We start from the raw sequence: 67946 nt of genomic DNA, 5'->3' as shown, positions 1-67946 counted from the left end.
TTGTTGTAGGGGTGGGTGTCACAGACCACCCTTGGAAGGGTTCACCTAGTGAGTGTGGTAGTGGGGCCGCTATTGTAAGATATGGGCAATCTCTAAATGACACTCACGAAACAAGATACATGCGTAAGATTGTAATGCGCTCCACTGATTAGAACTCAAATGAACACCTTTATTATACGTGTTATGTTCTAAAATTTGGCCAAAGGGATATGGCTCAAGACAATCATGTCTCCATATATTCTCTCAGATGGAAGTTCATATGCACTAAGTATAAGGCTCAAACCCGGAAGATTCCTTATACTGAAGATATAATATATCATGCTCCATTAAAATATTTAAGTTTATATATATATATATATATATATTTCCATATTTAAATTTTAAATTAGTGAGAGATTGTTGAGAAATTATATTATAATTTAAAATTTAAATTAAATTTTTAATCTAATTAATTCCTTTTTATTCTAACATTCCAAAACCAAAAAACGGATATGGTACGGTGTAACGACCTGTCGTGGCTGTCACACTACGAAACAACACTACACACTATTGGAATATATATACTAAAATAGTATAATAAAATATTTACAACACAAGTTGCTAATCAAGCAACCAACAGCAACCAGTTATATACAACAAAATATGCTACTATAAGGTAGCCAAGAAAAATATCCATCTCCAGGCACCTCCTGTGGCCTCTAGCAGCTATCTCCCATCCTATCCCTGCCCTGCTCCCATACAACATATGATCATCGCAGTCTAAACCACATGGAAACATGCAAGGGTAAGCTAGAGACAATAAATAACTCATAAATATCAAATATGAAACACAACTATATAATCATCTTCACATCCGACACAAAAGATAAACAACACATATATTATACATCTTAACATCATTTCAACTTGATTCCACATATCAACGCTGTATCAACACTTTAACGCAACTACTATACAAACCATTGGAATAGTTATCATATTCATCATAACAACAACCAACACATGTGTTACACACCTCTCAACAACACATGTTTAAAACAACTTACAACACAGGTAATCTAGCGACACTCATCATCATCAACTTGTATACAATTAAGCAACTTACAACATAACAACACTATCATCATCCTCAACAAGATCAACATACAACACAATCACAGCTTAACAACACAACAACATAGATACAACTCTTATCAACAACAAATCAACTCATCAACAACTTATGCGTTGTAACGCATTTCAACTCGGAGATCTCCTACAACGTGGTAAGTAGTCTAAGTGGCTAGGTCCTACCGAACCGACAAGACAGGACCTTTTTGGGCTTGCTAGGTAAACAGAAAAATTGGATAGAAATCCACAACACGATAACAATTTCTCAGACTTTTCCACTTAAACAAGGAAGTATAGTACTCGGTTGGGAACTAAGTTCCCGACTTCGTACTATACTCAAATTGGTCGCTTTGTAATCGGTATAGCTCGACCTTGCTCCTATACCGTGATCGTTTTGTAATCGATATAGCTCGACCTTACCCCTATACTGTGGTCACTTTGTAATCGGTATAGCTCGACCTTGCCCCTATACCGTGGTCGCTTTGTACATGTGTGCCTCGACCTTGCCCACACACGGGACCAACTAAGTCCTAGAGGAGAACAACACAATATCCACTCCAAGGGACAACTTCCCAAGGAGGGTTTTCAACAAATTGGGCTCTCAGAGCACCACAACTATCTCAATCTGCACAATGGGATGAGTAACTTCAAAAACATCTCCTCTAGTCCTAGTGATCAACAACTTATCATCACAACTGAATCAACTTACAACTCAACAGCACAACTCAGCTTAACAACTTAAACAACACACAACTTTCAACTCATCATCTCAATCAACTTTCAACTTAAACAACACACAACTTTCAACTCATCATCTCAATCAAATTTCAACCTAAACAACACACAACTTTCAACTCATCATCTCAATCAACTTTCAACTTAAACAACATAGTATATCAGCACAACAACTCATCAACGTTGTTTAACAACACAACATCTCATTTCAACTTTAAACAACACAATCAACTCAATAACTTATTAGCTCAACTCATAATTTACAACTCAATCATCATAAAATAATATCTTTTCAACACATGGCACAACATACAACTTTATAGCAACATACAACTCTTCTCTAGCAACTTAACAACATGGTCTACTAATAAATTTTGTATAAATCTCAACACGTCTACACATTTCACATCATGCTTCTCACAACTCACAACATTATCATTTCATCATATTTTACAACATATAAATAATCCACACATAAAAATAACAACTTTAGTAACATACCATGTATTCAACGCATTTTCTATTTGGCACAACTACTCATTTAGTTTACAACACTATACTCAACATGTATCTCTTCATTTCACTTTTTACTCATCATACATCTCAATGTAATTATACAACTCCATATGAGTTCCTAAACTCACATATAACCAAACAACATACAATCTAGCTTCCCTTACCTGAAGATTGGCTTAGAATAGCCAAGAACTGAGAAGAAGTGGAATTCCATTTCCAAAGCTCAACCCAGGACTTCAATCCACCCAAAGCAAGCTTCCTAGTCCAGAGTCCTTCTCTCTAAAACTTCTCTCTAAAAACCTCCCATTCTCCTCAACTGCACAACCTCTATTGATAGAAGTTTGAAGTGGCCAGAACGGCCCGTTTCAAATCTGGAACGGCCCGTTTCAAATCTGGAACGGCCCGTTTCAAATCTGGAACGGCCCGTTCTGGGCACCTTCATCATGTGTAAAATTCACATGCAGAACGACCCGTTCTGAAATTAGAACGGCTCGTTCTAGCATGTCTAGAACAACCCGTTCTAGCATGTCTAGAATGGCCCGTTCTAAAATCAAAACGGCCCGTTCTGGAGTTGAATTTAACTCACAATGATCATTTTGGAATGACCCGTTCCAGTCCAAGATTCATAAGCCTATTTAGTAGTTTGGAACGGCCTGTTCCAGTTTGGGAATGACCCGTTCTAGGCTACTAAATAACCCTTGTTTTAGTAGTTTGGAACGGTCTGTTCCAATCTAGGAACGCCCTGTTCCAGTCTACTAACTACGTTACATACGATTTTTCTCCTGACCAAGTCTTGCTTTTGTTTCAAAGTGGTTAGCAAAACGTGCATCCAATATTTTACTATTACCACTGGAAAGTTTGCTAAATAAACAAACAATTAAAACATATGCATGCATGTCTCATTTTTATTGAAAAAAAGGTATCTAATAGTTTTTTTATATATATACATCAGTAGGTGAGAAAAATACATATGAAAAAACACACAAGTTCATCTATTTCTCCCTCAACATTATTTCTACTACTAAAATATATTTTTGGAGCGATGTTCTTTGATTCAGGGATCTTTCATTACACTCGAATGATCTAACGGGTTGACGTATCTTGGGAGAGAAGCGCATTATAAGACTCAAAATTACCAGTGCAGAGAGGACATTTTCTCTCTAAGGATAGCGCTTTGCGTGCTTCAACCCAGGCTACTCTGAACTCAATATTTAATATTTTAATTTACTCTGTGTTCAATTAGTTGTTACTGATTATTTTGCTTTTAATTTTATAGTATTCATTGTGTTGTTGATATTGGTTTTATTGATAAATCTAAATATTTTATTTTTTCTTGTGCTCTATTAAATTTATTTTTCTAATAGATCATGGTAAAGAGTAGACCAATGTAACAACCCTTGTGTATTTCTCTCTCCCTTATCTTTTTACGTATTATATAATCTATTCTAGTTTTGTTTGTTTATAAAAAATATATTTTACATCTATTTTGAATTCTACCTCTTTCTATCTTAAAAAAACTATTAAAATCAATAGAGTATAAATTTATTGAATAAATATATGATTATTATAAAAAACAATTTGGTGAAAAATTTTAATAATAAAACCATATGCTTAACTAAAAAGAATAATAAAAAATGTATTAAAATTTTGAATATAAACTTTGTTTTAAGTCTCCTTATTTCTAGACAGGACTCTGATTATATATACAAAATTTTATATAATAAAAAATTATTTAATATCCCATTTATATAAATTAAAATTGGTGTAATATGTACTTTTTGAAATATATTAAAATACGAACAATGTGATCGGTTTCTTGTTATTATACAATTTTAGTAAAATTTGACATACATATTAAATATAATATAAAATTATAATCCAACAACTTGAACAATCAAATTTATTTTTTATATAAAGTTGTTGAATGAGATAATAATTAATAAAAATTATATTAATATCATTCAATTTATATATATATATATATATATATATATATATATATTTGTGTGTGTGTGAATTTATATGAGAATCACTTTCTTAATTGAGAAAAATAATGTTTAAAACTATCAGTTGTTATTACTATTGTGATGTAGGTGAGTGTTGTAATATCGATAATAACGAGTGAAAAGAGCCAACCACAAAACGTATTAGTAAAGGCGTTTTAACTTGGAAGCCCTACAAAAGTAAAGGCGTATTAACTTGGAAGCCCCACAAAAGTAAAGGCGTTTTAACTTAGAAGCCACAAGTTCCTAAAACTCTACAACCAAATCCAAGTTATGCGTCAGTGTAAAATGATTCCGGTAAGAAACCTAAAATAGTGAAGGCTTTTAAACTTGGAACAGGTTCCTAAAACTCCAACTTATTAAACTAACAATTAAATGTAGAATGCTTCTGCTAATAAACCCAACAAATAAAGGCCTTTTAACTTGGTTTACTTTTATCGTTGAAATACTATACAATGAGGCAAACTAGTTCTCCATGTGAAAATGCACAAAAAAAACTAATTTCACACAATAGTAGGATAATCAAATGTTTTTAATTTTTATAATTTCACAAAAAAATATACTATATTTATTAAAATATCCATAATCACATTTATGATAAACAAGTTTTCATTTATTGTTTTAGAGATATTTTTGAATTAAAAGCATTAAATAAAGTTGAATTAGTTGAAATTTGTTTTATATTTGTGTCCAAAATAATTAAGTATTTCTTGTTTTTATATAAGTTCAGAGGGAATAATTAATACTAATTGTACTGCCCATACCAAAAATCGAGTTCCATGTCGGCCCTAATTGCGCTATCATGTGCGTGGACCCATAGTCAAAAGGACTTACGGCCAATGTTGGGCCGACTTCAAGCTTATGCACGCCTAAAGAGAGAAAACCTTAAAATCACCAAGGTACGTCTACTATAAATACGAGACATCTACACTATCAAGGACTAACTTTAGTATCAGAGTCTCTTTTATAGGTATCACCCCCACCTCGGGACGACTGACATACCCAGGAGGAGAGACTCACCGATCTCATCACAGTAATCGCCCCTCAGGCCGATCTTAGGTGAGAACATTAATAATCATGTTTTTTTTAAGTAAAACTACATGTGGTTAAGAATGAATTTGATTTCCAAAGTCTATAACTTAATAAATCTTTCTCCTTTAAAATAAATTTTTACTTGGAAAGAGAATTTTGTCACTAATAATAATATCACTTGAAACTAATAAAATTACTTACTAATATTTGTTGATCGGATTGATATTACCACTATAACACAAAGAGCTTTTAGCAATATTTGAAAAATGTTACCTAATTGTGTATAAATGTTACTAATTTACTCTAGCAACATATTATCAAATGTTGTATATAGTCTATGTTACTAAAGACTTTTAATAACATTTTTATACAATTAGAGCAACTCCAATGGGAGTTGCTTGTTTCATGAAGCAACTCAAGCCTCGGTTTCTTGTCATTGAAGGACTCTGACGTGGCAACATGAGTTGCTTGAAGAAGAGAGAGAGTTGCTTCCTCAAGCAACCGTTCCTTACCAGATTTTAAACAGATCTTATTGAACATATTTGGGAACGTTTCGAAAATAATAATGATGAAAATTAATTTCGTATAATGTTTATGTATTTACTATTGATTTATTTTATTTTTAATATCTACTTATTGTGTATTTTTTCTCGTAAATGATTAGAAATAATATCCTTTTTAATAAAAAAAATTTAAATTTGGTTCATAAATGATTATAAAAAAAATTCTAAAAGTTGAATTTCTTAAAGTTTTTTACCATTGGAGTAAATTTGTGTTTGAGTTGCTTAATGCTGACATGACACACTAGAAACCACTTTTTTCATTTTTTAATGCATGAAGCAACTCAAATGAGTTGCTTCCATTAGAGATGCCCTTAGGTAACATTTTTCAAATGTTATCAAAATAGTATTTTTGTAACATTTTAATGATATGTTGTTAAATTTTTGTTAACTTTATAAAATGATAATTAATTTATCAAAGTAATATTTTTGTAACATTTTAATAATGTTGCTAAGTTTTTGTTAACTTTATAAAATAATAATTAATTTTAATTTAGACATTATTATCAATTATTATATTTTTATGTCTCCTAAACTCCTAGGAGTTCTTTAAGAGAAGATTAAAGACATTATTAATTAATCATCACTAATTATATATCGAATATCAAAGTTCATTTATCTTAAGTATAATTATATAATTATATATGCTCTTTATGACTCATTCATTTATTCGATGTAGAACTTTAATTATGTGGGTAACAATTAGAGATGAAAGAAATATATTTTTTTTACTCCATGTAAGACTTTGATTTTAAAAGCAATTACAGTAACATTTTTTTAAAAAAAAATGTTGCAAAATAACTTGTGAGATTTTTTACTTGATATGAGACTTTGAATCTTTGATTTTGAAAATAATTGGGAAGAATAATATTGAAATAAAAAATGTTACTCTATCTATAATGACATTTTTTAAAAAAATCTTGCAAAATAAATTATTTATTCAATATATAGTAACATTTTAACAAATGTAAGAAATAACATGTTGCTAAATAATTAAAATGTAATAGATATATACGTTGATTTTTAAATTTCAAGATTTTGAATTTGAATATTTGATTTGATTAAAAAACGATGCTGGGAGAGATAACCTTAATGCAGTCAAGATCCCAAAGGAGATTAGTTTCCGACGAAACCATATCATGATACAAAAAAAAAAACCTTTGATGGGAATAACTAAAAAAAAAAAAAAAAGCTTCTTCCTTCTAATATAAATATGATTATAATACCTTTTTAATCTCTATACTTTCACTTACTTTACATTTTAGTCTTTATAATTTAAAATAAATATTTTTAATCCTTATATTTATCTTCTTCAATTCTTTTTAGTCCCTATAGTTTAAGACGGATCTTTTAAGTTCCCATACTTACAATTTTTTTTAAATTTTTTTTAGCTCATATCATTAATATTTTTGTAACATTATTTCATTTGTATTAACATAACAAAAGTATTAGTCAATTTTATGTGTCTTATGTTAAATTTATTTTACTATAATTACTTTAAATTAGATTTCTCAATACTCAATATCTTTTTTATACCCTAATATGCAAGACTCATTGGCGAAAGCAAAATTTTGTAATGTATAAGATCATCTCATTAATATGTACATTTGGACCAATTTATCTCATTAATATTATTAACGATTTTTGTGTATACACAACATAATTGCTCATTTTATTTTTTTTGGTGAAAACATAATTGCTCATTATTACAATGGATTCGCAAATAAAGAAAGGGATACCAAAGTTTAACTGGTTGTTAATTTTCATAACAGGTTAAATCATTTAACCGATTAAAAAAACTTAATTAAAAATTAATTTTAATTTCTTTTAGAGTTTTTATTTTTTATTTTTTTTATTATATATTTTTTATTTTCTGCTCATATATATATATATATATTATTTTTAATCTATTGTTTATCCTATTAAATATACAATATAATTTTCTTTATTTTTAAATTTTTATTTTTCTCAAATTAAACAATTAAATTTTTTATTTTTTCATATATATTTTTTACATGTCTTTCTTATCAAACAAACTCCTAGCAAAGCTCCAAGTCACGAGATCCACAATTTTCATTCATCATTGTGGAAATACAATACCTCCAAGGTGTGATGTCAAAAAGTTGTACCCCAAAATATGTAATTAATATAACTGACACGGATTTATTCCTAATTAAAAAGTAGTTTTGGAACATATGAAAATTCAACTAGGTTTTTAATCTTTGGTGCTAGGGTTCTAGAGACATGGTTAAGTAAAGATAAGGAGGTGTTTAGGAAGGCGGGTTGAGTGTCTAAAGTAGAAGTAATATTAAAAAGAATACTGGTCCTACCTCACTCTAGGGAAATTATAAATGTTTTGCCTCAAAATATGTTATGAGTTTATGCTAACATAACTTTTTCAACAAAATAATATATTATAATAACAATAATAAATTTTAAATTTAAAACATGTACAAATCTATAAATTTATAAAGGTTAAATTATATTTTAATTCTTTATCGTATTTTTTAATTTATTTTGGTTCCTTATTTTTCAAATGTTCATTTAAATATATTTTTATTAATATACAATTAAATTAAAAATGTAATAAAATATATTTTTTCAGATTCAGTACTTAATATTAAATAATTTAAATATATCGGAGAGATTCAATAAACATTTTATAATATAAATAAATACTAATTATTGCTAGATTTTTGTTTTTATATTATTATTAACTACAAATTACTTTGCAGCATCAATATTATTACTAACTATATGAAAATAAATGTTTTTATATATTTACAAAATATTCATTTGTATTAAAAATTCACCTAAAGTATTTATGTTATATAACGTATTTAACAACTATTGTGATAAAAGAAAAATTTAGATATTATATTACATGAATTATTGAAATAATCTGAGCATTGGAGGGTTAACTAATCTAGTTACTTTAACTTTCAAAGTTAGATTTGTGGTTCTTTAACTAACTTGGTTCAAATTATACTTCCCCTTTCATAAAAGTGGGTATATCATATTCATATGGGTTAACTTTTTACTGCACCCTACTCATTCACATAAGTTTCTGGACAAATGGGCTAATCAGGTTAAACGAGTATTCTTAATGGTCTTTTAGGCCCATATAAGCTCTCGGGAAAAGCCCGGATACTTTTTTTATTTTATTTTATTTTTTATTTAATTTGATACTTTCCTTTTCATGGCAATTCAACATTTTATTAATGTTACTAAATAGATAAGTTATATAAATGTAATGCTGGATATGACCTAAACTTTCTTTCCTTTTTTATTAAAGACAAAATCTCTTCAATAATTTGATGAATTGCATATTGTTCAGAAGCCCTACTACCATTTAAATAATGAAAAGGAAAAACCTACTTTAAGTGGACGGTTGATGAGTTATTTATGCTGTGAAGTTGCCTTCAAAACATGAAGTTAAAAATTATGATCATATGTGTAAATATTAGCAATGCTACAATTTTTAAACTAGATATGGGACTAACCTTTAAAAGAAATAAATAACCTTCTACACAAATTAATGGCAAATTGATAGAGAATTCATAGTTCAATGGAAATCATGTTTAATACAAATTAATTTTTAGTTGTCAATTTTAAAATATTATATTTATTGGATTCATGATAAAAAAAAATTAGAATACTAAACTTGTGAAGCAAGACTCTCACTGTATTCGTCTTCTCAATTTGACAATTTCATTATCTTTTTCTCTTATGTATACTTTGAGAGTTTATTTAATACACTACTAATGTGAAATTTCTTTCACAACCATTTCATGTTCAAACTACTATTGTTTTATTCTTGTTTGTTGTATACTTGATCTTTTTAATCACCTTTGTGTTTTAACCCACTTTCTTTTATCTTAAATTTCTAAATTAAATTTCAATATTTTTTTTAAAGGAATTATCATTAATTAAAATAACCATATATTATAATTTAAATTATTTATTATGAATCTAACATATGATTTACATATTTAAAATTATTTATTTATTACGAATTTAACTATTATGTAATTTAAATATTAAAATGTTTATTTACTGTAAATTTCAATTACATAAAATAAATATTTATAATCTATAATGCATACACTAAAATAATAGTTCTGTAAAAAGTTGTAACAAGCTGTCATAATTCACGACTCAGGGCAAAGATTTGTGATGTAAAGCTGGAAATCTGGAATAGAAATATTTAGGGTGTATTTAAATAAATAAATAAACAAAATTTATTTAATAAGCTTTGATCAAATAACTTAATTTTGAGATTTATTAAATTAATTTTTTTTAAAAAAAGTCATAAATCACACGTACAAAGTTAAATAAACTCTCTGGAACGCTAGGTCTAATTTTTCCCCCCTCTTAATTTTGGTGTATGATCTATTTTTGTTATTGTTGTTTGTTTTAGTTTAATGGGTTTACTTTTTTTTTTCTTTAAAATTTTAAAGCATTTTTTTTACTATAATATACTGATCATTTCATATTTTTTATTTATAAAAATAATTAAAAAACGACAATAAAAATTGAATCTAAATTTTAACATTTTAACTTTAAAACTTTCCTCTCAATCACTAGATTAACTTAAATAATTTCATTCATAATATTTTTTCATTAGTAATATCAATTTTGGTTGACATGATGCCCCACAATTTACCAGTTGTTACACAGTCAAATAAAAACGTTTTTAACTTTTGAGACCAGAATTCAATTATAATTTTTTCATTTAAGGTGGTGGAAAATTTTAGTACCGAGTACCCTGCATCTAGAGTGCCGGTTTTCAATAGTATTTTTCACGTAAATAAAACTTAGGTATAATTTTTTTTATAAATATAGTTGATGTTATTCTTTAATTAAAATTGGAGCTTTACTTTAATATTATGCACTTATATTTAATGTATATTAACTGTACTGGGACTACACACCACCGCTCAAAGTCAACACTAAACACACCTCCTTAGACCGAGTACCCATCAGGATAATGGGCCGAGTACCCCCCTCAGGCCGGTGAATAGACCGAATACCCCCTCGGGTCGAATAAACCATTAAGCCAACAAATGGGCCGAATACCCCCTTAGGCCGAGTACCCCCCACGAACCCCTTCGGCTTCATCCATGACCGAAGACCCTTTCGACTTCACTCATTACCGAAGACCTCTTCGGCCTCGAGCCTGACCGAGCCACCACCACACAACTTGGAGGAAGACCGAACGCCCCCCTTTCGGCCAAAAGCTTGGCCGAACACCTCTTCGGTCATACAACCAACCGAACACCCCCTTCGGCCAAAAGCTTGGCCGAACACCTCTTCGGTCATACAACCAACCGAACACCCCCTTCGGCCAAAAGCTTGGCCGAACACGTAACCCACATGGAACAGAGGCGAGATAAGTCACTCATTACATAATGATCATTGCACCTAATTAACAGAGATTAGGATTAACTAAGGTATTACCCATATCCCAAGACAGAAGGCCCACCAGGCCCAAATATGTCACTATAAATACACAAGTGAAGTGACATAAAGGAGGTACGCTTTTATCTAGTATAAATATTTTCCGCTCTGTACCGAACACTTACTTGAGCGTTGGAGTGCCTTTGCAGGTACCCTCCCCACCCTTGGGAGATATCATTCGGTCGGCACCGAGGACTTAGAAGATCGCAAGGAAGGAGCGACAGGAGGAGTGTTCTATGCAGGAACATTTTGGCGCCCACCGTGGGGCCGATAACCAAAACGGTTCTCGACCTAGGAGCAAGATGGTAACAATAAGGAGTCAACAAGACAACGCAACAATTCACCTCGGGATGCCCCGAGATCCCCCGCGAATGAATCAGAACGAAGAAGGGGCGGAGGAGTCATACACAGCCCGATCGCCACCTCCCGATCCTTCTTCGACCATCGAGCAACTAAAAGCCGAGATGATGGAGCTCAAGAGGCTCCGAGAGAAGGACGCCCACGACTTCTCGGTCCTTAGGAAAGAAAATGCCGAGCTTCGAAGCGAAAATCGTTCCTAGCCCCCATCCTGTGGCACCCCGAACACTCAGTCGACGCGTGACCAAGGAGAGTCGTCGGGGTGGTACAAAGAGACGAAGGCCCCTTGGCCACCTGGCGAAGAGACAACAACTATGGATCAGCAACGAAAGCAAGGGAGGAAGCCATTCACCCCGGACATTGCTGGAGCTCGATTGCCCGACAATTGGAAGAATCTGGCCTTAGAAAAATACGATGGAACCGCCGATCCCGAAGAACACCTCGATGCATTTGTTACTCAAGTCGGGTTATACACTGGTGACGACTCGATCATGTGTAAAGTCTTCCCTACCTCTTTAAAGGGACCGACACTGAATTAGTTCACAAGACTCCCACCAAGATGGTGGACTCTTTCACAATCTTGTCCTCCCGGTTCGTAATACAATTCGCCACAAGCCGACCTCATCAGCTCACTTTGATGGCATTAGTCAATTCCCGCCAGGAAAAGAAGGAACCCCTAAGGACATTCATAAGGACATTCATGGAACGGTTCGGAAAAGTGACCCTCTCAATCCGAGACCTAGATCCAGTGGTGGCAATGCACCACCTTATCACGACATTAAGGCTATGCCCTTTTGTAAACAGCCTGTGTAAAAAGCTGCCTCGAGATCTGGACGACCTTCGGCAAAGAGCTACTAAGTATATGCAGATGGAAGAGTTGGTCGAGTTCAGAAATCAGAACCGGACCGACCTTCTTCCCGGAAAGAAAGAAGTCAAAAAGGAACATCATCCAAGACCTCGCCCTCGAGACGCGCCCGATCGAGATAGAACCAACAGGGGCCCCCGATATGCACAATATACGCCACTCAACGCCAGTAGGACCAAGGTGTTGGAGCAGACATTGGCCACAGAAATCCTCGCGGTGCCCCGCCACGCTATGACTCCACCCCACACGGACAAAATCAAGACATGCCAGTTTCACAAGAACCGGGGACACACCACGGAGGAATGCACAGCCCTCCTAGATCGCATTGAAGATCTCGTTAAGTCTGGTCATCTTCAAAACTTCACCCAACCATCGGGTAGGAAGAGATATGACAACTTCCATGATAAGAGGGAGTCCGGAAGAGGGAACCATGAAAATGCACCTTCGAGGCACAGATCTAGGGAACGAAGCAGGACCCCGGAGAGAAACGGTAGGCAGCAAGATTGGAATCAACCCAGGAGGGTCATAAACACAATAGTCGGAGGATTTGCAGGGGGTGGAAGCACATCTTCGGCACGAAAAAGACACCTAAGAGCAATCAGATCAGTTAACGCAGTAACACAGGCAGGAATGATCCATATGCCGCCAATTACCTTCACTGACAAAGACTTCAAAGGGGTCGACCCAGTGCCAGATGACCCCATGGTCATCAGTGTAGAGGTCAACAATTGTATTGTAAAGAAAATGCCAGTGAAAGAGTGGATACCCGGGGGACGATAGACCTATACACCTACTTTGGAGACGACCAACAAAGGCGAAGGATCAAAGTACGATATGTGGTAGTCAATGCTAACACCTCGTACAACATCCTGTTGGGCCGACCCTCCCTAAATAAGCTCCGAGCTATCGTCTCCACCCCTCACTTAGCTATGAAGTTCCCCTCAGAAGAAGGCATGGTCATCACGCTGCACGCTGACGGCCCGAGAATGTTACTTCGCTAGCTTAAAGGTGCAGCCAACTCCAAAGCCGAGACGAGAAGTCAATGCCATAGGCGATGTCCACCACCAGAGTCCGGTCATAGACTTGGAGCTCGATCCACGAATTGAGGACGAGCACCGAGTTGAACCGATCGAGACAACAATCCCCTTTCAACTCGAGACAAGTGAGGAACAGGTCACGTACTTAAGTTCTCAATTGTCAGAGGACGAAGCAAGAGAAATTAAGCAAATCCTTGTAAAGTACTCGGATCTATTTGCCGGGACGGCGGCCGACATGCCTGGAATCGACCCAAGCTTCCACTGCCATCGGCTCTCCGTGTGAGGAGATGCCACACCCATCACCCAGAAGAAAAGAGGGTCGAAGCAGTAAAAGAAGAGACAACCAAACTACTACAAGCAGGGTTCATCCGGGAAGTCAAGTACTCCACCTGGTTGGCCAATGTGGTAATGGTCAAGAAGGCCAATGGCAAATGGCGGATGAGTACCGATTACACAGATCTGAATGAGGCATACCCAAAAGACGCCTACCCCCTACCACACATCGACGCATTGGTCGACGGAGCAGCAGCACATCAAAGGCTAAGTTTCTTAGACGCCTATTCGGGGTATAATCAAATACTCGTCTACCCACCAAAAGAAGGGAAAACCGCGTTTATCACAGATTCAGGCAACTTTTGCTACAAAGTAATGCCGTTTGGTTTGAGAAACGCGGGGGCAACCTACCAACGACTCATGGACGAGATCTTCCGGCACCAGATAGGAAAGTGCATGGAAGTGTATGTGGATGACATGGTGATTAAATCAGCCTCCACTAGCGATCACGTAAAGGATCTCGGAACGATATTCGATGAAGGCGGCATCACATGCGATTAAATCCAACAAAGTGCACCTTTGGATTCGCTGGCGATAAGTTCTTGGGCTTCATGTTGTCAAAGAGAGGCATAGAAGCTTTCCCCGATAAATGCCAGGCCATTGTTAATATGAGAAGCTGACGTAAGGTAAAAGAAGTGCAACGAATGGCCGGACGCATAGCCTCAGTGGCTCCTTTTCTGCCATGCATGGCAGACAAGTCAAGACCCATAATGTCTTTGTTGAAGCAGGCCAGCAAGTTCCAATGGACTGAAGAATGCGAGTCCTCGTTTCAAAACTTCAAGACAATGCTTACAGCCCCGCCGTTGCTTGCTAAACCAAACACCCAGCTAGAGACGATCGTCTACATTTCAATATCAGACAAAGCCATTAGCACGATCCTAGTGCAAGAACAAAGGGAACAAATGCTGGTATACTTCATCAGCCGAGCATTGCAAGAAGCCGAGACCCGGTACCAACACCTTGAGAAGACGGTCTTAGCTCTTGTGCACACAGCCCGGCGTCTTCGGCATTACTTCCAAAGCCACAAAGTCGTAGTCAAGACTGATAGCCCGATTCTCAAGGTATTACAGAAGCCCAAATTAGCCGGACCGATGGTTGCTTGGTCCATAGAACTGTCACAATTGGATATTCGTTTTGAACCAAGAGGACCTATCAAGGCACAAAGCATAGCCGACTTCATAAGTGAATTCACCCCAGAAATCCTTCCCGAGCCGCACGTCTGGACCCTGCATGTAGATGGGTCGTCAAACCAACAAGGCAGTGGACCCGGCATTATACTGGAAGGTTCTGGTAAGGTGGTGGTCGAGCAGTCACTACGATTCGGCTTCAAGACATCCAACAACCAAGCTGAGTACGAAGCCCCTCTCGCAAGATTAAGGTTGGCATACGACTTGGGCGTCACCAGAATCAAGTGTTGGAGCGACTCACAAGTAGTAACGGGCCAAGTCAACGGCACCTTCCAAATTAAAGAACCAACGCTACTCTTACTTCCATGCTTTCCAGAAACACTAGGACAACTTCAAAGATGTCCACATTGAATACACACCCTGGGAACTCAATACAGGAGCCGACCAATTGGCCAAGCTAGCCAGTAGTAAGAAAATTAGCCACTTGCGCAGTGTTATACAACAAGAATTGCAAATCCCAAGCGTCGGGGAAATTGAGTGCTTGCAGGTCCAACAGGGGGACGACAATTGGATGACCGGCATAACACACCATCTTTTGATCGGGGAATTATCCGATGATCACCTCGCAGCCAGGAAGCTAAGGGTCATAGCTGCCCGATACACGTTGATTGCAGGAGAGCTGTACAACCGAGGCGTTTCTTCACCTTTGTTGAAATGCCTTGCACTCGATCAAGCACATTATGTCCTCCGTGAAATCCACGAGGGCATATGCGGAACGCATTCAGGGGGACGAACCTTAGCGACCAAAGTTATCCGAGCCGGCTATCACTGGCCCACCCTCACGAGTGATTGCATGAAGTTTACCCAACAGTGCAAGCCGTGTCAACAACACGGCCCGGCTGAAGAACTACACTTCATCACTACCATTAAATCCCTCCCGAGTACCTCACTCGGCCAAGGTTGAAAACACTCCCTCCCGAGCACTCTAGCTCGGTTAAGGTTGAGTCATTAAATCCCTCTCGAGTACCTCACTCGGCCAAGGTTGAAAACACTCCCTCCCGAGTACTCTAGCTCGGTTAAGGTTGAGTCATTAAATCCCTCCCGAGCGCTCTAGCTCGATTAAGGTTGAGTCATTAAATCCCTCCCGAGTACCTCACTCGGCCAAGGTTGAAAACACTCCCTCCCGAGCACTCTAGCTCGGTTAAGGTTGAGTCATTAAATCCCTCCCGAGTACCTCACTCGGCCAAGGTTGAAAACACTCCCTCCCAAGCACTCTAGCTCGGTTAAGGTTGAGTCGTTAAATCCCTCCCGAGTACCTCACTCGGCCAAGGTTGAAAACACTCCCTCCCAAGCACTCTAGCTCGGTTAAGGTTGAGTCGTTAAATCCCTCCCGAGTACCTCACTCGGCCAAGGTTGAAAACACTCCCTCCTGAGTACCTCACTCGGCCAAGGTTGAAAACACTCCCTCCCGAGTACCCCACTCGGCCAAGGTTGAAAACACTCCCCCCCGAGCACTCTAGCTCGGTTAAGGTTGAGTCATTAAATCCCTCCCGAGTACCTCACTCGGCCAATGTTGAAAACACTCCCTCCCGAGTACCTCACTCGGCCAAGGTTGAAAACACTCCCTCCCGAGTACCCCACTCGGCCAAGGTTGAAAACACTCCCCCCCGAGCACTCTAGCTCGGTTAAGGTTGAGTCATTAAATCCCACCCGAGTACCTCACTCGGCCAAGGTTGAAAACACTTCCTCCCGAGTACCTCACTCGGCAAAGGTTGAAAACACTCCCTCCCGAGCACTCTAGCTCAGTGAAGAGCGAACCATTAAAATCCCCCAAGTACTTACTAATCGGCTAAGCATGCAACGGTCATAGTCATGGACAGATACGACTCCCTAGACACGTACGGAAGCCTTAAACCAATTGCATGTTCACTCACAAACCCCTTTGTCTTTCATCCTCGGGCTTGGGGGGGCAGTGTACTGGGACTACACACCACCGCTCAAAGTCAACACTAAACACACCTCCTTAGGCCGAGTACCCATCAGGATAATGGGCCGAGTACCCCCCTCAGGCCGGTGAATAGACCGAATACCCCCTCGGGTCGAATAAACCATTAAGCCAACAAATGGGCCGAATACCCCCTTAGGCCGAGTACCCCCCACGAACCCCTTCGGCTTCATCCATGACCGAAGACCCTTTCGACTTCACTCATTACCGAAGACGTCTTCGGCCTCGAGCCTGACCGAGCCACCACCACACAACTTGGAGGAAGACCAAACACTCCCCCTCGGGTCGAATAAACCATTAAGCCAACAGATGGGCCGAATACCCCCTTAGGCCGAGTACCCCCCACGAACCCCTTCGGCTTCATCCATGACCGAAGACCCTTTCGACTTCACTCATTACCGAAGACCTCTTCTGCCTCGAGCCTGACCGAGCCACCACCACACAACTTGGAGGAAGACCGAACGCCCCCCTTTCGGCCAAAAGCTTGGCCGAACACCTCTTCGGTCATACAACCAACCGAACACCCCCTTCGGCCAAAAGCTTGGCCGAACACCTCTTCGGTCATACAACCAACCGAACACCCCCTTCGGCCAAAAGCTTGGCCGAACACGTAACCCACATGGAACAGAGGCGAGATAAGTCACTCATTACATAATGATCATTGCACCTAATTAACAGAGATTAGGATTAACTAAAGTATTACCCATATCCCAAGACAGAAGGCCCACCAGGCCCAAATATGTCACTATAAATACACAAGTGAAGTGACATAAAGGAGGTACGCTTTTATCTAGTATAAATATTTTCCGCTCTATACCGAACACTTACTTGAGCGTTGGAGTGCCTTTGCAGGTACCCTCCCCACCCTTGGGAGATATCATTCGGTCGGCACCGAGGACTTAGAAGATCGCAAGGAAGGAGCGACAGGAGGAGTGTTCTATGCAGGAACATTAACAATGTTAAACTTCAGCTCTAATTAGAGAATAATGTTAAACTTCAGCTCTAATTAGAGAATAATGTTGGAATTAAGATAAAATCCTATATCAATTAAAATAGAAGAAATATAAAAGTTTATAAATTCATTAAAAAAAATACATTTTGAATAATGATCAAAAATAAAATCTTAAAGAAAAAATTTATAAAATAAATAATATCTTATCATTTGAAGTATATATATATATATATATATATATATATATATATATATATATATATATATATAAATAAATATCCAGAATAAAAAAAAAATCATTCTCCTTTTGTTAACTACAACCTCCCTCAAACAAGTTCAAAAACAAATTAAATCCAATAACCTTAACAAACAACACGAACCACACATAAAAGAAAAACTCAAAACAAACTAAACTCAATAACCTTAACAAACAACATCAACCATACATTTAAAAAACTGCACGACCGTAATGTGTTTAAAATATGGAGAATATATAGGAGTAATAATTTAACATTAGACGTAGCTGATGGAAGAAAAGAAGCCCAACATGGCAAATATCAATTTCTGAGTGCAATTGATTGACACGGAAAGGAATCAGATTCCTTAGAGCACGAGTAGGGGTTGTTGGTGCCGTACAAGGTCTCTTGGAGTGGTCAAAAAGTTACATATCACTGTTCCTCTAAACAAAGTTATGCAACTTTCTTCAAACCACTGCTATTGGTGCCATAAGAAGGATCAAAATTCTGATCTTGTTAGCATAGTTTTCAATTGTGACCAAACAACTGAAACTTTTTTCTATGGGACTCACACCGCTCAAACCACTTATCCTCAAAGGTGGTGTTCCCTTGGCTGCATCTTTGGCTGGTTTGATCTATGCATGGATCATTGCAAAGAAAACCTGGTCTACCAAAGTTTCCTCTTTACCACAAAACGAGTGTGATGATTCTCCAAAAACCAAACATGAAGAAAGTTTTAACAACCTTTCTTTTGTGGAAGATGAAGATTCATCTAGCAGTGTTCTTTCTGGGAGCTTGGTGATCCATGAAAACAACAACAACCCTTGTTTGGAGAAAGAGATCATCACTTGCCTCAGAACACAAGTTGAGGGTCTTCAAATGAGGGAATTGGCCTTGCGTTTGCAATTTGAGTTGTACTGTGAAATGAAGGAGCAAGAGTCTCTTCTTGCTGAAGTGAAGAACAAGTTGTCTTTGGAGAATGATCGTGTTGAGATCTTGAGTAAAGAGATTTCGTCCATAGAGACCGAGACCATGAGGTTGGAGAGTTTTGTGGTGCAATACACGATGGTTGTTGAGCAACTTGAGTATTGGAAATCGCAGAATAGGGTGCTACAAAGGAGGGTGCAGAAGCTGGTTAGGGAAGTGAAGGCCAAATCAAGGTTGATAAAGGGTCAGGCTTTGAAGATCAAAGAGAAAGAAGAAGAAATATTGAGAAACAATGATGAGTTGCAAACAAGGGTCAGTGTGATCAACAAGTTAGAGGATGAAGTGAAAGAGCTACAAAGGGTTTTGGATCAATTAGAGGATGAGAAGAATGAGGTTTTGAAGAAGCTTGAAACAGCAGAAGAATATGCATCTCCGTTACACAAGGAAAAAATTCATAGAAAGCCTTTGAAATATTACTTGGAGGTTGAATCAGGTGGTGTGAGTAAGGAGGATTACAACAAGGTTCTCAATGAATTGGAAGAGGTCAAGAAGGAACGTGCAAATGAAGTTGAAGAGTTGGTTCATTTGAGGAGTATCAATGCTTGCTTAAGGGAGGAGTTAGTGAGGTACTATGAGGAACATCAAGAGCATGTTGAGGTGGAATTTGAAGGAAGCTTAGGAGTTGTGCAGAGTGAGTCAGAGCATGAATTGCATCATTCCCTTTTGGAGCATCACACTGGTTCAGCTCATGGTGATTCCAAAAGGAGAAAGTTGCTCAAGAGGCTAAAGAGGTGGGTTGAAGGAGGTGAAAAGGTAAGAGTGAAGCCTGAAATTAAGGGCATTGATGAAGGGCATCCTGTTTCCGATGGATCAAACAAACATGTAGTTCTTGCAAATTCAAGGTTCTGCTCTAGTGCTTGAATCAAAATGCCACACCAAATCGTCGCCAGCAAAATGTCAATATTAGACCATGCTGATAAATGATAATAAAACAAAACATGGATGCAGTCTCAAGTATTTTTTAAGTTGTTTTTCAATCAAAATTCTAAGATTGAAAAATAACCTAAAAAATACTAAAAGAACTGTATCCAAGTTTTTTTATAGCTAATGATACTAGGCAATAAAGAAACTTGGATGTTGGTATAGAAGCAGTGACACTGCAGTTGCTGAAAAATAAATGGTGATGCCATTATTTCAAAATAATTTGTACAATTCTGCAAGGCATGGAGACTTTATTAAATAATGAGTCGTTTTCTTTAATTATGTATCATTCTTTTCAAAACATCAGAATGAATGAATGGAAGTCTAGAATCAATTCTAAAGCAGAAATTACGTGCGTGTTTGAATAAGCGTTGAATCAAGTTAACGCGCGTATTTTTTCGTGCAAAAATGCGATTCCTCCTACTGAATGGATGTTTGGATTTTTTTTCATCACATGATTTTAAGGGTGAAAATTAATTTTGGCTGAAGCCGAAAAAGATAGCTTCTACGTCCAGGAAATTGATTTTGGTAAATCAATTCTTCAAACGCAAATCTAAACACGCAATAAGAATACGCATTTATTGAGACGTGAAACTCTGCAAAAAGGCCAAGTATGCACAAGCTTGTCCAATTTCTTGCTAAATATGACATGTTTGAATTTGAAGGATTATTACATTTAGAGCCGGTTTAATTGAAAGAATAAATAATCTTAATTATAAGGTCATTAGTATTTTCTTATGCCAACTACTTATGTGATATGGTTTGAAACTTGAGTGCACGTTTTGGGAATGACTAGATTTTAGAAAATAATTGCCTTTTTTTTAAGCTTTCCAAAAGATTTATGAAAAAAAAAATGATGATTTCTTTAAAATAAGTTAAACTAAAACCCTCTATACTAGAGTATTAAAGTGCAAATACACTATCAAATGTATTTAACTCAGTTAGTGGAACATTTACGTAAGTGTTATAAACCTTCTTAATATCGTATTTAATAAAAAAATATAAATCATAGATAAAGACTATACAGTAAAAGTCATCAGTATCAAATTAAAGACCCTAGAATATTTTTCTTAATGGGTTAAAAAAATGATCATGCACATTTGAACACTTTTTTTTTTTTTTTGAAGTGTTATTATTTGTAAATCAAATATTCTTGGACTCTCCCTTTTGAAGAAAAAATTACCCTAATCACTACTCTCGATTTGGGGGTTAATCTCAGAACCCTAAATCCTAAACATCTAGTTAAATATTAAAAAAAGAATTAACATATATGCATCATTTTTTTTTCTTCCCATATTTCTTGATTAAGAAAACAAAGATGAATTAATTCCGTTCATATACATAAGAAAAAAAGGAATTAATGAAATGATTACTGCACATATAGTAAATTTATTTTCTATTTTTCATGTTTGGCTTTTTGGCTTTGTTACCGGAGATCTTATATTTATAAAATTTTCTTTCAAACAAATGTGTTTCTGAAATAAGAAATCTCGTATTAGCAATTAATTGGTATTCCCTTTATGTTTTGATTATGTATCTCGCATTACTGGATAATAGAGTAAAGCATATTAGAAATCTCCCACTATATGAAGTACGGATTCCATTAAGATTTTAAGCATATTGGAACTCAAATTCTGCCCCAGAATGGTTTGTTGGGGACATAATTATATCAACAGTCCAATATTCTATGTTGTAAAGCGAGTCAAAACCTGTGATTTCTAAATGCTTCAAAATTGTGGATGAAATCAACCACGTTATCCTCTCTATATTTCTCTCTCTCTTCCCTCTCTAACCAAACCAAAAAAGAAAGAAAAAAAATAAGCTAACCAAACAAAATTCTGATCTCACTGTCAAGTATCAACCAACAATCCAACACCATGGAACTCTCTGTGTTCCACCATCAGCACCATCCTTTGATTCTTCATAGCCCCCTTACCTTGACAAGTAACTTCTCTCTTCCCTACTTATCCATACACTTTTTTAATCCAAATTAAGCTAAGTCAATTTCCATAACTCCACAGGGACACACAAAAGACTTAACAACAAAAGTTCATATAGAATACCATGCCACTGTTCATGTTCTTCCACAAATAAAACTGCTGTAGAACCAGTTACACTGTCTTTAAGCATTGAAGGAAGAAGAGCATTACTCAGTTGTCTCCTCACAACTGGTTAGTTAGTTAGTTAACTATCTTCCAAGATTCTCTTTCTATGTTCCATTCCATGTTGATGTGGCTTGCTTAAAAGTTAGTCTTATGATAGTTGCTGGAGTCTATGCATGTGATGTGGCTGGAGCTGTTAGCACAAGTAGAAGAGCTGTATGTGTCCCCATTATTCTCTTTTGTTATTTTATTTGGAAAATAGAAAGAAAATGAAATGATGGTTCTGAAAAGTGAGTACAAAATGAAATTTTCCACCCTTTTGTTTTCTGCAGCTAAGAGGAGCCAAAATTCCTGAAAGTGATTATAAAACCTTGCCCAATGGTCTGAAGTAAGTATATGTCAAATTGTTAATTGTGAATCTTTCTGCCTTCTGCTTTAGTACCAGATTCTAGTGACTGATGTGTGCTAAAGTCCTTCAAATGGATATCATCATAGATGAATCCCCCCATCTAGTACATTAGTTTAAGTTATTTTAACCTAGAGAAACAGAATCTGTTACTTTTCTTTGATTGGCAGTATTTTGTAGACAGGTCTTAAGTTTGGCTTTTCTTCCATTGGTAATCTTTAAACTTTCACAATTCAGTCTTTTTTTGTTGATTTCATTTTTAAGATGTGTGTTGCTAGTTGGAGATTGCTGTGTAATGAAACTGTGATATCTTCAGGTACTATGATTTGAAGGTTGGGAATGGAGCCGAGGCTAAAAAGGGATCCCGTGTTGCAGTACGGTTGTGACTCAGTTAAATATGTTTCACTAATTAGTGCTTTTGCATGTTATATACAGAGTTGATTCATCAAGTCGTTAACTAAATGTGTTGGATTACCATGTAGTTTGGTTTTTAGTACCAATTCCACTCTAGAATTTTGAAAGGAGAAAATTGTCACAGTCCCATTGAATTGTTTATTTATACAGATACAGTTTCTTTGAATTGTCAAAATAAAGGGGATATTGCACCTGACCTGATTCTTTCTGGCAGAAGATTACTATTCAATTTTCTCTCTTTAATTCTGATAGGATGGCATGGCATATGCATTCATACATACTGACCTTACCAGTTTCTCATCCCCCCCTCCCCCTCCCAAGCCCTGATTTTCATTTGTAAGTGCATTTCATTAGTGATTAACTATTACTTAGAATTCAGAAATAAAGAGATTATCATATTGTAGATCCACTATGTCGCCAAATGGAAGGGTATCACCTTTATGACTAGTAGACAAGGAATGGGCGTTGGAGGAGGAACGGTATGACCCTAGTAACCCTGCCAAATTTTCCTGCATTAGTACTTACTAGCTGTGCAATTATATTGTAATAATCTATCCCCTTTCATGAACCATCCAATCACACTGCTTTCTGGTACTATGGTTTGACATCAAACATGTAGTTCTATAATTGCAGAAAGATGCACTCCTACCTCCACTTGGGGTCAATATTATTTTAATATTAATAATAGACATGTTTTGCCACAATTAGGCAATGTGCCATTGTAGGCTTGATGTAATGTATTTTCTTTTTGCATATTATTTGTTCACATTAACTCAGTCACGCTGAAATATTTACATGTTTATTGCATGGAATGTGTGTTCAAGTCTTTCCTTGTTACATAATGATAATTGATAACACTTGTAGAAAATTCTGGATGATCACAATGAATAATTCTATGATACATCTTTTTTGAACAAATTTGCTTGTCGATTGATGAGGTTATGGTTAAACTATTGCAGCCCTATGGATTTGATGTAGGCCAATCTGAGAGGGGAACAGTCCTTAAAGGGTTGGATTTAGGAGTACAGGGCATGCGAGTAGGAGGCCAGGTGAGAACATATTCTAGGAGCAAGTCTGTCTTTTGTTAAGAATGTCAATTAAAATCTTGACAATCAATAAAATTAAGTATTCAAAGTGCAAAGCCTTATATGTTTTATCCATTTGATGGGAAGCTTCACAGTTCATTGGGCCTCTACAAAGTCTAAGGGAACCAACTACTGAACAACTACATTGAATTGGAACTTATACAACTATAGATATTGTTTTATTTTGCTTTATTTCTGTATATTTTATTTTCATTCAAGTATTGAAAGATTTTATATATTAAAATATTTAAACCAAAGATTTTTCTTGTGCTCCTTGACAGCTAGACCTCTAAGATTATAAATTTACAAGTTGGATGAGTTCTTGACATCTCACTAAATTCTTTAAGCTCAGAAGCTATTATCAGCATGTGTGAAAATAATTTTGCTTGAAAGGGTGGAAATTGTGTAGATTTTAGGTCGGGTCATTCATCAAGCAGTAATTCAGTTAGTTTTTTTGCAGCGACTGTTAATTGTTCCTCCTGAACTTGCGTATGGAAGCAAGGGAGTCCAAGAAATCCCTCCCAATTCAACAATAGAGGTGAGTTATTGTTATCTCTTTCTTAACATTTGTTCCAGTAAGTTGATACTACAATTAATATTTTAGCTGACAAAATAGTAACTTGTCTGAACATCCTTGGTCAGTAGGTTCCTACATTTCAATTGCATGACCGATGCCAACCTATTATTGTCCAAGTCTAAAGAGTTGTATTGGTTTCTTCTCTGATTTCACTGGAACCTTCTGTTGATAAAACATTTTAATCAAAATTTAATCAGCTTGGTTGAAACCCCGAAGCTTCCTGAAAACCTTTGTGCTGTCTAACGGAAATTCACCGACATTGAATGAATTGCTTTAGATCAAAGACATGTTTGAAGAGCGAGAAGTGACCACTTACTTCTAGAAACCACATCTAGTTGGAATGGTCTATTGACCATTTCCACGGTCCAAAACACGATTTACAGGATGCTCAAGATCTGTTACATTTGTATGCTTTGTATGACAGACCATTCTTTCCTGCATAAAACCCCGTTAACCAACACAGTAGTGTTGCTGCTCATGCAGCACCAAGGTGTTTCCATAAATTATTTTATTTCCGATCAAATCCCAACCAAGCCCTTTCCCCCTCCACTTTAACCTATCCCATCCTACACTAGATGTCAGGCTTTGTAATCGAAAGAAAAAGAAAACCTGTTATCCAAAATAGAAAACTTGTTCATAAGGAATGGTTTGCACATTTTAAACATTTATTATTATCGAGGCTCTCTGTCTATTGCTGCTGTCTTTTATTCTTTTGTTCTGCTATTATTTTTCTTTTTAATCTACAATTTTACCGTTTGCTACTTTCCAACTGCAGTTGGACATTGAACTGCTTTCTATCAAACAAAGCCCATTTGGGTAAGTAACAATGTCAGAATTTTTCTTTATTCCTATATATTATAGCACTTCTGTAGTTAATTTCAATGATTGTGTTCCGCAGGACTGCCGTAAAGATAGTTGAAGGTTAATGTAATGATTTAATATTCAGAGTGCTACGTCGACATTTTAAGTGAAGAAAATGATGTCCACCCTCCTAGCGGCCTTTTACATTTCCCATGATGTTAACGAACAGAGCATTTAACCTGTTTCTGGAGTGGCTAAGAAACAGATAATAAGTTTGAAAATTTTGATTGTTTCAATTCAGGACTTGTGTTTGCTCTAAGTTAAAAAGTTCTTCAGATGTGATTACCAAATTGGAAACAGAACACACGGAACAGAGAAAACCGTATGTGTTTGCTCGGAACAAGGTTCATCATGTTGTTCTATCCACCACAAATTCTTTCAACATTTAACTTTCATGTCAAATGTATCACCAAAAGTACAATAATCAGGATTTGCTCAATGTTGGTTGGATAATTCCTCCAAATATCTAAAAGAAACTCTAGCACCAGCAGCTTAACATACACGGATACACCTTACTCTCCAAAATGGTAACCAACCCGTAGAGAAAACCAGAATGTAAGACAGTGCCTGAATTATCTGCGGTAGCGGTGGCGTTTGAAATTGAAGTACACATGTAGAATTCCACGTTCAAATGTGCACTTAAAACCTTTCTTATGAGAATATTCCCATTCTTTGTTTACAATGCGGAAAGCCTGTCATGGAAGACACATGAAATAGGTAATTTGGTTTAAAATTTAATAGCATTAAGAACATCAAGAAAAAAAGGTAGACTTACAATGTCTTCGTATGGTGGCCCTGCATGAAATCTTATGATGCAAGTCTCGCCGTTGCTGCCATCCTTCTCAATTGTGTAAGTTGGAGCTTTTGTCTTGTCTACAAGATCTGGGTAGAAAATGTTAAATTTATACCCTTGTACAATCTTTGGAGGTGGATTGTCATGATCGTAATGAGTCTGATTATATTTGTTCCATTCGTATCCAGTGTGAACACGGTTGAAATACTTTGGCTTCCTGGGCCTGTATTTGTCGTGCCACCAATAAACCTGCTCCAACATTAAGCAATTACATCAGAAATGTTAAATGAGAATATAGTTTAACAAGCATTTTATTTCTCCCTAAATAATAATATATATCATTGAAAGTATATTTATCACCTCCAACGTCAACTTTTTCTACGGAAAGAAGTAACTAAAGCCCAAAGGATAAGTTGATAATCACCCATGCCCTTTAATACAGTAGTTTCAAAAATCCAGAACTTTGTACTATGAAATAAATATTTTTCAATCTATAAAACATGCAAATTTCTAATAATCATAGAAAATGACAAGAATTTGACGCCATTTCGCAAAGAATGAAATTTACATAAATCACCAAGACAGGATACCTGGGAATCTAGATTCACTTCAGCACCAGAGCCAAACACGGCATCCCCATCTTCCATAGCTCCCATAGCTTTCATGGCCTTCATCTCAAAATTATCTTCAGATGGAGCAGGCTTTGATGCCATTGCTTCCTGAATTCGCCTCTGCTGCACTTCCTTGACAGCCATACGTTTCCGCTCCTATGAATGTACCATCATTATAGGGTTAGTCAATACAATTTTCAAAGATATCATCATTAAAAGCCGTGTTTTAAGATTACCAATAAAGCTCTGTCCTCTTCAGGGTCAATGGCTTCCTCATTTTCATCACCGTGAAACAGTTCTGGTGAAAATGAGCCAGCCTGATCTTCAGCTTCTTGAACTTCACCTTTAATGGGTTCTGGTGAAAATGATTCATCTGCAGATTGGACTACACAATAAAAATCAAAGAAATATCAACATGAAATTCTGGATGGAGGATGCCCATAATGACAAAAGGCTAATATACCTTTAACATAATGCTCTGTATCTTCCTCAGAGTTTCTAACTTGAGCATCTTCGAATTCATCTTCATCCTCCAATGGTTGTTCAAGGCGTTGCAAGTGCTTGTGTAACATCTTTGCATGGATTTCCTTTAAACAAGCCTGTATTTACAACGACTTAATAATGGAGTAAATATATCCCTTATTTTAAGAACTAAAAAGTGATAGAGATTACCTTGGCCTTATATATGTGGAGGTGTTTTAAAACTGCCTCCCAGTACTCAACCACCTTTGCTGTACCAGTACGCATCTCTGACTCTATATGCACCTGTAAAGCTTCCAATTCTGCTTGTGTCTTCCCCTGTAAAAGCCTCTTCACATCTGGCTCAACACTGTAATGTAGACCCCTTTCTTCTGCAAGTAGCTTGGCAGGAGGTTCTTCACCACGCACCCTAGCTCGATCAATTGCATCTTTTTTTCGAGCTTCAGCTAGCTCCCAATCACACACCAGAAGAAGTGCCTGTATGAAGATATTGACTAATAAGACTTCAACACAGAACATGAATTATGACATGGCTAATTTAGTTTTGAGATCATAGCATTACATGTTAAGGAAGTCACCCACAATGGCCATATGAGTGAACTGAAACAGAAGAGAAAGAGATTAAGGCAATTAATTTATTTAGGCTCCGATTTGTAGGATAATAATGTTTATATGTTCATCTAAACTACAAACATAACAAGACATACATAGTCACTCACATAAAAGACACCATACCAAAAGGCATAAATACCAGCATGCATCTGTAGTCAAGGATACACAAACTAAGGGGAGGAGAAAGAAGGATACCTAAATAAATTCAAACAGGGAAAAAAATCTCATTGTGTAATTGAATATTAATCATGCTACAGCCACATTTTTATGGAAAGAAATCTTAATCTAACTTCTCAGCATCCGTGTAGGCTATGCTTGACAGAGTCAGAAACAACCTTCTCACCATACTTCCACTCCACTCCTCTAAAATTACATTTATACTAACCACATAACTTTTTTCTATTATGAGTTTATCAGAAGAGAATAGAAAGCACATAAATAGAAAAGTGAAAATCTCACTGCCTCCATTTTACTCAAAATATAACAGTGTATTAGTCATACTCTGCTACCTATCTTAAATAGGGAATTCCAGAGAACAAGTAAATAAGCTGAAAAACGTTTTGCATTTCAATCAACACTGCTACTTTGTACAAGCAACCAGAAGTTCCAACTGTATGAATCTTTCACCAGACAACACCCTGATGTTACAACTCAATAAATGCAACAGCACAATTTTATAATATAAAACCCAAAAACTTCAATACTTCTCAAATCCTCAACAGATTTTAGAGAGGTAAGAATTTTATACTATTATATAACTTCGACAAAAAGGGAATATTCAATACTAAACCGTTTATATTACGGTCATAACTTTGCAAATATTTGTTTTGAATGGCAGTGGCACTATGAAATTAATACAAGACAGTGTTTGAAGGCTCTTTTAGAAATTAAAAATAACTAATTAAAGAACATTATCCCTATGTACTTACCTAACAGTTTAAATTCAAAACTAAAACTTCTTTGACATGATTGTATTCAAGCATATGTAAGAACATGGACATGGTATTTCCTCTTCATTTCTTTAATATTTTTCTGAAGTTGTTAGTTTAATGGTCAGTCAGCTCAAGTGGTTAGATTACTAATCGAACCAGATGTGTCATTTACATTTAAAATGAAATTTTAGTAATATTATTGTAAAAGATATGATTAGATATCTGTAAATAGAGTAACTAAAAATGAGCCCTTTGTGTGTACTTCCTTGCACACACTGATTTATTTTTAGTAAAGCGGAATACAATAATTAGGAAAACTAGGGAAATAACAGAAAGATAAAACCCCTAAAAATCAGCCCTAAATTTAAGCTATACATAGTTACTCTATTTATAGATATCTAATCATATCTTTTACAATTATGTACATATATATATTTATAAACAGTTGGGAAAAAATCATCCTCTCATAAATATACATACAAATCAGTAACAGTCTAAACTATGAAATATTGGCATATTAACATAGACTAGTATATCAATCCGCATTATTTCCCCTTTGGTAATGCAATATTGCAATTATATTAGTAAGCTAACATCTATACATGACGATATATTAATACCTTAACAAAGAAAAATGTATTAAGCTAACGGTGACAAAGAAACTTATTATACACAGAAGAAGAAAAAGGACATATACACAAAAGCTATAAAAAATTCAAAAATAAAGATATTATATACTAAGCATATTCATCATTTAGCATATCGCTTCCAACATTCACTTTGTTGTTTAATGTAGTTCAATAATTTGAGAGTGTCAATATACTTCCTATTAAAGAAATTATATTATTACTAACAACATACAGATATTAATAACATTGAATTTCAGCTGTTTTGGTCTTTTGCATAACTTTGATTTCTGAATCAAATTATTAGTGTCATCCTTTATGCCAGAACTAGATACGATTCAAAGTCATAGTCACATCCGATATTACCTAAAGTATATAGATATGGTAAAAATTACTAAGTAATTAATACTCTGAAAAGTACTATAAAGTAACTAGTTAAACAATGGATAAAAGATGATACCTCCCAATATTCTACATGGGTGGGTGTGGCCCTGTCAAGATCTAGATGCATTTTGATGTCATCACGAAGCTCTTCCATTTCCTTTACCGTCAAACCCTGCACCATGTGTCAAATGATTATGTAAATTGTCCAGCATTTGACATTTAAAGTTGAAAATCTTTAGTCATTCCAAGGAAAATGTTCAATAAGTTTTCAAGGGCTGTATTACATCATACTACCTTTGATCCTTTATATAAGAAACAAATAAAAGCATTTTTTTATCCTATTCATAAGAAACATAGATGATAGACCCACTTACAAATGTATTAATAGCTGATTTCTTTTTATATCCTTATTTTATTGTGAAGTCTAATGAGACGTTCACTCATTTCCCATGAAAGTAGATGCATTCATTGGGCTATTAACAAAATAAGTAATATGCATTGGATGAAAAAATTATTCCTTGAATTACTAGTATCATTAAATATAACCACCACTTGAACTATTTAATTCTATGGTTATTTTAATAAAATTTAAATTTATGACATTATTGATTAAAATTAACTAACTTAACTATTTTATTGGTCTTGAATCTTCATTATGTATTTGTTTCATATAATATAAGATTGGATGTAGTAATTTATCTCAGTTAAAAGAAAGAGAGATATGGATTGCTATAAATCTAAATATTAACCTTGAAAACCATGTACGGTTCATTTATTTCTATATCCAAATCATCAGAGCCATTGAGATGCTTGGTTAGGATATCAATTGGCCTAGCACGCCCTTCACGCAATCTAATCTCCGATCTAACCTTGCTTTGATCAAAATGAAACTGCATATGAAATTGTCTTAATTATCAGATTACAAATACTATAATAACAATAATAAATAACAACAAATAAAAGGAATTCAAGGAAACATACTTCCTCTTCTCTTTTCTCCCAGTCTTGGAACTCAGCTCGTGCACGTTCTCTAGCTAACAGTGCCTGTGAAAGAGAATGTGCGTAAGATAACACAGTTTATGCATTTACAGGGTTGGGAATAATTAGCATATCAAATTAGCATATAGCACAACAGACAGGAACCACCCAGAAACATGAGAAGTAAGACTGAATTTTGCCTCCAATAGATTAAAATGATGATTTATCACTAAAAACAAATTATAAGGATGGAATTACCATTTCTTCTTCATGCCGTGCCTTCTCAAGTGCCCTTTCTTCTCTTCTTTTCTTCACCTTTTCAATTTCTGCCTGCATTATAATTATTAACAAGAACTTAGCAAATAAGTGGCACACAAAGAGAATGTCTAGTTGTTTGACAATGTCATCATAGTAACTCAAGAAGCTTGGGAGGTAAGAAGCAAGTAGCTATAGGAAGCAAACAAAATATCATTTAGCTTTATAAGCTATTGACTTGAAAAAATGGATAACTTTCATGGACTGTAGCATCAAGATCTAGATATTAAAAATCAGAACATTAGATGTACTATCCTCACCAGTAGATATGTCTTTTGCATATATCACCAGGCAATAACATTGAATTTCCTTCAAAAGGAAGCAAATAATCATACTGTATAACAATGAATTTTAGCTAAATTGATATCCTAGTCCTACTAAGTGAATATATATAGGCATCTAATTTGAACCAGAGATGTTTTGATCATTACTTCCTTCTCAAATGATGTTTACAAGAAAAATCACAGGGGAGAAGCATATTCAAACTTGATAAAGACTTGATAATAGATTTAATTCATAAGTGAGGCTTTTAGTCCTTCTAAAGGACATATTTAGGGGAAAAAGCTAGCCTCTTAAAATTAGTGTAATACGATAACCATATATTTCTCTCCTAAAACATACTCTAATAGTAGGAAAACATCAACAATAAGTCATGTATAAAGTTCAAAATAACTTCATTGAAATGCAACAACAACCAGAATACCAGATATTATTCTCATTTTATAGACATTAAAAATATGATAGTTTAAGCCAGTGAGCATCCTGATGTGTGTGTGTGTTGGGGGCAGGGGAAAAATATGCTCCCTTTCATCCCCCTCCATTGGGTCCTTTGGATGGGAACATTTAAGTCCTTATCCAATGATGGGACCCTAGGTTCCAGTGGGGCCTATTGGCTATAAAAAAATTGAATAGTACAAATATCAGCCACAAAAATAACTAATTAGTGGTGGCAAATGTATATTTTGCAGAAAAATGCATACCATCCTTTCTCTCTGTCTCTTTTTTTCAGCTTTAACCGAAAACTCATCAATAGGCACACCTTGAACAACATCACGCTCAATCTTCTTCCGCCAAACAAACCTACAACAGATAGTAATTTTGAGAATATGAAGGCACAGGTACATAAGCACTTAACCACTAATACATTAATTATATTAAAAGTACCACTGTTGATGACAGCTTCTAGGACTAGGACATAACAATGTCAATAAATTTGTAGGCTTAGTGGAACCAAATGAGGCAAAAAAAATAAACAATAGTTGATATATAAAAATTATCTAAGAACAACTGCTAATTAATAATTATATATACCTTGCCCCCAACAAAAGGAAAAAAAAAAAAAAAAAAAAAACTCAGTTTTATAACATAATAACATAGCAAATAGTATCAGCAGTTGGTTAAAAACTTCAAAGATTACAAAATTGACAATATACATTCTCCTGAAAGACTGACAATACAATTGCCGCAAAGTTTTTCAAATAATTTATCAAGTTCTTACACAACCTGAGATTTTAACTAAATTGAAAATTAGAATCACCTGGGAACCTCAACAAATAATCCATCAATAACTAACTGGTTTCTTGGAAGTTTCGTACTTATATTTGCACCTATATCAACATTTTTAACTCCAGAACTACCTAGCAATCCCCTCTACATAATAAAATGCCTTCAAACTGTATATATAATATATCTGCACAAGTTACTGGTACGTGTCTAGAAAAGTTATCACTTGCGGTAGGTAAACAACATGAAACAAGTCTAAATTTGTTAGATTCAATAAATCAAAATCCATACAAACACTAGACAGAGGAAAAAGAATTAGGGAGAAGCAAGGAACTTACTTCTCGTTAAGATTAGAGTCACCAAATGGATTTGAGTCATTTGAATACCCGGACACAGTATGAGTCTTCAGTTTCTTAGCTACTTTCAATGCCTGAGCACAAAATCCAGAATATTCCAACATCAACACACACACCCTTGAACTCAAATCATAACATAAAACACCAAACATGGATGGAGAAGCTAGTCCAAACCCTTCTCTGAGCCTTTTTGGCCAAGTACTGTGCTATTTCCTCTTCAGTGATGTGCCTGGACGACTTCTTCTTCCCACCCCTATCACCACTCTCATCAGAGGTATTATCCGAGTCCTGCCGGCTCCGACCCCGCCGCGATTGACGGTGGCTTCGATGACCCTCTCTCCGGCGTCTCTCCGACGACGACGAATCTAGGCTGTCCGAATCGTCACCGGAGGGCGAAGAAGGTGACTCCGATGAAGAATCATCGGATCTCCTTCGCCTTCTCCCTTTCCTACTCTTGCTACCCATTCTATTGAATTCAGTTCTTCTATTCTACTCAGATTATTATGCTGAGCAAAACAATGACATAAAGTAACAATTACATTTCAGAACAGTAAGGTGTAATATTACTAAAATAGGGCATGCAGTATGAAATATCATCACATCATAGAAAGAATCCAATTCACTTTTCAATCAAAAACAATGCGTAACCATTCAAATGTTCCAACCCTAGTAAATGACCAAAGTGAGTTCGTTCAATACATGGATACCGGTGATGGCTAATGAAGAAACAAGTTACAAAATATGAATTATGAATGGAAAAACGAGGAACCTGTGGCGCAGAAGACGGTTGGCAAGTGAAGACGACGGTGCCGGTGAACGCCGATGATTGAGACCGGGCATTCAAATTTGCATTTCTTTTTTTTGTTGGATTTTTTTTCTTAGTAAATAAAACGGGCCCAGGCCCAAAAACTTAGAGAACGAATGTATCTATGATTCATCCAACGGACTCGGAAAATTGCTTCCTCCACTCGTCTTTGTAAATCCTTATTTCGAAGTTAAATCATCCGAAATTCATTTTTTTTTTTTAATGTTTGAGAAATCCATTTCCAAGTCAAGGTTTGAATCCCAATGTTTCGTTAAAGAATACAAATCCCAAACAACGAGAGGCAATAACTTTTAGTTCTGAAATTCATTTCTAGGTTATAGCTAATTGCATTAAAACTCTTCTACAGTATCTTATCCGAACAGCACATTTAATAGTAGAGTATTTAATTTTTTTTAAAAATAATTCCTTCATTAAAAAAACTTCATCTTTGATAGTCACAATGCATTTTCCCTTACCAAGCTAGTTTTCTTGTGAAATATTTTTGATACTATCATCATAGTGCTTGAACTAGTGTATTATATGATACATAAAATCCTGGATTTATGACTACAAAATAGACCTTGTGACTATCTTTGCTGGAGTTTAACTAGAGACTATTTACAAGAACCATCCATGTTTTCTTACTTTGTTAGGTTGATCCAGAACTGCGTATCATCCTCCTTCAAAATTTCATGTAATTGCTATAAAATTATTATTTTTTCTTCTACAGGAATTTCCTTCATGGAAATTTGATTGTAAAGGTGGTTGAGTTTTCATGAAAGCTCTATTTCCTTTTATTTGAATTAAATTAAATTATAAAAAAAAAACTTCTGGAGTCCCCAACTTGGTCCCCTTCAGTAATATATACAAAGCCTTTATTATTCTACTCAATTATCTTTTCTGAGGATCTTTATCATCCTCTTCTTTTAAATTTTGTTGACTCTGACTACTTACCTTACCTGTTTGTGTTTTATTAGCAGTGAGCTTTTGAAGGGGAAAGAACCAAGTTGTGCATGCAACGGGATAATAAGAAAATATTGTAGCTTTATTTATTTATTTTTATATGATAGACCTATGCATTGCAGAAAAATGGTAAGGCCGACAAGCCATGTTACTTGGTGAAGAGCAAAGAATGAGACAAGTAGAAAAGGAAAAGACAATACTAAAACTATATATATAATGTTTTATTCTACATATTTGAGACAAAAATGAAAGAACAATAACTGCAACAAGTCCGAAAAAAATATATTTGAGGTTCCATTCAATTTTAAATTATCAAATAAAAATAAAGGTTTATAATAAAAGCAAATTATTCAAGCACATAAATGTTTAATAATAAGTAATTAATTTTTTTAATCAACTTTTGGTCATCGTCCCTTTTTTTACCCGGTCAAAATTGGGTACTTACAATTATGATTTTTCATTCAATCATTCTTTGGACTTCCAACTATGCACTTATCAAACTTTTGTGAAATTCTCCTTCTTAACCTTTTGTCGAAATCTCCACTTTTCAAGCTTCTATTGAAATATCCATTTCTTCAACGCTACTTGAATCATAAATCTCTGTCTTCTCACTTGATCTTCTTCCCATGGTTAATGTTGAAAACTTAATTTTACATTATCCTGAGTGTTGATGACTATGATTCCCAACACTTCACATTATCTAATTTTTTCACACCAACACTATGTACAAAGAGAGAGACACAATGCTTACATGCAGTAACTTATAAAAACTGCAAAAATTAGAGCTGCTGACACTTATTTGTCCCGCATTGATGTACTCATCCTTGCTTGTAGTCACGGAAACATTTACAGACAAAGAACCTAACAACAATTTAACATAAAATTTAAGACAAATAAAGAATCGTATGTATTCCTTGCAGGAATTAAGGGTTTCTGTGGTGAACTTACAGTCATAGTTAGCCCATCCAATTCGTTGATGAGCTAAGTCATACACAACTATCTTATCTTTTAGGACAAGATCTGCAAAATAAGTATTGATTGATTTCAAAATACCATGGTAGATCACTTGTTGATCTGAACATTTGATACATAATTTACAGAAATAAACAAGGATAGGGCAACTTATGATTAGCATACTTATTCTCGATGTTTCCAATTCAAAAATAAAATAAATTTTAGTATAATGCATGACTTTATTGAAAAATAGCAGAGCAACTATATACCGACATGGTATCTCTTAGGAAGCTGGATCGTGAGAATTGACAAACATACAACTAAATTTTTATTAGAAATCAATTTGAACGATGAAAATTAGACGACCTACCCTTTTCTGAATCATATTTTATAATTCCATCATCACAATGTTCACTGAGATCTACAAAATCAGTTAACCAGCTAATATTTTTCAAGATCTTTTGTAACAGTCAACCAAATCTTTTCTGACTTTCAGTTCTGCAATGGGCTATGTGAAATTGTGTAGAAGTAAAAAACTCTAGAGTTCTCAATGGAATGACGACAACCTAGACGTGTACCACAAATACAGAAGACATCATTAAGAATTTTTTTTACGGTGTATTGGAATGCCCCATTTCATAACCAAAAATGAGACAGTTCTAAATTTTTTTCAATTCTTTCCAGACTAGTTAGTTAAAATTTGTCCAGCATCTAACCTCCTAAAATTGTGACGCCCTCCTGCACTTTCTGGATACCGATGCACCACATTGCAACACCATCCTATTTAAGCAAATGGCACATCATCAGTAACATAAAATTTCAAAGAATAACTTCCTTACGCAAGAACATGACAAACTTAACAGACATACTTACAAGGTAACCACTATGAATAAGGTACTGCTCTGGTTTTAAAACCATTGATGCTCCACCAGCAAAATTGAAACTGACTGAAGGAAAAATGTTATCTATGCTGAAAAAAAATTATAATGAGTAATTGAGAAATCCTAATAGGAAAACCTTATGATGAAATACAACTTGAAAATCTTCATAACATATATTGTATTTGTAATTGTAACAACCTGGTTGAAACCAGATAACACTGGTTTCCTTTGGAAATAGTTTGCCTAGCAAATTGTGACACGACAGTAGTTATCTACACATTCAATTAAAAATTCAACATCAGTATGTGTTATAGATAAGGTCAAAACCATTTATTAAAATAAAAGACAAGAAAACAAAAGGAATAGATTTTTTGCCTCATTCCCAAATTCCCCCTCAATAATAATAATAATATAAAAGAATGTAAACCTCAATATGGTGTGCTCAATTGCTTGAGTATCTTAAAGCATTCAAGCCTCCCACTAAATCATTTCTATATTTTCATAAGAAGCAATTATCAATTAGATCAATGAATAGTTCATAACTGACACAATAAAACTAGACACCAGCAAAATAAATTAAAGGTATAAGAATCCAAATGAATTCAATGGACTGTTAACATGTCCATCAGCGATTTCAGAAAACAAATAAAACAAAAGACATGCTAGCAACATAGTAAGAAAATATCCTCATTATTTACTTGCTATTTAAAAATTCTCATCATGGAAACGGAAAAGGAGAATAATGTAGCAGTACAATGTTTTAAGGTTTTGAGTCCGGTAGAAGAAAACTTACGGCAGTGACAAGAGGATCATAAGCTTCTTGAACAAGATACGCCAATGTTGTACCACAGTCAACTATAGTTCCTCGGTTGTTAGAGGTTGCAAATACAGCTGGATTAATGGGGAGGAGTTGCCCATTGACAGCAATAGTCTGAAGATTCAAATTGTAATGAGGCCTGAGATTCGATCAACCAGTCAAATACACTGCAATATGTCTCATAGAGAACTGTAAATTATTTGACAAGAATAAAATAGCATAACAGGCCTTTAAAGAACATGATTCATGATAGGAATATCACCTTTTATATATAATTCAAAACCTATATCTATTATATATATTACATTATAATAATGTAATTATAGTATTATCCAAATATGTTAACATCTTCCAGGATCACTACTTTTATAATAAGAATACTAACCTAAATCAAGGTGTAGGCTAAATACAATAAAACAAAACTCACCCAACGGAAATTACCAGTTGAGGTTAAAAAATGACATAATTTTAATTTTTAACCCACTAAACATTGGCACGTTGCAGCAAACAAAGATCATAACAGCTTTGTGCAAGCTACAAATTTATTTTCATTCCTGACATCGATACTGGTAAATTATAATACTAAATTCCAAACTCCAAAGTGAAATTTTCGTAATTACTACAAAAGTAATAAATTTTGGCAATTGACAATAATGTAAACATCTAAATTAATTTCTTTCATAAATGCCTTGTACATTCCTTTTACAACAATGTTATCCAGTATTAGTGAAATTTATCTACTAACCAGGGAAAGAAAATGAGAATAGAAGTGCAGAAGAGAACATACTGTGATGGGACTAGTGGACTATAAACAATACTTGGCTCCAAAATCTCACCAAGAACTAGTATGCCTCCTCCATTGCCATCTCCTTTTAAGCAATGAGAGAAAACTTTGGGTGTTATTCCCCGTGAAGACAATTGAGATGCAACAGAGAGAGCACCAGGGCCAAACCCAAAAATTCCATCAACTGCTTTATCTGCCTTAGTCAAATCTCCAGACTGATAGGTGCTACACCTGTTTCAATACAATCATCCAAAACAGTCTAATTTGAAACCAAATGGGAAAATCCATGTTAACATAAACATGGGAATATATGCAAAAGGCCAAAAACTAACAAAAGAGAAGCCACACACAATAGAGTGAACAACATCAAAATAGGCAAGCCCTATTTGTCTCCCTTTTTATTAACAAATCAACCTATTGACAAGTCTTACATTGCCAATTTAACCTCCCCCTTCCTATTCCCTCTGATTTTCACTCCTACCAAGCATGTCCGACTGCAAACTCAGCCTCTACCAACACTCCCATTCAATTCTACTCTTTACATGTTCCCAATCTTACACTGATTGCACACACCTTTATTCACAATAATAACAAGCATTAAGCATTATGACTCACCCAAAAACAACGGTAGCCGAAGAGTTAGCCGGTGGAGACTGTCCCATGATCATGTCAAAATACATTGCATCTGATACATAATAACCAAATGTCCCACTCCCATCTCCATACTGAAATGTGTAGCTGCACTGATTAACCCGGGGGGAGCACTCAGCAGCAGCACCTTGAACCCCAGAAGTGCATATCGGGTCCGAGCACGGAACCAACGCAGCGGTGGACGAGCCAACTGTGTCAAAGAAATTGAGCACAATCTGCACACCACAAAACACACACACGCACAAAAAAAAAAAAAAAAAAAAGCACAACACATTAACCTCCAGATCAAAAACCCTCATTTCCCAAGACACCACAAGTAAATAAATTTCTCCACAAATACTTCTAAAAAAATATGAAATAAAAATGAATTAAGTTTCTCTGTAGTTAAAATTAACTTATACACTTATAAAATAGAAACTTATTTTATTTTTCCTTCCTCGGAAGCCATAAGCTTTTCCAAACATGCTCATAATAACCAACAAGAAACAAGCACCAAAACCTCACCCCTAGTTGACTAGACTGAGGGCAATTACTGCAAGTGTTGCAATTAACCCACAATATGTCACTTCCCGTATCAATCTGAACGTTGAATTCTTTCGGAGGAGTTCCTATCTTCACTTTGGTAAAATACAACCTGAACAAGAAAACCGAGATCACCTTCGTATACTACAAACAAACAAGACGCTATTGTAGAAACAAATAACACTCTGAACAAGCTAATCAAAAACACAAAATAAACAGTAAAGAAACTTATTTTTGTTCCTCACACACAATCCAAAAACAAAAGGAACGAAAATGGATCACCCGAACCCAAGGGATAGATCGGAGGTGCCTTCGACTGAGAAGTCGACCACGCCGCGCAGCATTCGGGCGTGGCGGACTCTGTCGCGGGCCCTCAGCGCCGCCAGCTCCACGCGGTGGCTCGGAGGAATGCTCCGCTCCAGAGGGAGGAAAACGCCGCCCACCGCCGACACCAGCACGGCGGTTACGGCTAACAAAGTCGGAATGCAACACCGCATTTTCTTAATTGCGTGTGGTTTTGGTTTTCTTTGCCTAATTAGAGTTTCAATGGACTTGGTGCATTGAAAGTTGAAACCATTTATGGTTAATCAACTCAATTTGTATCAGATATTAATCGTTATCGTAACTCATATCATAAGCCAACACTTCGTGCGTTACTGCTGCAGAAGCAGAATTGCATATATATATAGAGAGAAAATTTTAAACCCCATTTAAATTAATTTGTTTATAAATTTTAACTAGCGGTGTGTGGTAACTGGTAAGTACTACTACCACTGTTTTCTGTACTACACAGAGTGCGGGTGTTTAGATTCTCATTTATGAATCTTAAAACGTGATCAGAGAAATAATTATTATTTTTTTTAATGTATTTTACCGTGAAAAATTATTAAAACATGAATTAAGATGCTTTAGTCATTCAAACTTTTTCAAATAAAAAGAAATTAATGAAGATTCCTTACAATTATTAAAGTTTTTTTTTTTTGCCTAAGTATGATTAATAATGAATATAATAAGTTTGGTGTCACATTAGTAGATTTAGAAAATGAAGGGAGTGTATCACAAAAATAGGTAGAAAGATATTGCTGAAATCCCCACATCCATATGAAAGGAGACACTTTAACGCTTGGTTGTTCTTTATTACTATCGTGTAGTTTCTTACATGCACCGAAAAATTGATATGGATCAAATATCTTATCATATGGTGGATCACATGCAGAATATAACAGTGTACTTGTCAGATTATCTTTTGTGAAGAGATTATGGGACCTTACGCTAACTTCAATTGAAAATTGCAAGGTCTAGTGAGCATACCAAGATCCAAAAAGATGGAAAGAGACATGTGGGAACCGATACAATGATTTTGATTCATTATCAGGGAGTTGAATTTATAATAAATATATAAGGGAGGTGAAGTAACAGGGAAAAAAGAAGGAGAAATTCATAAACGCGGATACTGGAGTAAGTTCAATTCACGTGTTATTTTATTTTGAATCGCATATAAGACTAGCAAATAGCAAGCACACATGAAAAAAGTGGTGATTTGTTTAGGTAGCTCATAAGTTAAACATTAATCACAATCATTGAGTTTCCCTTACATTTCGTAATTTTTTAATATGGGTGGTCATTCTCAAAATGATGGTAGTTTATATACAATGAAGAGAACGAGAAAGGTTCATTTATTCTCACAATAAGTATTAATAGATTTATTTAATTTAATAATTCATTTTTTTATTAAATTTAAATAATTTAATTATTAAATTAAAAATTTTAATATATAAATTAAATTTATAAATTTTAAAAAAATTTAAAACTTATTTGATTCTTCATTTCTTAAAAAAAATACCAAAATTGACTCATAAAATTGAAGGAGTTGGACACAAATGGCTAATGTGTTGAATTTAAGATCAAATCATTTGGATAGTGGTCGAGGTCAATCCTATGAAAAAATAATCTATGGTGAGACTTTACTTATTTCATAGTCAAACTAGATTAATTTAAAGCGAAACTTTAAAATACTGGTGCAAAACATAAAAAAAAATGACTAATAATCATAAAAATAATTTATACGTAATTTGAATTGTATAACAAAGTATCATAATTTTTTTTCAATTTTTAAAAAATTTACAAACTTAATATATGTATTAAAAACTTTTAATTTAACGGTTAGATTGTTAATAATTTATGTTTTACATCGAATTTCAATAATTCAACCATTAAATTAAAAAAATTTAATGCATAGATCAAGTTTACAAAATTTTAAAAAAAATAAAAATTATTTAAATCCTTCATTTCATCAATTCAAATTGGTTTGATAATTGAAATTTGATATAGAACATGAATTATTGAATGAAGTAAGTTTAGATAGACTTACTTTTATTTACTTTACTTCACTCAATAACTTATATTCTAAATTAAATTTCAACAATTCAACTGTTAAATTAAAAGTTTTTGATATATAGATTAAGTTTGCAAATTCTTTTAAAAAATTGAATATTATTTGATACTTAATTTCATAATTCAAATCAATGTATAAAATGTTTTTATGATTATCTGTTAATTTGAATAATGAAATAGAGTATTAAGTAATTTTTAATTTTTTTAAAACATTGTAAACTTGATCTGTGTATTAAGAATTTTTAATTCAACGGTTAGATCGTTCAAATTTGATGTAGAACATGAATTTAATTAAATTATATTTTTAGAAAATAGAAAAATTTTTAAAAATAGATTACCAAAAACAAATAATTATCAGGTCTTGAGAGGATTTAGGTGAAGAAATAAAAAAAAAAGTTATTTAGTTTAAGAAAAACAAAGAGGTATATTTTTTTTTATATTAGACCTTGTTAGGATTTAAAAGTGAGTTTTAATTTTAATAAATTTTACTTGATATAATTATTTGAGAGAGTTTATGAAAATAAGTTAAAATCATAGATCCAATAAGGTATTTTCTAACCCATTGATTTAAGTGTTAAGAAAAATTAAAATGGCTAATAATTTTAAAATTAAAATAATATTTTATAATGTAATGACTCAGCAAATCATTATATTCACCATGGTTCAACAATCACATAACGGAGGCAGAAGCATCAAACATCTATCTAGATTATCATGCAACAAGTAAATTTCATGCACACAGTTATATATAAAGGAAATAAACCATAATTGTTCCTCTACATATATACTACATACAAAAGAAATAATCACTGTATACAAAATAAACTTAGTCCTCAGTCAAGCATCTATATAAGACCTAACTACAATAGAGTAGTAAACAACCAAAAATTGAGTCACCTCTAGCGTAGCTTACCACCAATAACACACCTCAAGTTGTTAGCCCTGTCATGTTCTTATACCAAGTATGATTGAAAATTCTCATATTTACTTACTTTTGATTACAAGTTCTTGAGTAATGTCAACTCTTTCATTTAACTTTGTATCTTCTTTGTCCTCTTTTTATCTAATTTTTGTGCATATATAGTTAACTTGAAAATCATCTAACAATACCCTGATACACCTCCTTTTTTGTGTAGGTATTGAGTAAAAGATATTGGGGTTGAAGATTCCTTGGACTGAGACCTATTGGAGCTAAGATTGAGGAGTTCCTAAGCTAAAAATGCAAATAGTGTCGAGCTTGATTTCCTGCGTCGGGCTTGGCTCGAGGCAAAAAGCATTATTCTTTAGACACACACTAGCGCCCGATGTGTAATTAAATGGTGTCGGGTGTGAGTCCTCTAAACAGCTCATTTTAGGGCAAAATAATGAGGGTTTCAATTCACTCTTGCATGGGATGATCCTGGGAACTGTGGAAGGGATTCCCAATGCTTGGGAGTGTGCCATGCATGGGTATTTCCTTTGAATCTTTCATCTTCTCTTCCACCTCTTGTTTTTCTTTTGCCCTCATGGAATTAAACGGCTAGACCCATTTTTGTGGGGTTAGATGTAACCAACTAAACTCTCTTTCATCTTTCATTTTATTAATGATAAAATGTTTGTTTCATTTATTGTTGTGTTGCATTTCTACTTTTAATGTTTGCTTTGGATTGATCATCCATTGCTTGACATAGGTTCCATTGGATATTGAGAAATATTACTTGAACTAGCTCTAAAATAAAATACTTAATGGAAAATGTATCTAGGAATGGAGTTTGACCCATTAGTAATCTCAAACACTAGTCACCAATGCAGGTTCATGTACTGAATACTTAAGGGATTGATGTTCAATACATGTTCTTAGGCTCTTTCTCTGAGGGATTAAGTTTGAGTATACTCGTTGGTTGACTAAATAATATATGCAACGAGAGGAGCATTAATTACATGAGAGTGAGGTTCAGTGAAATCTAACTCCCGCAAATCCACATTATCATTCATTGTCTTTTCCACACACAAACTATTCGACAAAATTATCCTTAGCATAGTTTATGTTATTTGCTTTTATAGTTAACAAAAATTACAATATGGAATTATTCTTTAATCAATAATAGTCATTAACTACTTATTTTACCTTATCTAATCCAGGTGGATATGATCTTAAATATATTACTTGTACGACCGGTATACTTACCTTGTTTTGAGTTCGTGGTCAAAAACATATTTACATTTAACAATGAAAGAAACTAACCTGAAGTGGAATCTCAACAATGATCGTCATAATTTCAACCATAAGAAAAATAAGGGTAAGCTTGTGAGCAGAAGTCAACATATAATCACAACATTAAAACAACTTAATGACTTACAACTCAACTTGTCAATTTTCAACTTAAAGACAATATCATTCAACCATATCTCCTATCTCACCACATAACATCAATAGTCATTAGAAACATCTTTAAACAACATATACAACATGATAAACTTAACAACTTCATCATATTCATCATACAACATCACATATAACTTTAATCATAACTAAGAAATGTATCTAACTCACATGTCTATAACTTATCAACTTAACAACTTTAGCAGCACGCAACTCGTACAACTTTATCAACTTACAACTTTACAACATATTTATCAACACTCAACATATCATCATTCAAATGTACAAAACAACTTAAAGAAATATACATCTTACAATTTAATTAACTTCGTCAATTATCATCTATAAATAACTTAAAATATGATCATACATCACCGTTCATAACAATTAATCATATTTCAACATTTAATAACTAAGAACATCATATAACTTAAGCAACTTACCTCAATAAGAAACTTACAACAATAGGCAACTTAAGCAATGTGTGCATCTTTATACAACACCATACATTACCATATGCTATAAGAGAATTAACATATATCATTTACAATATGTAATCATCAACTAGCATACAACAACAATTTCCACATAACACAATACAATTGAAGTTTCAATAATCTAATCAAACTCATCTTTATCTCATATGAAAGCTAAAAAAGTTGTTTAAAACTCATGAAGATCTCAAGTTCTAACTTCATCATCTATTATTTTGAAAATTACAAAAATTGCAATAGTTTGCCTAAATGTTGACAACTTGACATTTATTCACTAAAAATGTCATAACTTGAGTTATAGACCTTCTTTTTAGGTGATTCTAAAGTCATTGAAAAGATAACATCTAGGACTATAACTTTTATGAATACAACAAAGTCTAATTTAGAAAGCACTTATCTGCTCGACACAATCTATTCCACTCATAAGATCTTGAATCAAGTAATTTATGTCTTAATTTCACTCAACCCTTTAAAAATTGTTCAGCCTTTTCAAATTCGTCCAACCCTTTCGAATTTGCTCAACGAATTTCTTTCAGAGACACCCCTATTATCATCCCAAATTATGCTCAATCGTTTCAAAATGCTTAGCGAATCCATGAAAGAGACCATCTCCGTTGCTCCTGATTTTGGGGTTTCCAGGCCTCTCTAATCCATCCCAAGCTTACTTACAAGCTTTAAACTCAAATTTAAACTCTCAAAACAATTCTAAATAACATATACAACGTGGAAACCAATTCAAATGCAACTTGCAAGCTCCAATAACAAGAGATCAACAACTTTGGGTTTCGGGTTCACCTTCTCTAGAAACCTCGACTTCACAACTTTAACAATCTTTTTAAAAGCAACAAATCAAGCCACCAATGGACAAATCAACAACACATTCAACATGCAAGAACAAGAGTAAAAACAAGTTCCCCTTACCTCTTAATGATTTATAAATGAAAAGAGAAAAGGGGAAGATAACAAGCTCCATACAACTTTGAGGACAAATCTCAGCTCCACTAGCCTTGATTCCTCGACTAGCCTACTGGTTCAACCACAAGGAGTAAGAAGAGGGAGGAAGGTCTTAGGAGGAAAGGAAAGAAAGTTATAGTTACTCTCTCAAAACTTCTCAAATAGAAAAAACGAAAAGAGTATTCTCTTCTTCTTAAGAAAGCTCCATAAAACCCTTCATTTAAGGTTGAATCAACTTATTAACATCAACTCTCTATTGTACCCCACAACTCAAATCAAAATACCTTAAACATAAATATTACATATAATTTAAAGAAATAAATTAAAATTTAATGTATATATGATATTATAATTGTTATGATGTATTTGAGATTGTTAAATTTTATTGAAGTTATTTTAAAATTATATATGAGAGGATTTCTAATATGCTAATAGTGAAAAAATATTTATCAAACTTTTATTTGTAAATAATATAGTAATAATATATATATATATATATATATATATATATATATATATATATTCTTTTATATAGGTTTTCATATTTTTCCTTTTTGGTTTTTGTTTTACTCTTCATGTACCAAACAATAATAATAATAATTAAATCAAACACATTTTTAATATTTTGATTTTCTAAAATAAAAAATGAAACTTTTCTAAAAATGAAAACACAATAAAAATAGAAAACCTTTTCTAACCAAAACAGACCTTTATAATAATAATAATAATATAAAAAAATAAAAATAAAAAATCAAACAGACCTTACTTACACACAAGGAAAGCCATCTGTATGGAAAAAAACGCTACCACGTACGTAATTGGTATTGGCTAGGCGAGCCATATTTAAATTGAAAACGATAAAACTGAAAATCATACTGTAATATTTTTTTTTGTTGAACTTCAGTGAATTTAATTAAATTTATTTGATTTTTTTTACCGAAAATTCCATGTATTTAATAAATTAATAAATACAAACATCCAAGAAAAAAATACAATCAAACAAATTTACACAATAATTTTTATTTTTTAACAAAATAAATTATTAATTTAATCTTTCAAGTATCACTATCTTTTATTTAATTTCTAAAATAATAAATTGTAAAAATAATTTTTAAATATTGAATGTTCATATAAATATATATTTCTTTCTGAATTGATATATTTATGGTGATTAATTTGATGGTAAATAGAAATAGTTGGATTAAAATAAATAAATTTGAAGGTGAAATTGAAGGAAGGTTTGGGAAGCAGAAACCGGAGGAGGTAGTTAGAGAGAGAGGAGCATGGCGACGTCAACATGTATTCGCCTTGGGAGATGTATGAGTATCGATTCGCGCTCTCTCTTCGTTTCCACCGCCAGATTCTCTTCTTCTTCGTCGTCGTCGTCGTCGTCGTCGTCGTCGTCGTCTTCGTCGTCGTCGTCTTCATCTTCCGGCAAGCCTAAGGCGGGGAAGAAGCTCATCGATCGTCTCTCGGCCGTTGTCGACGCCTTCCACGAACGCAAACTGCCTCCTGAGCTACGCGGCCAGCGCAACAATGTCAGGTAATAATAACACACGCACATGTATAATTCCAATCACGTCAATTGTGCGTGTGCATTTGTGAGAGAGATTTTTCTGTTCAATCGGTCCTGCATCTTGTACGGTGGAACACGCACCACCAACAACCTTTCTTGGTGGATCAACATCCATCGAAACCATTCAGCTTTATCTTAATTGGATATCTATCTCTCTATGCACTTACGTTTAAAATCAGCGTCAGCAGCTTCTGTGACTTGATACAAATAGTTTAGGATTCTGTCCGAAATTGCGATCTTTTGTGATATTAGTTGGATATGACTATTAAAATTTTATTTTAGTTTAGATACATATTCAAGGAAATTTCAAGGAAATTTCTTAGTATCATAGCTGAAATTTCTCTTGTGACATCTCTACTGATTCTCAATTTGACAAGTATAGTTCAAGATCAAATTTCACATTATTGAGTTTCAACTAACTAATAAATAGATAGTATTATTTAATTTGAAGATATCAATATGTTATTGGTTCTATGTCCAATAGTTTTATCTCCTATCTATCATTTTACTTATTAAAAAGAATGACGATGAGTATGAAATCAATAGATTCGGCTCTTTTAGTGGTTAAAATTACGATTCAATGTGTACTTCAATGGTTTTCTAATTGACCAAGGGTGTGTTTGATTTCTTTTTGCAATAACTACTTTTAGTTTTCAAAACGTAACTAAACAAGTTGATTACGAGTAGTATGAAATTGTTTTAGAAAAAAGTAAAGCGAGAAAGAATCAAATAGGTCGTAGCTCTTAATTTTTCTATTGCAAGGTGGATTGCTTATAGAGGAGTGCTAACAACACTAAAACAACTTCTTAATGATTGAAATTCATTGAAAACTTTAAAATTTTGGCAGAAGTTCATTAAATAAGATGCGAGACTTATTAAATTTTGTGGTTTTTAATAAATTTTGATGAATAACAGAGAATGTATTAAAAAAAATGCATGTTATTTATGTTTTTATATTAGTTTTAGATGAGCTAAATCCAAAATGATAGACATAAAATATAAAATAAGAAGTAAAAGTTTCATATTTTTCATATGATGTAGCAAATGAATTTGAAAGTTGAAACTACGCAAACTCTAGCCCCAGAGCTGTGCCCTATTGGCAGATTATAAATGCTACCAACATACTTTCTAACAATTATCTTCTGACACATTTTCTCCTATTAGGTGCAATTTGCATAGGTCTGACTAAATATAGGAGCAGTCACAAAAGTGACTGCATGTAATCCTAACCACAAAATAATTATTATACATTAAATAATTGAAGGAGATACAACTTAAAAAATTGAGCCATTGGATCATGACTGCAGGGCGCTATAGTTACCTTTTAACTGCAGGGTAACTGGGTCCTTAAATATGCGAGTCTCATCTCCAAAACTAGAACACATGTGAATTTCAGCCAATAAAAAAGTATTGGAAAGAGTTTTAGAAAGTGTTACTAAAATTCCAGAGAGTCACAGACAGTATATGTATCATTGGTTTTAACATCTCCTAATGGGTTAGTTAAGTTTCCCTCAGGACAAGGCACTGGTGCACTAGTGTAGTGGCATGATTGATGGTACAGTGGAATTGGCTTGAATCCAATATTTTGGGTGGCTTTGTGTTGCCTTTCTCCTCATTTGGTGTTTAACACAAATTGGCTGTTAGACAGGTCTGAAACTGACATGATCAACGTTGTTGAGCAAAGAATATGGCATTCCATGGAAGAGGGTCAGTTTGAGAACTTGCCAGGGAAAGGCAAGCCGCTTAAGCTTGACACAAATCCTCATGCAGATCCAGCTGAAGACACCCTTTACCGAATCCTGTCAAAAAATGGATGTGCACCAGAGTGGGTTGAGCTTAACAAAGAGATTAGATCTAAAATATCTGAATGGAGGATGTCCTTGAAGAAAGCTTGGGCTACTAAAGGCAGTGGAGATCACTCTGAGTGGGTTGAACGTTCAGAGGCTCTGAAATTGCAGCTACGAGAAATCAATGATAAGGTGAACTATGTCGTGTTAATATTTCCTAGGAATTGGAAAATTGAATTCCTTGTCTTTTTGAATCTTTAATTCCTTTGTCATATTTGTAATGCTAATGTGATGATTATCTTTTTGTTTGGCAGGTTTTCCGGTATAACCTCATTGTGCCTTTTGGTCGGCAAATGTTTAGCCTTAAGTGGGAGAAAGAGCTAGGTTACTTAGAAGAAAAGTGAGACTAGTTCTTATTTAAATTTCAGCCAGTTGGTTCTCTATAGAAGAAGATCAAATTTTTTCATTTTTCTGAGGGAGGTCATGCCAGGTGATTAATCAACTTGCATAAGTTATTCGGTTCAACTATTGTTGATTACTTTAATTTCCTAGCAACGGCTTGACTCAGGCCAGTGCGTCATTGTTACTGGTTTCGATGCCTCTTTAAGGCTTAGTCTGACACTATGGTTTATAAACTCTTATCAATGTTTCTACTTCCTGCGTTTTATAGGTTGTTAGTTAGTTGTATTAATTTAGATGAATTAGTTGATTGATTAGTTTGATGATTGTAAGTTAGTCGTTTAATAGGCTTTATAAATAGAGCATGTATCTCACTCATTTGTATCTTTTTCATTTCAAATTAATACTGAGTTATTTCTATTAAAGATTTCTTATGTTCTTTGAACTATATGATTTTTGGCCTTATCAAGTTAAGGTCAAATGTGTCTCTCAAAATTCTGAGAACAAGGAAACAAGAAAAAGTGGTGAAAATGTATGAGACTCAACAATACTATTTGTCCTGAAAAGTGTATTATACAGCCTTCGCTTTGCAGAAGGCAATTGTAGTTTTCTCTTCAGTATACAGGATTACGTTGTAACTACCAGATGATTGAATTGGAATGAGCGAGGGCTTTCCCAATGCCAGTGCGATATTGTTTATTTGCCATTTATCTCCTGACCTTGATGATAAAACTTGATTACTGCCTGATGATATATATAGACTTCAATATAAAGTAAAAAAAATGCAATTTGACCATTTTTTCAGAGAGATTAAATGCAAGTTAATTTGATGGAGTATTTAATAGTGATATTTTTTTTTTCAAAAAATTTGCACTTTGACAAATTTTTTAATACTGTCCCTTGCAAAGGTATGCTTGATCAACTTCAACCAAAGATGGGGTGGGGGGGGGGGGGGGGGGGTGGTGTAAATAAAGGAGGTCAATGCACTTTACACATGTTCAAACACAAAAGGTGGGATCCTATGATAGCCATGATATTACAAGTTACAGCACGTAGTCTTAGAAAAATCTTATTAATGAAAGTAACACACAAGCTGAATAAGGGATGCTATTGCCGGTTACTCTTTTTCAGATGGTCTGAAACTACTTAAAAATGAAAATACATGTATTGACAGATGACTACTAATATTAACAAGAATGAAGAAAAAATCAATTACAGGCTATACAAACAAGAAGATACATTCTTAATTTTCGTATTCCTTTTGTGATGCTCATATATTTGATGTTTTAGCTGCAAGATGTATGAGACTTTTCCTGTGGTAAGCAGTACGTAAGCTTTTGTATTGCTGCAGAAAAGCTCCAATGTCAATCTCTCTGTCAAGGACTTGCTTGTGCAGATTTTCAGATTCTTCTTCTGTCTTATTCATAGCCTCTTCAAAATCATTACACAAGATATTATGAAACCAAGCAGGTCAAAACAATGATAAATTTTCGTGATTAATATAATCACACGTCTATAACAATAAGTCATCATGTCAAGGCATACCTTGAATCCTTTGGAGAAGGTATGGTGGGGAATTCAACTTCAACACTTCCTCTTTCTGCTTGTCAAGCTCATTTAGTTTCTCTTGAGCAGTAGCTAATTGAGTTGTACAAATTATTCTATACTGTTTCCATATGAGGAGGGGGAAAATTCATACGTTATTAGAATTTAAAAATGAACCACACAAATCATAGGATTATGATCAAACCTGGTTCCTGAGTTCCACAATACGAGGTTCCTTTAGTAGATTTTCATCTGAATTTAAAATGAATTGTTTGAGAAGCTCTAAAATATTCCGCTAGCAGCTAACCATCTAATGACAGCGTGACAACAAAAGTAATTCAATAACTTACTGACAAGCTGCAGATTCTCCTTGCAAAGTTCATCTTTCACCTGATCAAATAATTAGGTAAAAATCGTATTAAAAATACAAGCAATAGGACTGAGTTGGTGTGGTCATGAGCATTTAGTATACCTATCTAAACCACATTTGAAAAACTTTGCAGAAGGAACTATATGAATTTTGGGTCACTTGTGCAGCTTTGCATAGGTGTGACTTTATGAAACATGAAATTAATAAATAAATAAATAATATATATATATATATATATATATATATATATATCAACTGTTTGGATACATGGATTGCAGTATCAATGCAGAATGCTCACATTGATACTTTCACTATTGCAATTTGCAAGTATGCAAATTAAAATACTAGTAGATGACAGCCAGCAGAAAATCTCTCTATACTTTAATAGCTTAAGTAGCTAATGGAGACGCAGTTTTTATTTCCTCGTTAGTTCTTAAAGCTTAATCAAGCACTGAGGTGTTGCACCCAATATAAGCACTACGGGTTGGGACATTAAACCCAACAATCTTAAAAATGATGTTTGCCTAATTAGGCCAACAATGTCCCCCACTGCAATAAGAGGGATATAAACTCACAACCTTACTTTGATAACCGTTTATAGGCTCAACCATTTTCCTCAACACAAAAAGCTTATGCTAACAGTGAAACTTCTGTCTTTACTGTTTCTTGGAGCCACATTGAACACCAATGGGCAGACCTATGATAAGCATCGTGTGTTGGGATACTGTGCTCCATTATCCTAAGGGTGATGCTATCCTAATTAAGCTAACACTTTCACTTTCTCAATAATCAAAAAACACATTGGCAACGGAAAACGATTATTTAACCAAAACAGAGAAATATATAGCCACTCTATCCCCCATCTTAATCTGTTGTTATAAGCTTATATAGCCAATTAGCCACTCCATCCATGGTTTGTGAATTCCAAACACACTACTACTGAACACAACAGACAATGAGATCACAAAAATCACTGTCCGTTACAAACAACGGGACGCCAGGTAATACATACTCATATACTGCAAAGATCATGGCAAAATATGACAAGCAACCAAACACTGTCTTAACACTTATATGGAAGTAACGAATCTCTCAAGTATTCATTGCTCAGCAACACAGAAATTAATAAATAACACAGACAAAATAAACGCAACCATCTAAATATAACTTTCCCTAGAATGGATGCAGAGCCACAAGCTATTCTCAGCATTATAATCTCCATAACTCCTTAACATCTTACATTATTTTGAATCTTGACCTCATCAAGTGAACTTAGAAACTGCTGATATGCGTCTTTGTTAGATAAAAGCTTTTGCAACTCATCGACACTGCCAAGATCATAAAAAGAAAAAAAGAAACATTAACATTGCTATTATTTAAAGAATAAATAATCTAAACATCCATGATATAAATTTTTTTACACTCTCATCTAATCACAAACAGCGGATAAATTTATTAGATTTTTATAATAACTTGGTAGAAAGTCATACTAAAGATAACTTGTGATTAGTTGATAGTAAAAACTTTTGCTTTGAAACTTCATGTCTACTAGCTCTTATTTAAAAAGATCAAACTCTTATCTAAAGACTGCAATATGAAGTTCAATGCACTGTTACATAGCCAAAATTAAAATTTGAAAAGCAGAAGAAATCAAACATGGTGTTGAAGACCTTTTATCCTTCAAAATATCAACAAGTCGAGAAGTTTGGGCAGGGGGAACGTGTGAAGTACTGGTTCTGGAAGAAGAACCACGTTTGTGTTCTTGTGATCCGCTGCGCGTAAACATATCTGTAAGTTATTGTAGTTTTCAATTTACAGTAACTATTCTTTCTAAACTATAAAAAGGAAGGGAACATGTGGCATGAGAATGAATGCTTTTGCTGGCTGCATAAAACATGACATGAATCATATTGGAAACAAAGAGGGTTACCGAAATCTAGTGGACATGGTTCCGTTTGAAATTTCGTAACCAACGAGGTTACTTTGTGTTTGGTTTTCAACTCCTCAGCAACGACTTCCGCTACGCGTTGTGTTGTCCATTCTCGTCATCACTAAGGCGGGACAGAGAAATTTCCTTTTCACAAATAAACAAAATCTAACTTTTTAAATTCATCTTTTCATTTTTTCTCAACCATATAAGTTTTCTCTCGTTATATAAATTGAAAGTATAATAATCTATATATATTATAAATGGGATATATTTTGATATTTACTCTTTTGGTCTTCACTTTTTAGTGGACGATTATTCCTCTGAATGTAAAAAGAAACATTTTCTTATATTTTTTTTAATAATTATTCATAATTTTTAATATTTGTCTATATGTATATTACTAGCACAAAATATCTTAAACCCTCTAATTTTTTTATAATTTTTATATTTTTGTTACAAAAGGTTCGTCAAACGTGCAAGATTAACTCATTAATGTGATTATACATCGTGCTAACTAAATGAAATGTTTAGTCAATTTTAAACATGAAATGCTATAAAAAAAATATGTTATCTAATTATTTTATTTTGGAATGTATTTTTGAGATATTTATAAAAATAAATAAGAAATGAAAATAATTACTTCCTGTGTTACTTATAATATAATTTTTTTATATCTAAATGTATTTTTTTTCCTTTATAATATCTAGATGTACTAAATTAATAATGAAGGTTTAGTATCAAGTGCATATGTAGTTAACAAATTTGTAGAGACACTTTGTATAAAATCAAACCTTTCTAAAAGGTTGTGATCAAGTGTTTTTTTTTTTTATACATATGGGAAAGAATGTTGTGAGTCGTGACCAATTGTTTATTTGACTAGTGTATGTGAGAATATCTCAAATAGATTTGTTTTCCAAAGAAAACATGTGTAAAAAATTAAAGAAAAAATAAAACTTCAAAGTATAGAGGAGATCCTAAATTAACCCAAACTTTGGAATTGTTGCCAAATTCATACTCTTGTTGAACTTCCACTATTTTTGTCCGTCTCACTTGGCTCATGGCTGCCTTCTATCACAGCAAATGAATATATAGATAGAAAATTGAGATGGTAATAATTAAAGTGAGACTAAATGTCAAAAATAGAATAAACAATAAGATAAATTATATCGAGTCTTCTTCATCTTCATCCAAATGCACTTTATATTTCTTTTTTCTTACCCTACATAAATTCCATTAAATTTCTTGACAATATTATATTATATATTTTTCCTGTTAACGTTGACTTCTCGTGATTTATCAATTAAGGTCTCTAGAAGTTAAAAGAATTAAGGAGGATATTTTCCACATGGCCGCATAATTTGACTTAATTAAACTTAAAAAATGTCAAAATTTGACTTAAGTCGGTGTGAAGGAAACTTGACTTTTTAAAAAACTTTTGAGTTCTGTAAATAAGAAAATGTAGATGATAGAAGAAACTCCATTAATTGCATGGACGGATCCGAGGGGAAACGAGGGTTGGCCCCTTACCTCTTAACTCCTTAATTTTTTTTAATAATAAAATATATTCATTATATTATTATATTAAAACATTGATTAAAAATTATACATATTCCATATAGTTGATCATTTTATAATTTAAAATAATGATATTTAGTTAGATAAATAACATGACATAATGTATTTAATAATTATAATTTAATATTTATTAAATCTATTATTAAAAAAATCTCAATTCCAATAAATAAGATTTTTGATTTCTACATGCTCCATTAAAAATGGTCGATCATATGTTCTAGATAAATAATTCATACAATAAACAATGTAAAAGATTTTCATATAAATCTTTATATATAAACAAAAATAATTATATTGTATTAGAACTTTTTAAGAGTTTTTATTTAGAAAAAAGTATTTTTAAGAGTTTTTCTTATTTTTTACGAACTTATTTATCTTCTCTATTTCAATATATCTTTTTCATATTTATTTATAAATTAAATTCTAATATTTTTAAATAAATTATTAATAATTTAAAACAATTTTGTATCGTAATATAGTTTTTTTATCATTAATATAATATATAATTTATATTTTTAAAATACTTATTTATTACAAATTTTAAATATAATATAATATAATATATATTCAACTATAATATTTAAACATAATTTCAAATATAATATTTATTTTTGTATATAACTTATTATAAATTTTACTTATATATATTAACATGTAAATATCACAAGTCAAAATATTAGCTGCCTTTCAATTACATAATGTCATTTATATTAAGTTAGTTAACCTTATCATTATTATTTTTGAAATTTACATCTAACATAATTTTTTCTAGACCAAATTACACTTTTAATTTATTTATTTTTGTTAATTTGCAATTTTGATTTATCTATTTTAAAATAAAAAAAATTTATCTCCTATTTTTTAAAATATGAAAATTTAATCTTAACTACTATCAATTTGATGTTTATTGATTATTAAATTTTAACATTTTCTAATGACATCATCATTTAAGTGATGTCATATTTAGTGACATCTAACGTAATTGTAAAGATAAAAATAAAAAAATAACAGAAAAAAATATTTATTTGTATATATTTTAATGAGTGATTAGTATTTATTTATTAATAAATCTTATTTTGTATGATTTTTTTTAATTTTTTTTTATCTCTAAATATTATATTATTAAATGACATATTACTTAAAAATAAATAAATGGTAAATTTTAATGATTATAGACGTCAATTTGACAAAAAAATTAAAATTTCATAATTTTAAAATTAAAGAGACTAAATATCTTTATTTTAAAACAGAGAGATCAAAATTATAAATTAATAAAAATAAAGAGATAAAAATGTAAAAGTCTAATTTTTATTTTGTTGACACTGCATAGGTTTTTTTTTATAATATATTTTGCATATAATTAAACTTAATTGCTTAAGTGACATAGATAAATGTGAGAGATACTTAAATGAAAGTAAATTACTTTATTCTCACTTTATAAATGTTTAAATTACATATTTTACCTTTTTTATCTTAAAATATGCACTTTCCTGTTAAGTTATACTTTAGTCATTTTCAATATTAAAAAAAATATCACTCAACAATAATAATTATTTATGAATACATGTTCCAATAATCGTGTTCAAAATCTTAGTAAAGACAAAATTACAATGGATTGTGATAGAATTTTCACATAAATATTACTAATTTTTGGTTCACCCCAAAACCATCACATGCCAAACATATATACCAATAATGGTGTTATAATTTAGTTTGATAATACTATAATTGGGGGGGAGGGGTCCATATATTCGTTCCTGGATATGGTTCTTGCATGGTTTTCTTTGTCAGAATTGATATCACTGTCATAGTACTAAGATAGAAATTAAAAAAAAAAATCAATTTAACAGTATAAAAATTATGTTAAATAGACAAACATGGCCGTGGGAAAAGGAGAAAACACCAGTGCAGTACTGTTTCGAGAGATTGAGAAAGATGCTATTTTAAGGTAAAGACAATGGGTTTTCGCCATTGGTTTCTTTGCTGCAAATAAATAAGTTAATGTTAATTAATACGCCAGGGTGTACTTGATCTTAGTTAGGCTTCAAAAGTATGATTTGTGGCAGCAAATGATCGATGCACCTGCAATTGCATGCACCCATAATGTATCCATTATTTAAATTATAATCAAAGCTTGAATAATAAGGAAATTGCATGCATGCAGATCATGAGGATCAAAACTGAATGAATATCATTATCAATTCAATTGGTATTTCCCTTTTCCACATTCTCAACCTGCCATGCCAGCCTAGCTTGCTCGCTATGTACATAAAGTTCTGCTCTCTAATTAGCCAACCTAAGGGCTCATGATTTTTTTTTAATGATTTAGTTTTTCTAAAATCAAGAATATTTTCAATCAATAGTGGAACACTAATTTATTTCGAGACGTTGAGATTATTTAAATGAATCTTGTTTTTTATAAGATATTTTCCATAAACATAAAGAATCAAACTTTTATTGAAGGAAAATAATTATCTATCAATTCTATTGGACCTTAGTGATTTAGTTAATAATTCTTGTTGTGTAATTAACTTTTTTTTTTTATTAATGTGAGTGGTTAATATAATTTATTAATGAGTGTTAGTGAGATGTGTCTTAGAGCTAATTGATGTGGGTATTTGTTGGGTATAAATGACATTGTGTATGTGTATGTGTATATGGATAACATTCAACCTTTTACATATTACATTCTTCTTAACCCTTTTATATATGTGTATTGTAATATCCTATTTTTTAAAATTAAAATAATTAATATATATATATATATGTATATAATATAATATAATTTAAATATATTTTTAATCCTTGTAAAAATAATATATTTTGATTTTAACTCTTTTATATATATATATATATATATATATATTTTTTTTTTTAATTTTTTATCTCGCTAAAATTTAGAATCGTTATTTTTTGTCTATAAAAATGAGCAAATTTTAAATTTAATCCCTATAAAATATTTTTCTTTGATTTTCATTCTTCTAAAATTTAAAATCACTATTTTTTGTTCTTAATATTCATTTAAAGATAGATAAGTAATGGTTGATTTAAAAATTTATATATATATATATATATATATATATATATATATATAAATTAGAGGTATTATATGCTAATATGGTATCAAATATAGTTATGAGTGTTAATAAGGATGATCACTTTATTATATGATAAATACAAAAATAGTTAAAAAGGATCACATGATACTATAAACTAAAAAAATAATTTAAATTTTAAAGAGATAAAAAATAAAGAACTTTCTTTACAAACTTAAAATTAAAAGTAATTCATTTTATGGAGACTAAAATTATATTTAAGTATATATATATATATATATATATATATATATATATATATATATATATATATATTATTTTAAGGTACTAGAGGAGCGGGGTTCAAAACAATGAACCATATACCCTTGTGTCTATGGAGATCATGTAACATAAGGGGATGGGTTTTATCTTATCTGTGTACTGAATTGAAATTGTGGGTAATGGGGTTGTTCTTAGACCTGTTATGATATGTTTGGATGGGGAATTTATATAGGGTAATTCATTTATTTGAAGAATTTCAAATTCCTTGAGGTGAAATGCTTTGTTTGGATGAAGAATTTACAAAGAATTTGAAATCCAAGCATTTGTGAAATTTCTTCAAATAGTAGAATTTCAAATTCTCCCAAAAATGGGAGTATTTGAAATTCTTCATATTTGTTTTCTTATTTCACCTGTATATTTTATCTTATCTCTTCATTCTTTTAATTATTGGATATTCAAAAATATTTTTAAAGTTATTAAATATTATCTAATATTAATTTTTAAAATTTTTAAATATTTAAAAGTGGATTAATATTTATTTTATAAAATTTAATTTTAAATTCTCAACATATAAATATATTTTTAAAATCAATTTTATTATGGTAGAATCAAATTATCATATTCAACCTAACAATTTAAAAAATTTGAATTGACTCATCCAAACAAAATATTTTAAGAATGATAGAAATTGAAATCAAAGTAATTCAAATACCAAGAATTTAAAATTCCTTGAATTTGTAAAATTCCTCATCCAAACATACTATTAGGCTTTGAATTGCATGATCTGGAGGAGTTATAAATACTTTGAATGAGTGATGTATAATTATGTATTTCTAAAGTATTGATTGAGTTGTTTGAATGAATCATGGTGATTGGTGATTTCATTTAATATGAAGAATTATTGATGAAATTGTTGTATTGCCTAATTTGGATGTAACAGGGTTCTTGAAAAAAAGGAATAATGTGAATTGAATGGTATGCACATCGAGAGTGAATTCAATGTGTTTAATGTTTTAACCTTAGGAACAGAAAAAGTAATTAGTAGCTTAATTAAGTAGTGTGAGTAGAGAATTCGGATTTGTATGCCTTTTTGAAATGTGTTCATAACATTTGGAGATACAATTCTAAAAGCATGGTTGTGCTCAAAGTGAGCATGATCTTGTTGAGTTAACTACTATTATGTTAGGAGTAGTTGCGATCATTCTTCTTTTTTAATGTTATTTGTTTTAATAAAAAAGGACCACATTGTATTGTTTTTAATAATTAAGAGATTAAATTGAACCTTTTAATAATAGAGTGATTAAATTAAATTAATTAAATAAAATAAGGGACTAAAACAGTAATTAAATCAATTTTTTTATACTATAGTTAATATTTTTTATTTAATGTTTTCATTTGAATAACTAATTATTTTTATTTGTGGTAAAAGCTGCAGTTACATGTATTTAATGATACCTCAAATGTTTGGCTGTCTTATTTGAACATGATGCACATAAATTGTTGCAGCAGGTCAATGTTATGAAACTAAAGCCCATTTAGTACCCAAAATTTTTTAGTTTCTCAAAAATTTGGAGATTAGAATGTTAGTTTCTTACGTTTGTCGTTTGGTTTATATCTAAACCATAACATTCTTAGAAAATACGATTTCTTATTAATGTTTTTTTTAGATACATCAAATTCTTACATCTTTATTATAGAAAGATGGACATAAATTTATATATACAGTAGAAATTTTTTTAAATTAATACTCGGTAAATTAATAAACTCTTTAAAATAATAAATTTGTCCGGTCCCGACTTGAGCCAATGTAAAAAATTGAAAAACTCGATAAAATAATAAGATAATAATTTTTCGGGAGATCCCTTTATAATTTTCGGTCCCAAGAAAATCATAAATTAATAATTCATAGAAACTGAAAAAAAAATATATTACACTCTAACACATTCATCTTTTAAAAGGCCTCTAACCAATAAATAGGCATAATACCCCTCAAGCCGAGTACCCATCAGGCCAATGAACAGGCCGAACACCCATTCGACCAAGGGAAAGGTCGAATACCCCTTCGGCCAATAAACAGGCCGAACACCTCGTCGGTTAATGAACATTCCGAATTCCCCTTCAGCCAATAAACAGGCCGAACACCCCATCGATCAATGAACATGCTGAATTCCCCTTCACCCAATGAACAGGCCAAACACCCCTTTGACTAATGAACATGCCGAATACCCCCTCGGCCGATGAACATATCGAATGGGTATTCAACTGTAATGAATTTCCATGAGAAAAAGGAAAGCAGGTATTAATTACATTAAACACATCCTCGTCAGCTATAATCAGTGTGCAAAACCTTGTGCACTAGCCCAATAATCCAAAAAGTCCACCAGGCCCAAGAATGTCACTATAAATATGGTATTGATGGGACTGATGGGACAGGTATGATTATTTAATACAATAGCCTTTATTACTCTATACCGAATACTCACTTGAGCATCGGAGTGCCTTTGTAGGTACCCTCCCCACCATTCGGAGACAGGACTCAGCCAACATTTGGAACTTAGGAGACTAATCAAGAAGGAGGAGAGAAGGAGTGTTCTCAGCAGGAACATTTTGGCGCCCACAGTGGGGCCGAAACCAAAACGATTTTCGACCCTGAATTAAGATGGTAGCAACTAGGAGCCAGCAAGAAAACATGATCATTCATAACCTCGAGATGCCCCGAGAACCCAAACAGTAGACAAATCAAACACATAGAAGGAATGTAGGAATCGTACGTGGACCGCTCGCAACCTGCAAACCCGTGATCAACCATAGAACAGCTGAAGGCCAAAATGTTGAAATTGAAGAGGCTTCGGGAAAAGGATGCCCACGAATTATCCATCCTACGAAGGGAGAATGCGGAACTTAGAAGTGATAATCGCTCGTGGCAACCATCGCAAAGCATCCCAAATACAAAACCCACCAACGATCAGGGTGAATCATCAGGATGGTATAAGGAGCCAAGGCCCTCAGGCTGACCAGCCGGAGTAACCACTACAACACTTGATATCAGCAAGCGAAGACAACAAGAGAAGACACCATTCATCCCTGATATTAGCGGGGCACGATTACCCGACAATTGGAAAACTTAGCTTTGGAACGGTACGACGGGACTACCGATCTGGAAGAACACTTGGACGCCTTCACCACCCAGGTCGATTTGTTCACAGACGAAGATGCAATCATGTGCAAGGTATTCCCTACATCGCTGAAAGGACCAGCCTTAAACTGGTTTACCAAACTCCCTTCAAGGTCCATCGACTCTTTTGCCACACTAGCCACATGCTTTAGCATGCATTTCGCCACAAGTTGACCCCATCGGCTTACCTCCCTTGCCTTGATCAATATCTGTCAAGAGAAGAGGGAGTCGTTAAGGGCCTTCATGGAGCGATTTGGGAAAATGATGTTAGCCATTCGAGATTTGGACCTAACAGTAGCCATGCACCACCTCACTACGACACTACGAGCTAGACCCTTTGTGAATAGTTTGTGTAAGAAGCCACCTATAGACCTTGACGATCTACGGCAAAGAGCGACCAAATACATGCAAATGGAAGAGTTGGCAGAGTTCAAAAACCAATCACGACCCAAACCTAATAAGAGGGAAGGGGACAGAGAACACCCAGCAAAACCTCATATCCCAAACATTACAGATTGCAAGAGAACCACAAAGGGACCGAGGTATGCATAATACACTCCTCTTAATGCAAGCAAAACCAAGGTGTTGGAGCAAGCCCTGGCCATCGAAGTCCTAACGGTGCCCCGACGCGCTTCATCTCCACCCCATGAAGATAAGACAAAAACATGCCAATTCCACAAAAATAGGGGGCACACGACGAAAGAATGCACAGCTCTTCGGGATCGCATCGAAGATCTTGTAAAAATGGGACACCTCCAAACCTTCATACAATCCTTGAACAGGAAAAGGTAGGACAACTACCCCGACAGGAGAGATCAAAAGAGAGAGGGCCAAGATAGGGCACCTTCGAGATATAGGCATAGGGAACGCAGCAAGTCACATGAACGAAATGATTAGCAGTGGGATAGGAATCTCTTGAGAAGGGTGATAAATACAATTGTTGGAGGATTCACAGGAGGTGGAGGAACCTCTTTGGCACGAAAGAGTCACTTGAGGGCGATTAGGTCAATCAATGCGGTAACACGAACAGATTTAGTCCGCATGCCGCCTATCATCTTTACCAACAGGGACTTTCAGGGGGTCGACCCAGTACAAGACGACCCCATAGTAATCAGGGTAGAAATTAATAACTGTTCGGTGAGAAAAACGCTCATAGACCAATGAAGCTCAATTGATATCTTATACTGGAAAACATTCAAATAGTTGGGCATTCCCGAACAGGAGTTGACACCCTACCATGAGCCCTTAGTCGGATTCTCGGGAGAGAGAGTAGACACCCGAGGAACCATTGACTTGTACACCTACTTTGGGAACGAACAAGAAGGGTGAAAAGTCAAGGTGCGATATGTGGTGGTACATGCCAATACCTCCTACAATATCTTTCTTGGACGACCCTCTTTAAACAAGCTCCGTGCCATTGTGTCAACCCCTCACTTAGCCATGAAGTTCCCGTCTAAAACTGGCACGGTGATCACTTTACATGCCGATCAGAAAACAACTCGCGAATGCTACTATGCTAGTTTGAAGGTACAACTATTGCTTAGGTACCCACACGACGTCAATGTTATCTGTGATCACCACCAAATTAGAGGAGATACATATTTTGAGTTAGACCCCAATTCAAATGATGACCATAGAGTGGAGCCGGTCGAGACAACTATCCCCTTGCAACTTGGGAGAAGTAAGGAGCAGGTCATATACCTGAGTTCCCTGTTGACGGCCATCGAGGTGGAAAGTATCAAAAAGGTCCTCATTAGGAACTCTAACCTGTTTGCCTGGACAACAACAAACATGCCGGGCATTAATCCACACTATCACTGCCATCGACTTTCCATATATCGAGATGCTAAGCCCGTTGCCCAGAAAAAGAGGAAGATGGGCGATGAGAGAGCACAAGCCATGAGGGAAGAAACTGCAAAATTACTCCAAGTTGGGTTCATCAGAGAAGTCAAGTATACCACCTAGTTAGCCAACGTGGTGATGGTAAAAAAGGCCAATGGTAAATGGCGAATGTGTACCGATTACACAAATTTGAACAGTCTGCCCGAATGATGCTTATCCGTTACTGCATATTGATGCGTTGGTAGACGGCGCAACAGGCCATCAGATACTTAGCTTCCTTGATGCTTATTCTGGATACAATCAGATACCCATGTATCCACCAGACGAGGGGAAAATAGTGTTCATCACTGAGTCGGCTAACTTTCGTTACAGAGTCATGCCGGTTGGTTTGAAGAACGCGGGGGAAACTTACCAAAGACTCATGGACAAGATCTTCCACCAGCAGATCGAGAAGTGTCTAGAAGTGTATATAGACGACATGGTGGTAAAGTTTGATTCCATGGACGATCACATCAAAGACCTAAGGTAGGTGTTCGATGAGGTAAGAAAGCATCACATGCGCTTAAATCTGGCAAAGTGCACCTAAGGAGTTTCCGGCGGAAAGTTCCTAGGATTTATGCTCTCAAAAAGAGGAATAGAAGCTAACCCTGATAAGTGCCAGGCTATCATCGACATGAGGAGCCCTCGCAACCTCAAGGAAGTGCAGCGCTTGACTGGGCGGATAACATCACTGGCGCGCTTCTTACCATGCATGGCAAACAAGTCTAGGCCAATAATGTCACTGTTGAAGAAGGCCCGCAAATTCTAATGGACCAAGGAGTGTGAATCGTCATTCCAAGAATTCAAAGCGATGCTTGTTGCACCACCACTCTTGTCTAAACAAAATCCTCAGTCAGACCTCATAGTTTACATAGTTGTCTCTAAAAAGGCCATTAGTGCTGCCTTGGTACAAGAAAGGAAAGAGCAAGTTCTGGTATACTTCGTTAGTAGAGTCTTGTAAGAAGTAGAGACTCGATACCAGTGGCTCGAAAAGACAGTCCTCGCTTTGGTACAGGCGGCTCGCCGCTTACGCCACTACTTTCAAAGCCATAAAATAGTCGTAAGGACGGACAGTCCGATAGCCAAAGTCTTGAGAAAGCCCGAGCTCGCAGGTAGAATGATAGCATGGTCAATAGAGCCATCGCAATTTGACATTCAGTTCGAATCAAAAGGTCCTATCAAAGTTGAAAGCATGGCTGACTTATTAAATGAGTTTCATCCTGAAATCGTGTCAGAAAAGGTAGTATGGACATTACACGTAAACAGGTCATCAAACCAACAGGGTAGTAGAGCCGGGATCATACTTGAGGGACTGGACAACATGGTGGTAGAACAATCACTACGCTTCAACTTCAAGATTTCCAACAATCAAGCTGAATATGAAGCCTTGCTAGCCGGTTTGCGTCTGGCAAGAGAATTGGGGATCAGGAGAGTTAAGTGTTGGAGTGACTCCAAGGTAGTCACAGAGCAGATAAATGGAACATTTCAAGTCAAGGAGCTGACATTGCTCAAGTACTTCCACGCCTTCCAGAAACTCAAGGCTTCCTTCAAAGAGGTCCACATAAGTCATACCCCTAGAAAGCTCAATACGAGGGCTGACCAATTGGCAAGGTTGGCAAGTAGTAAGAAGACGAACCAACTCCGTAGTGCAATACATCAAGAGCTACAAAGTCCAAGCATTATAGAGTTCGAGTGCTTAGAAATTCGGAAAGGAGACAAAAATTGGATGACTAACATCACCAATTATCTCTTGACAGGAGAATCATTGGCTGACCCCCACAACAATTCAGTCCAATTCGGCTGACCCCCACAAAAATTGTAGAGTCCGAGGCACCTCAATAATGAAACACAATTCAGTCTCATTTACTTGTGTTCCCCCACAACAAACTCGCACTCAAACTTGACAGATAATAAATTCCCTCCCGAGTTCCTCCACTCGGCTAAGGACGAAAAAACGATTCCCTCCCGAGTACCTATACTCGGTCAAGGAAGTTAATTCCCTCCCAAGTGCCAACTTGTTCAAGGAAGAATACATAATTCCCTCCCGAGTTCCTCCACTCGGCTAAGGACGAAGAAACGATTCCCTCCCGAGTACCTACACTCGGCCAAGGAAGTTAGTTCCCTCCCAAGTGTCAAATTGGTCAAGGAAGAATACACAATCCCCTCCCGAGTTCCCTCACTCGGCTAAGGACGAAAAAATGACTCCCTCCCGAGTCCATGCACTCGGCCAAGGTTGACAAACACCAATCCCTCCCGAGTCCACACACTCGGCCAAGGTTCACCAACACCAATCCCTCCCGAGTCCACACACTCGGCCAAGGTTCACCAATACCATTCCCTCCCAAGTGCATATACTCGGCCAAGGAGGACCATCTCATTCCCTCCCAAGTCTTCACACTTGGCCAAGGACGACGAGAATTATACCAAGGTGCGAGGAGACCTTCATAAATGCTTTCAGGGTATGAAAAGCCAAACGCCACACCTCTCCACCTAGGTGCAAAACCCTAGGGAAACACATCATGCAACGATCACAATCAGTTAGTCAAGGGACGCAACTCCCTAGGGCAGTACCTCGTGTTGACCTCTGACACATCCCCTCATACAAGTCAAATCTTTTCCAATACTTTGAATCCCTTCGTCTTTCATCCTCAGGCTTGGGGGGGGGGCAGTGTATTGGGACTACGCACCACCAGGTCAAAGTCAACACTAAACACACCCCTTCAGCCTTGGAAAAGACCGAGATGTACCCAAAATGAAAAACATACGCAAGTACCCCCCCTTAAGCCGAGTACCCCCTTAGGCCGAGTACACCATTAGGCCGAGTACCCCCTCAGGCCGAGTACCCCTTTAGGCCGAGCACCCTTTTAGGCCGAGTACCTCCTTAGGCCGAGTACCCATCCGACCAATGAATAGGCCGAGTACCCCCCTTAGGCCGAGTACCCCCTTAGGCCGAGCACCCCTTTAGGCCGAGTACCCCCTTAGGCCGAGTACCCCCTCAGGCCGAGTACCCATCAGGCTAATGAATGGGTCGAGTACCCCCTTAGGCCGAGTACCCATCAGGCCAATGAATAGGCCGAGTACCCCCCTTAGGCTGAGTACCCCCTTAGGTCGAGCGCCCCTTTAGGTCGAGTACCCCCTTAGGCCGAGTACCCATCAAGCCAATGAATAGGCAGAATACCCCTCAGGCCGAGTACCCATCAGGCCAATGAACAGGCCGAACACCCATTCGACCAAGGGAAAGGCCGAATACCCCTTCGGCCAATAAACAGGCCGAACACCCCGTCGGTTAATGAACATGCTGAATTCCCCTTCCACCAATGAATAGGCCGAACACCCCATCGGTCAATGAACATGCCGAATTCCCCTTCAGCCAATGAACATGCCGAACACCCCTTCGACCAATGAACATGCCGAATACCCCCTCGGCCGATGAACATACAGAATGGGTATTCAACTGTAATGAATTTCCATGAGAAAAATGAAAGCAGGTATTAATTACATTAAACACATCCTCGTCAGCTATAATCAGTGTGCAAAACCTTGTGCACTAGCCCAATAATCCAGAAAGCCCACCAGGCCCAAGAACGTCACTATAAATATGGTATTGATGAGACTGATGGGACATGTATGATTATTTAATACAATAGCCTTTATTACTCTATACCGAATACTTACTTGAGCGTCGGAGTGCCTTTGCAGGTACCCTCCCCACCATTCGGAGACAAGACTTAGCCAACATTTGGAACTTAAGAGACTAATTAAGAAGGAGGAGAGAAGGAGTGTTCTCAGCAGGAACAAGTATAATACTTTAATCTTACATATCCAAATAAAATTAATAAATTATATGAGTCCAAATAAAATTAGAAAAATATAATTTTTTAGTGAGGTTTAGACCATATGTATTCTCCTCGGAAATAATCAGACTCAAATCAAGTAGCTAGTATCACAATAATGACAAAAAATGTTCTTTTAAATATTTAACACACGTATGCCAATTGATCACATGCCCAGTGATGGTAAAAAATGTCTTCTTTTTTTTTTCCTACTAGGGCTTTTTATTTAAATGGATAAATTTACATTAAAAAAATAAAATGGGTAAGTTATGTTTATAAACATTTTTTTTTATTTCAGATTTTTTTAAACATTAATTTTTTTAAACATTAATTTTTTTAAAATAACAAAGTAATGATCCTTGTATGCAACTTGCCTTATGCTGTTTATGTTTTAAATTAAAATAATGTTTTTTATTTCAGATTTTTTTTAAGTTACCCATTTTAAAAAAATAAAAAATAACCCTCTGAGATTAAATTAAAAAAAAGGCAATTGTTATTTGTAAATGAAATTCTTGCTTATCTTTCGCTCTTCTATTGTCATTTAGTGATTCAATCATTTCATGAAGCATTTATTATTTTCTTGAACTTTGTAAACGTGAAATGTGCAATACTTAACATCATTCAAGGTAACCTTTTATTTTTCTCTCTAAAGGGGTAAGATGAAAGTAAGAATAGCAAGTAAAGCATGCCTTGATAGCAATGCCAT

The 67946-nt window shown here is 34.4% G+C and overlaps 8 protein-coding genes across 10 annotated transcripts; 5 read left to right on the top strand and 3 right to left on the bottom strand.

The window, feature by feature from the left end:
* The first annotated feature begins 12332 nt into the window (after nucleotides 1–12332).
* On the top strand, nucleotides 12333–13418 carry LOC145949832 (uncharacterized). The gene has a single exon (XM_083060723.1). The coding sequence runs from the start codon at nucleotides 12333–12335 to the stop codon at nucleotides 13416–13418; it is 1086 nt and encodes a 361-aa protein (XP_082916849.1).
* A 1234-nt stretch (nucleotides 13419–14652) lies between these two features.
* On the top strand, nucleotides 14653–16099 carry LOC145949831 (uncharacterized). Its single transcript, XM_083060722.1, has 2 exons — nucleotides 14653–15460; nucleotides 15573–16099. Exons 1-2 carry the CDS (start codon nucleotides 14653–14655, stop codon nucleotides 16097–16099), a joined length of 1335 nt encoding a protein of 444 aa, XP_082916848.1.
* Nucleotides 16100–18636: 2537 nt separating this feature from the next.
* LOC109788433 (protein CHUP1, chloroplastic) lies at nucleotides 18637–20518 on the top strand. The gene has a single exon (XM_020347159.3). It carries the CDS (start codon nucleotides 18890–18892, stop codon nucleotides 20174–20176), a length of 1287 nt encoding a protein of 428 aa, XP_020202748.1. The 5' UTR covers nucleotides 18637–18889; the 3' UTR covers nucleotides 20177–20518.
* Nucleotides 20519–21948: 1430 nt separating this feature from the next.
* Nucleotides 21949–25921, top strand: LOC109808730 (FKBP-like peptidyl-prolyl cis-trans isomerase family protein). Its single transcript, XM_020371848.3, has 10 exons — nucleotides 21949–22180; nucleotides 22258–22407; nucleotides 22499–22554; nucleotides 22671–22726; nucleotides 23061–23118; nucleotides 23563–23637; nucleotides 24118–24207; nucleotides 24704–24781; nucleotides 25596–25636; nucleotides 25719–25921. Exons 1-10 carry the CDS (start codon nucleotides 22114–22116, stop codon nucleotides 25744–25746), a joined length of 699 nt encoding a protein of 232 aa, XP_020227437.1. The 5' UTR covers nucleotides 21949–22113; the 3' UTR covers nucleotides 25747–25921.
* Nucleotides 25922–25989: 68 nt separating this feature from the next.
* LOC109808715 (splicing factor Cactin) lies at nucleotides 25990–34353 on the bottom strand. 2 transcript variants are annotated; one of them, XM_020371838.3, is made up of 14 exons: nucleotides 34041–34353; nucleotides 33446–33777; nucleotides 33254–33345; nucleotides 32393–32492; nucleotides 31356–31427; nucleotides 31101–31163; nucleotides 30869–31009; nucleotides 30196–30291; nucleotides 27758–28042; nucleotides 27549–27684; nucleotides 27322–27458; nucleotides 27065–27241; nucleotides 26457–26723; nucleotides 25990–26373 (listed from the first exon to the last, which is right to left on the bottom strand). In XM_020371838.3, the coding sequence occupies exons 2-14, from the start codon at nucleotides 33734–33736 to the stop codon at nucleotides 26254–26256; spliced, it is 1977 nt and encodes a 658-aa protein (XP_020227427.1). In that variant the 5' UTR covers nucleotides 33737–33777; nucleotides 34041–34353; the 3' UTR covers nucleotides 25990–26253. The 2 variants fall into 2 exon arrangements, with proteins under 2 accessions (XP_020227427.1, XP_020227420.1); XM_020371831.3 differs by having other exon boundaries at nucleotides 27322–27470; nucleotides 34041–34351.
* Nucleotides 34354–35312: 959 nt separating this feature from the next.
* Nucleotides 35313–40324, bottom strand: LOC109795109 (aspartic proteinase 36). Of its 2 annotated transcripts, none has more exons than XM_083061070.1 (10): nucleotides 39931–40324; nucleotides 39631–39760; nucleotides 39091–39341; nucleotides 38479–38706; nucleotides 37668–37830; nucleotides 37073–37146; nucleotides 36867–36963; nucleotides 36710–36773; nucleotides 35988–36059; nucleotides 35313–35900 (listed from the first exon to the last, which is right to left on the bottom strand). In XM_083061070.1, exons 1-10 carry the CDS (start codon nucleotides 40143–40145, stop codon nucleotides 35749–35751), a joined length of 1446 nt encoding a protein of 481 aa, XP_082917196.1. In that variant the 5' UTR covers nucleotides 40146–40324; the 3' UTR covers nucleotides 35313–35748. The 2 variants fall into 2 exon arrangements, with proteins under 2 accessions (XP_082917196.1, XP_082917197.1); XM_083061071.1 differs by having other exon boundaries at nucleotides 39937–40324.
* A 6741-nt stretch (nucleotides 40325–47065) lies between these two features.
* LOC109817910 (uncharacterized) lies at nucleotides 47066–50039 on the top strand. The gene is made up of 3 exons (XM_020383268.3): nucleotides 47066–47395; nucleotides 49077–49407; nucleotides 49530–50039. The coding sequence occupies exons 1-3, from the start codon at nucleotides 47136–47138 to the stop codon at nucleotides 49617–49619; spliced, it is 681 nt and encodes a 226-aa protein (XP_020238857.1). The 5' UTR covers nucleotides 47066–47135; the 3' UTR covers nucleotides 49620–50039.
* A 572-nt stretch (nucleotides 50040–50611) lies between these two features.
* Nucleotides 50612–53623, bottom strand: LOC109805402 (vacuolar protein-sorting-associated protein 37 homolog 1). Its single transcript, XM_083061069.1, has 7 exons — nucleotides 53460–53623; nucleotides 53200–53301; nucleotides 52770–52857; nucleotides 51510–51549; nucleotides 51365–51411; nucleotides 51160–51280; nucleotides 50612–51045 (listed from the first exon to the last, which is right to left on the bottom strand). Exons 1-7 carry the CDS (start codon nucleotides 53474–53476, stop codon nucleotides 50885–50887), a joined length of 576 nt encoding a protein of 191 aa, XP_082917195.1. The 5' UTR covers nucleotides 53477–53623; the 3' UTR covers nucleotides 50612–50884.
* Nucleotides 53624–67946: the final 14323 nt, after the last annotated feature.

Source organism: Cajanus cajan, chromosome 7, assembly GCF_000230855.2.
Source record: "Cajanus cajan strain Asha chromosome 7, NIPB_CcT2T_4, whole genome shotgun sequence".
Lineage (NCBI taxonomy): Eukaryota > Viridiplantae > Streptophyta > Magnoliopsida > Fabales > Fabaceae > Cajanus > Cajanus cajan.
The sequence above is the reverse complement of the archived record's forward strand: the minus strand, read 5'-3'. Positions and strand labels throughout refer to the sequence as shown.

Excerpts from the sequence above, each read along its gene's own strand:
- LOC145949832 (XM_083060723.1), top strand. The coding sequence starts at position 12,333 with ATGGTGGACTCTTTCACAATCTTGTCCTCCCGGTTCGTAATACAATTC.
- LOC145949831 (XM_083060722.1), top strand. The coding sequence starts at position 14,653 with ATGGCCGGACGCATAGCCTCAGTGGCTCCTTTTCTGCCATGCATGGCA. Across the intron at positions 15,461-15,572 it reads AGTAACGGGCCAAGTCAACG|GAGCCGACCAATTGGCCAAG; the intron begins GCACCTTCCAAA and ends AACTCAATACAG.
- LOC109788433 (XM_020347159.3), top strand. The coding sequence starts at position 18,890 with ATGGGACTCACACCGCTCAAACCACTTATCCTCAAAGGTGGTGTTCCC.
- LOC109808730 (XM_020371848.3), top strand. The coding sequence starts at position 22,114 with ATGGAACTCTCTGTGTTCCACCATCAGCACCATCCTTTGATTCTTCAT. Across the intron at positions 22,555-22,670 it reads TTAGCACAAGTAGAAGAGCT|CTAAGAGGAGCCAAAATTCC; the intron begins GTATGTGTCCCC and ends TGTTTTCTGCAG. Across the intron at positions 25,637-25,718 it reads ATCAAACAAAGCCCATTTGG|GACTGCCGTAAAGATAGTTG; the intron begins GTAAGTAACAAT and ends TGTGTTCCGCAG.
- LOC109808715 (XM_020371831.3), bottom strand. The coding sequence starts at position 33,736 with ATGGGTAGCAAGAGTAGGAAAGGGAGAAGGCGAAGGAGATCCGATGAT. Across the intron at positions 32,493-33,253 it reads GACTCTAATCTTAACGAGAA|GTTTGTTTGGCGGAAGAAGA; the intron begins GTAAGTTCCTTG and ends TATCTGTTGTAG. Across the intron at positions 30,292-30,868 it reads AACCGTACATGGTTTTCAAG|GGTTTGACGGTAAAGGAAAT; the intron begins GTTAATATTTAG and ends CACATGGTGCAG.
- LOC109795109 (XM_083061070.1), bottom strand. The coding sequence starts at position 40,145 with ATGCGGTGTTGCATTCCGACTTTGTTAGCCGTAACCGCCGTGCTGGTG. Across the intron at positions 37,831-38,478 it reads AGTCCACTAGTCCCATCACA|GCCTCATTACAATTTGAATC; the intron begins GTATGTTCTCTT and ends ATCGAATCTCAG. Across the intron at positions 36,964-37,072 it reads TGTTATCTGGTTTCAACCAG|CATAGATAACATTTTTCCTT; the intron begins GTTGTTACAATT and ends ATTTTTTTTCAG.
- LOC109817910 (XM_020383268.3), top strand. The coding sequence starts at position 47,136 with ATGGCGACGTCAACATGTATTCGCCTTGGGAGATGTATGAGTATCGAT. Across the intron at positions 47,396-49,076 it reads GGCCAGCGCAACAATGTCAG|GTCTGAAACTGACATGATCA; the intron begins GTAATAATAACA and ends GCTGTTAGACAG. Across the intron at positions 49,408-49,529 it reads TACGAGAAATCAATGATAAG|GTTTTCCGGTATAACCTCAT; the intron begins GTGAACTATGTC and ends TTTGTTTGGCAG.
- LOC109805402 (XM_083061069.1), bottom strand. Across the intron at positions 52,858-53,199 it reads GATATTTTGAAGGATAAAAG|TGTCGATGAGTTGCAAAAGC; the intron begins GTCTTCAACACC and ends TGATCTTGGCAG. Across the intron at positions 51,550-52,769 it reads AGGTCAAGATTCAAAATAAT|GTGAAAGATGAACTTTGCAA; the intron begins GTAAGATGTTAA and ends TTATTTGATCAG.